The sequence below is a fragment of the Heloderma suspectum genome, chromosome 2, assembly GCF_057233095.1.
Source record: "Heloderma suspectum isolate Gila_16-S chromosome 2, 16-S_ref, whole genome shotgun sequence".
Lineage (NCBI taxonomy): Eukaryota > Metazoa > Chordata > Lepidosauria > Squamata > Helodermatidae > Heloderma > Heloderma suspectum.
This window is the reverse complement of record NC_139459.1, coordinates 340,294,556-340,366,208: the sequence shown is the minus strand read 5'-3', so window position 1 is coordinate 340,366,208 and position 71,653 is coordinate 340,294,556. Positions and strand designations below refer to the sequence as shown.

Below are 71,653 nucleotides of genomic sequence, written 5' to 3'. Positions count from 1 at the left end.
AACACATGTCAGTTGATGACATCATATAGATGTCCCATAGAAAGAGACTGAACAGAGCGTTTACTCTCCCAGAGTAAACGCACAGAGCAGAAGTACCCCTACTCTCTAGGGCTGTGGTCCAGAAAATAGTGATTGTACAGCTGATAGTACAGGGTGATAGTACAATTATTGTCTACCTGGAACACCAGCTTGCCTCATAAGTTCTTTTCAGGGATGGGGGGAGCCTTTTCAATTACTTAATTTTAAAATTAACATTTTAAATTGGCCTTAATATATAAGTAAATGACTAAAGTCAGTGGCTTTTTAATATCCTTTCATTTTCCCCTCACATTCCAGTAGATTGTGAGCATGCAAGCAGAGACTTGCTTGTTCTATTTTTGTACACCATGTATATTTTAGGCACGTTTTATCAATATTAAATAATCTTGATGATGATGGATGTTTTCATCCCTCTCTTCAGTCAGCGGGATCCCAAAGCACATTACAACAATATAACAATCACATAGACATGCAATGAAAGCACAATTAATATGGCTCTGATGTTTGCTGCCAGAGCAGGAATCTGTGAGGAGATTTGTTGTTTATTCGGTCAGTCGCTTCCGACTCTTCCTGACTTCATGGACCAGCCCACGCCAGAGCTTCCTGTCGGCTGTCACCACCCCCAGCTCCCCCAAGGTCAAGTCCGTCACCTCCAGAATATCATCCATCCATCTTGCCCTTGGGCGGCCCCTCTTCCTTTGGCCTTCCACTTTCCCTAGCATCAGCATCTTCTCCAGGGTATCCTGTCTTCTCATGATGTGGCCAAAGTACTTCAGTTTTGCCTTTAATATCCTTCCCTCAAGTGAGCAGTCTGGCTTTATTTCCTGGAGTATGGACTGGTTTGATCTTCTGGCAGTCCAAGGCACTCTCAGAATTTTCCTCCAGCACCACAGTTCAAAAGCATCTATCTTCCTTCGCTCCGCCTTCCTTATGGTCCAGCTCTCGCAGCCATAGGTTACTACGGGGAATACCATTGCCTTAACTATGCGGACCTTTGTTGTCAGTGTGATGTCTCTGCTCTTCACTATTTTATCAAGATTTGTCATAGCTGTCCTCCCAAGAAGTAACGTCTTCTGATTTCCTGACTGCAGTCAGCATCTGCAGTAATCTTTGCGCCTAGAAAGACAAAGTCTGTCACTGCCTCCACATTTTCTCCATCTATTTGCCAGTTATCAATCAAGCTGGTTGCCATAATCTTGGTTTTTTTGAGGTTTAACTGCAACCCAGCTTTTGCACTTTCTTCTTTCACCTTCGCCTTGAGGTTCCTCAGCTCCTCCTTGCTTTCAGCCAGCAAAGTAGTATCATCTGCATATCGGAGATTGTTAATGTTTCTTCCAGCGATTTTAACTCCAGCCATGGATTCATCAAGCCCAGTGCGTCACATGATGTGTTCTGCGTACAGGTTGAATAGGTAGGGTGAGACTATACAGCCCTGCCGTACTCCTTTCCCAATCTTAATCCAGTCCGTTGTTCCGTGGTCTGTGGTATTAAACATTCCTACAGTCAGAGTGTAAGGACCAGGCCATACCAAGGGTGAGGCACATTTTTGTATTTTAACAAGCAACTTATTTCTAATTCAGACAGGTCTGAGCCAGCAGGAGCTTCTTTGTCTCTGAAGTCCACATATGTATACATTATTCATTACAGTTATGAATTAAAAACAACAATAGAATTAAAATACTCTCAAGTAATTTTTCTTCCATAGTCATAAATTCTTTTCACCTGAATTTCTCCTGGTAGACAAGGCTATTTTTCAGAAAGAGTGCACTCGATCATTTTTCTTTGTATAAACTCATTTGTGTAAAATGTGTCTTCCAAAGAGTTTTTTCAGTGCTGCCAAGACATCCCGGTTCCTCAGGCTGTAAATGAAAGGGTTTATCATGGCAGGTACAATTGTAATAAACACCGTATTAATCACGGCCTTTTGTGCTGAATAGGCAGACACAGGTGTCATGTACACCAAAATGGCTGTTCCATAGAAGAGCCCCACACCACACACACATGGGACAAGCAAGTCCCTAAGGCCTTGTGGCTTCTCTCAGAGGAACGGGACCTCAGGACCTGCAAGAGGATGGCCAGGTAAGAAGCAAGAATGACTGAGAGAGGCAGGAGAAATGCTAGAAAATCCCCAAGTCATACGTTACTTTTTCAAATGCAGAAGTGTCTGAGCAGGACAAGTGTACAAGGGCTGGATATTCACACATGTAATGATTAATGACATTTGACTTGCAGTAGGAAAGAGGCAGTATGTACAGGGAACATGTCAACGCCTGTACAGAAGACCAACACCAGACTCCCACTGACATCATATAACAGATCTTTCTCCTCATAAGGACTGGATACTGCAGAGGCTTGCATATAGCCACGTACCTGTCATAAGACATGGTAGCCAGAATGAGGCATTCTGCTCCTCCCAAGGCCAGAGTGACAGAAATCTGGATGACACAACCATAGAGTGAAATGACGTACTTCTGAGTTACAAAATTCACCATCATTTTGGGAACAATGGATAGAACTTGGCAAGAGTCCATGAAGACTAACTGGCTGAGGAAAAAGTACATTGGGGTCTTAAGACCAGAGTCACTTTGAATTAGAAAAAGAAGGAGGTTGTTTCCAGTCAGAGCAACAAAGGACATGAAGACAATTGCGACAAGAAAAATGGTGGGTGACTTTTGATGCCGAAGTCCAACCAGAACAAACTCCATCCATGATGTTGTATTCTCCTCTCCCATTCCTCCTTCCTGTACCTGCATTTTACATAAAGTTTGTGGGAAATGCTGTGGCAAGAAATTATTAAATCTACCATGATTATGGGTGCTTCTAGGGAGGCCGTTATTGTGCAATAACCCTATTTCATTCATATAATTTTACAGGGGGTCCAGATAACATCTTTTTTTTTTTTTCTTATCAGAAAAACTCTATTAAGGAGGAAGGTATGGAATGGTGGCACAATACTTTTTGACTAGGAGCCCTCCATCTGGAAGCACCCAATATGAAAGAGAAAAGAGAATTTTAAAAGTACAGTAGGTCAGATCCAGACCTGGTCATACCTAGAGTAGTAAACCGATTTAAATTGATTGGAAAGTCAAAAAATGCTGCGATAACATTTAGGTTAAATCCACCTATTGCAATCTTACTGTGCTAACAGCAGTGTGTAGGTTTAAGTATCCAGGAAGGTGTCCAAACCCTTTAAGCATGTGATTCAGTGAGAATTACCAGGCGTTAACAACAGACAGGAGGTCCGTAACATTGTTCAGGAGGCAGCAACTCAATCCATCCCAAAGAAAAAGAAATGCAAGAAAGCAAAGTGGCTGTCTGGTGAGGCTTTACAAGTAGCTGAGGAAAGAAGGGAAGCGAAAAGCAAGGGAGAAAGGGGAAGATATATCCAACTGAATGCAGAGTTCCAGAGAATAGCAAGGAGAGACAGGAAGGCCTTCTTAAAAGAACAATGCAAAGAAATCGAGGAAAACAACAGAATGGGAAAGATTAGAGATCTCTTCAAGAAAATCGGAGATCTCAAGGGAACGCTTTGTGCAAAGACGGGCATGATAAAGGACAAAGAAGGCAGGGACCTAACAGATGCAGATGAGATTAAGAAGAGGTGGCAAGAATACACAGAAGAACTATACAGGAAAGATCTGAATGTCCCTGATAGCCATGATAGTGCGGTCACTGAACTTGAGCCGGACATCCTCGAGAGTGAAGTCAAGTGGGCCTTAGGAAGCATTAGTAACAACAAAGCTAGCGGAGATGACAGTATTCCAGCTGAGCTATTTAAAATCCTAAAAGATGATGCTGTTAAAGTGCTGCATTCCAATTCCAAAGAAGGGCAACGCCAAAGAGTGTTCAAACTACCGCACAATTGTGCTCATTTCACATGCCAGCAAGGTGATGCTCAAAATCCTACAAGCTAGGCTTCAGCAGTATGCGAACCGATAACTACCGGAAGTACAGGCTGGGTTTCGAAGAGGCAGAGGAACGAGAGATCAAATCGCCAACATTCGCTGCATCATGGAGAAAGCAAGAGAATTCCAGAAAAACGTCTATTTCTCCTTCATTGACTATGCTAAAGCCTTTGATTGTGTGGATCACAACAAACTGTGGCAAATTCTTAAAGAGATGGGAGTACCAGACCACCTTACCTGTCTCCTGAGAAACCTGTACGAGGGTCAAGAAGCAACAGTAAGAACCAGACATGGAACAACCGAGTGGTTCAAAATTGGGAAAGGAGTACGACAAGGCTGCATATTGTCACCCTGCTTATTTAACTTATATGCAGAGTACATCATGAGAAATGCCGGGTTGGATGAATCAGAGGTCGGAATTAAGATTGCCGGGAGAATTATCAACAACCTCCGATATGCAGACGATACCACCCTAATGGCAGAAAGCAAAGAGGATCTAAAGAGCCTCTTGTTGAGGGTGAAAGAGGAGAGTGCAAAAGCTGGTTTGAAACTCAACATTACAAAAACTAAGATCATGGCATCTGGCCCTATCACTTCCTGGCATATAGAAGGGGAAGAAATGGAAGCAGTGACAGATTTTACTTTCTTGGGCTCCAAGATCACCGCAGACGGTGACTGTAGCCATGAAATTAAAAGACGCTTGCTCCTTGGGAGGAAAGCTATGGCAAACCTAGACAGCATAGTAAGAAGCAGAGACATCACCTTGCCGACAAAGGTCCGTCTAATCAAAGCTATGGTTTTCCCAGTAGTAATGTATGGCTGTGAGAGCTGGACTATAAGGAAGGCTGAGCGCCGAAGAATTGATGCTTTCGAACTGTGGTGCTGGAGAAGACTCTTACGAGTCCCCTGGACTGCAAGGAGGTCAAATCACTGAATCCTAAAGGAAATCAACCCTGAGTGCTCATTGGAAGGACAGATACTGAAGCTGAAGCTGAAATATTTTGGCCACCTAATGTGAAGAGAAAACTCTCTGGAAAAGACCCTGATGCTGGGAAAGACTGAAGGCAAAAGGAGAAGGGGACGGCAGATGATGAGATGGCTAGATAGCATCACCGATGCAATGAATATGAACTTGAGCACGCTCCGGGAGAGTGCGCAGGACAGGAAGGCCTGGCGTGCTATGGTCCATGGGGTCACGAAGAGTTGGACACGACTGAACGACTGAACAACAACAACAGACAGAGTGCTTATTTGAGGAACAATGGGCACTTCCAGAAGGATGTCTCTTAGTACTACCAGTTAAACGGGCATTGTGGAGCTTTTCCCTCTTTCCCTCTTTAATGACTGTATTGCGGTAGGAAAAAAGCTAGAAGAAGCAGTGAGAAAAAAATAGGAGGGTTACAAATGGAAGACGTTGCCATCTGGATGGACACACCCCTCCATAACGTTCTGTGTTTGCAGGCAGGGCGATTACAGAATAAAAGCCTCTTCTGGAAGAATTAAATGAAAATATATTCACAGTAAAGAGAATACAATTAGAAGGAATAATTTTCTAAACCTGTTCTCCCTCCGCTAATCCCCTCGGCACTCTACTGTCTCTCGCCGTCCCTTCCAGCTGCCAACAGACAAAATATCCACCCCAACTGTCATTCTATGCTCCCTTCAACTTCCAGCTGCCGCTTACATGGACAGTGCACACTCCAAGCAACTTCCTCCCCGCTTCCTTCCAAACACAAAGGGTTATGTCCAATGTGTGTCCCACTTACAATAGACCTCTTGAAATGAATAGGACTTCAGTTGGTCATGCCTAACTTAAGTCCTATTCATTTCAATGGGTTTATTCTAGGTAGGACTAATTTTGGATACCACCCAAACTCCTAACATTGTTCATTATACACCATTTATATATACATGTGCATGTGTGTGTGACTGTGTGTGTGTATCTTGCAACGTTTGCTTCTGTTATCACAATATGCTTCCAGTCGTATTTGTATGGATAGCATTCAAGTTGTACAGAGCATTTGTGGGACTGCTTGTACATATGGTTTTCCTTCCCATCAAGCCTTCCCTCCAAACACAAAGGGTTATGATTCAATGTTATTCCTACTTACAGTAGACCTATAGAAATGAATATTTAGCTTAAGTCTCATTCATTTCACTGGGTTTACTCTAAGTAGGACTAATATTGGATACCAACCAAACTCCAAATGTTGTTCATTATGCACCATTGTTATACCTCCCATATATATGTATGTATGTGTATATATATATATATATATATATATATATATGGGCTCCATGTGCTCACAGCCCAAGCTGTTGGACTGGAGAATAAAACTACATCCTAATGTCTGCTTGTACACACAGTTTTCCTTCCCATCAAGCCATAATGTTACACCGCTTCTGCCCCTGTGGTGCCCGTAGCTCAGCCTTGCCCATGCTGGCTGGGGATGATGGGAGGTGTAGGTCAATACGTCTGGATGGCACCAGATTGGGAAAGGCTGCCCTAGCTGGATTGGGCTGAGGGTGTTCTAGATTCAAAGGGGAGTTCAATGAACTTCTGTTTCTATTCACTTCATCAATGTTGAGGTCATATACATAGTTGCATTGTAAAAAAATGAAGCTGTTTCTCTTAATAATGACATGGATTTTTTGTCTACATCTGCTCTGATTAATGCTGCTGATTGTTTGATTTGTTTGATTGATTGATTATCTGGACTTAGACTCTAATATTCAATAATATTCCCAAGGCAGGTTACAGAATTTAAAACACAATAGAACAAATTTTAAAACGTACAAAAATATACTAAAAACAGCAATTTGGAAGACTGATGGGCTAAAGAAATGTCTACTATGCATATAAATTCTTGTAAATTTAACTGAGCATTCAAGTTTGGCTTTAGCTCTGTCTTTGTCATACATCCACAGAACAGCAATGTTTTTGCCTTTCATTAATGTGCAACTCTGGATATTGGAAAACAATTGATTCTGCAGTGGGACCGATTTGAAAACAACAACATCCAATTCAGTCACCACGCTCATGTTATAACCTGCCACACAGACAAAGCGTGGGTGTGAACGTGGTACGTCATGCTTCAGATACAATTGCTTCTCCCTTTGCGCTTGCCTGTCTGAAATTAACTTGCAGAACAAAAGTGCATGAAAATTTATGTTGTTCATCAGTGAACAGCGCAGAAAATTGTACTCAATCTGTATTTAATAATGGAAAACAAAACAAGTCAGAAAATCAAACTTCCAGGAAACAATGACTTCTAAAAAAAACCTTAAGTGCCACATACCTGTATTTACTGCATGTGTTTGCAACAGCAAATACAATCTGCAAATACACAGATAAAAGTGTTGATGCTCCTACTGATTGAATACCTCTCCTTCATGACCCCTGCATTAGCTCCCGTAAACGATCCACTGTGATTCAATTAGGAATAAAAAGGGTTGCTTGCAACCTTTTTTCCTAATGCATAAATGCTCCTTAAAACCGAGAATTAATGATATTTTCGGTTACATTTGGAAAGACTGACTTTTGTCATGCTCATGATAATCAAAAACAGCACCATCAGTATCCATGATTGTAGGATATCAAGTGTTTTCTTGTTTCTTTTTTCCCCACAGATAAAAATATTTAGTCTTATAAACTCTCAGCTCTTTGATTTGAGGTCACTCGCACAGGCAATTCAGACTCTTTGGATGCTCATCTCATTTAAAAGATGACATTTGTTAATCTACAGCTACAGTTCTAATTGAGAAATATTTACTGAGTCCTACTGGCTCACTATTTCAGAGGAAGAAAGAAATGTGCCTTGTAATTCTTAAACATCTATATCAGGTCTAGCACTCTCGTCACCCCGGTATGCCAGTGTTTAAATCCTCCAAGGAGAAATTCTCAGTATTCCCGTTAGGCCGTTAGGCACACGTTGAGCTTCAAGTCCAAGACTTTAATTGGTTGCTTTTCAAATCTGGAACCTGTTGTCACTTTGCTGTATTGGAACGTTTGCTAACGTAAATGTCTGTCCTTCTAGAATGGCAGGACAGGAGGACCACATATTAGTTGAACAAACCCTGGTTCTGTCTCTGTGCTTCCTGAATATAATAGATACAGAACTGGCCCCAAACCATGATATGCTTATGACTGGAGTCCATCCATTTGGGTTTTTAGTCTATCTAGTGGTACCCTTGAAGAATAAACCTTTCCAAAATGCCCAACAGTGCAGCCCCAGGTGCTTGCACAGCCCCAGACCTGTGTCAGAGATGCCAAAGTCATTAGATAGAGATGCCCAAGTCATTAGAAGGGGCATACCGAGGCATGTAAATTAAGTTTTATCATCAGGAGTGCAAAGCAAAGGGTTGGGAGGGGGTGTCTGACCCATATAACACGAGAACTGTTGTTTGAACCCACAGCTGCAAAGCTTCACTGACACAATTACTCCAGGGCAGCATGAGGGAAAGTCACACCATCTATGGCTATTTATTTTAGTATTTACAATAACGTTCATTTTCCCATCTTCCTTTTCCAAATGACCTCAGAGAGGGGGAAAAGGGGGAGTTTTGGTGGGTGGGGAGGGGCAGAGATTGGAGAGGTCAGCATATGAGTTAGCCTGAGGCCTTCATCCCTCCCCCTCCAAAGCACCATTGCTAGATGAGCAAAAAAGACTTCCCAGTAAAAAAAATGCAGGCTGGGAGGATGGGGAGGAGAAGATTGCCTCTGCTACTCCTCCCGCCTCCCGGCCATCGAGAGCGCAATGAATAGGATTGTGCCCTTCATTAACTGATGCACCATGTAGCTCTTAGCTGCAAAAACTGCACCAGATAATATTTTATTCTAAAACCTATTTGTTTTAACTGGATAATTTCAAGAACAACAACAACCAAAAACCTAATATTGCAAACCTCACATCTACATTTCTCCTCCCTGCAAGAGCAGGGAGATCCCACCAAGTCTGATCCAGCCAGACTTCTCTAAGCCAAGACACCCAGCAGGAAAAGAGACATGCCATCTAGAACCTGAAACATATGGGGTTCTCCTCTCCCCACCCCAGCCCAAGTCCAGCAGTCCTGTGCATGGAGACTACAGTTCATCTAAGCATGCATAGTTTTACACTTTAAACTCACTTAAATCATAGCATCATTATGACTGCAGAAATAAAATGGAGTTTGCTTCTGCTGCCCTGGTGCTGAACACATTTACCTCAGAATAAGCACCATTTTCTTGTAGAAAAGGATAACATATTTTTTAAAATAAAAGGTTTTAGTGCCTATTTGTATATCTCTGTTTTTGGTTTTTTAAAATCTCACACACTACCTTGTGAAAGTTCTACCTTCAAAGGTGGCCTAAAAGTCCCTTTCCAACAGACTGTGCTGAAGGAGATCAGAGGGAGAAACAGGACTATTCTATCAGCCCTACCAAAAGACTTACGGCACAATCCTATGCATGTTTAGACAGAAAAAAGGCCTAGAACTCCCAGCATGCTGGTTGGGGCATGCTGGGAGTTGTAGTCTTTTTTCTGTCTAAACATGTGTGGCTGGCTGGGGAATGCTGGGAGTTGTAGGACTTCTTTCTGTCTAAACTTGCATAGGATTGCACCCTTAATTTTTTCCTCATCCCTCCCTATTAGTTTTTCCTTCCATGTTATGTCTTTTTAGATTGTAAGCCTGCAGGTCTTCTTCTACTAATTATTTGTAAGCTGCTGCATGAGCCTTTCTGGCTGAGGAGTGGGATAAAAAATAATCTAAATTAAGTAAAACTATAAATAAATAAATAAATAAATAAATAAATAGTATTACATAATTTTTATTATATATAGATATGTGTGTCTGTATAATGTTATGTTATATATTTTTTAACTTTTTTTTTCATTTTTTTTTTTAAAATATTTGTCTTGTTACACACACTTCCATACCAGTGGGCCTCTGTTTTTAACCTGCAGTGAGTAGAGGACCAGGCACAGGCTACTCTGGAACAATCAGAAAGCTAGACACAAAAAGGGAAAAGAAACTATGGAAGGACAAGACTCTCCAGTGGTGGTGACCTGCAAGGTGTGTGCCATGTTTGTTTTCTTGCCTGAGAATAGGGATGGGGGAGAATTTCTCCCCGAAACTTCGGGGGGCTGAGTGCCAACGTATTCGGCCCCCCGAAGTAGTTTCAGGGAGAAATTCTCCACCCCCCGCCCGCCCCCCGCCCCCCCCCCCAGGATGGGACTTACCTTTCCCGAATGTCGCTCCCGGTGGCGGGTCGCAGCAGCGGTTCGGCAGGGCTTTGACAGGGGCAGGGGCAGCAGCCGGTCTTTCGACCGGCTGCCGCCGCCGCCATTCCAAGAAAAGTAAAAAAAAAAAAACGCCCCCGTGATAGGCTACGTGACGATTAACGTAGCCTATCACGGCTAGATTTGCAAAGTCAGCCGTGATAGGCTATGTAAATCGTCACGTAGCCTATCATGGGTGACTTATAAAAAAAAAAGCGCGTACGGATAATGGCGGCCCCCATAGGGAGCCGCCATTCGCGTTCCTTATTTGGTCGCTATTTGTGTTGCCCTTATTTTCGCCATAGTCTACGTAAAGATTTACGTAGACTACAGCGACCAAATAAGGAACGCGAATGGTGGCTCCCTATGGGGGCCGCCATTTGCGTACGCGCTTTTTTTTTTTTTTAAGTCACCCGTGATAGGCTACGTGACGATTTACGTAGCCTATCACGGCTGACTTTGCAGATCTAGCCGTGATAGGCTACATAAATTGTCATGTAGCCTATCACGGGGGCGTGGTTTTTTTTTTTACTTTTTATTTCGCGGCCGGGCAAGGCGAGGCGCCTCCTCTCCGGCCTGAATTTCGGCCGGGCGAGGCGGGAAGCCTTCCCCCCGGCCTGAATTTCGTCCGGGCGAGGAGGGAAGCCTCCCCCCCCGGCCTGAACTTCGGGGGGAGCAGCGAAGTGCCTCCCCCCCACCGCGAAGCAAGCTGCGAGACCAGGTAAGTGACTTTCATGCACCCCTACCTGAGAACAACATGGCCTATGCCTGCAACAAGTGCAAGTTGATCACGCTGCTGGAAGAAAAAGTAAGTGGACTGGAGCGGCGAGTGGCGACCCTACAGGGAATAAGAGAACACGAAGAGTTCTTGGACAGAACGGTGAAACTACAGCAGCAAAGTGAAGAACAGAAGCTAGAAGAGCAAAAGCAAGCTGAAGCAGAAGAAGAAACTGCTGAGGTGAGGAAAAATGAAGTAAAGGATACACCTTGGAAAAGGGTGACAGTTAGGAGCAGAAGAACTAGAAGATACTCAGCACCAGTGGAGGCAGTGGAACTAGGGAATCGTTTCCAGCTACTTGAAGATGAGCCTGGAGGACAGCATGGAGAGGAAGAATTACAGGGGAACCTGCATGAGAGCAAGCAAGAGGCTGAAGGTCAGCCAAGCAGAGGTGATGAAACTAGGGATGTCAGAGAATTTCGTCATGAATCTCGGGGAGGCCGAATGCCAGCGCAAGGTAAGGTAAGGGACTTTTGTACATCCCTAGATGAAACCAAGACTACAACAACAGGAAGAGAAGAGTAATAGTAGTGGGAGATTCCTTGCTGCGTGGGATCAAAACCCAAGTATGTCGCGAAGACCCATGGACTCGCCAGGTATGCTCTCTCCTGGGAGGACAGATTAGAGACGTGACTGAAGGGTTGCCTGCACTCATAAAGCCCACTGACAAGTATCCCTTTCTTCTCATCCATGTGGGAACAAATGATACCACCAAGCAGAGCTATGAAGAAATCATGTCAGACTTTGAAGCTTTGGGAAGAAAACTCAAGAATTTTGGGGCCCAGATAGTTTTCTCATCCATCCTTCCAGTAGTTAGAAGAGGGATAGAAAGGGAAAGAAAAATACTCTGGGTGAATGACTGGCTATGAAGGTGGTGCCGACGAGAGAGATTTGGATTCTGGGACCACGGGTTATACTTCCTGGAAGATGGACTGTTGGCAAGGGACAGGTTGCACCTCACAAAGGCTGGGAAGAATGTGTTTGGCCACAGCATGAAAAAGTTCATCAGGAGGGCTTTAAACTGAATCCTACAGGGAAGGGAGACGTAAGGTTGAGGGTAACAATGGGCAAAGGCTCATGCACTGCAATAGAGAGAACAGCTCGAATAGCGCCCAATAATAGTCTTCAGAAACATGTAGGAAGAAAGCCAGACCATGAAGCACATGGTCTTCGATGTCTATATACTAATGCCCAGAGTATGGGAAACAAACAGAACGAACTTGAACTCTTAATACAGGAGGGAAATTATGACTTGATAGGTATAACTGAGACCTGGTGGGATGACTCTCATGACTGGAATACAGCAATTGAAGGATATAACTTTTTGAAAAAGAACAGGAGGAACAGAAAGGGAGGTGGGGTTGCACTGTATGTGAAAAATACATATCTCTGCACAGAAATACAAGAGCTTGGTAGCCCCATCAAGAGCATCTGGGTTAAAATAAATGGAGCAAAGAATAAAAGGAACCTGGTGGTCGGAGTCTACTACCGGCCACCCAATCAAGGAGAAGACGAGGATGAAATTTTTGAAAAGCAAATAGCCAATGTTTCAAGGAAGCACGATGTAGTAGTAATAGGGAACTTCAATTTCCCCGATATTTGTTGGGAGACAAATTTTGCAAAACATGGCCCCTCCAGGAAATTCCTAACTTATGTGGCAGATAACTTCCTCCTACAGAGAGGAAGGATCTAGAGGATCGGCTATCCTTGACTTGATCCTAACCAACAGAGATGACTTGGTGGATAAAGTAGCAGTTACAGGAACTCTGGGGGAAAGTGACCATGTTATACTTGAGTTCTTGGTTCTAAAGGAAGCAAAAGCTGAGTGTAGCCAAACGTGTACTCTGGATTTTAGGAAAGATGTTTTTAATAAACTCAGAACAATGATCAGTAAGGTCCCATGGCAAGCGACGCTAACGAGAAAAGGAGTCCAAGATGGGTGGGAGCTTTTAAAAAAGGAAATTCTCAAGGCACAATTACAAACAATTCCAACAAGGAAAAAAGGTGGAAGACAACAGAAGAAGCCAATGTGGCTTCACAACAAGGTTAGAGATGACTGAAAACAAAAAAGTACACATATAGGAAGTAGAAGGAAGGACAAGAAACAAAGGAAGGGTACAGGCAGCTAGCACAGAATTGCAGGGATGGCTTCATGAAGGCTAAAGCGAAGAACGAGCTGAGGTTAGCGAGGGATGCTAAAAGCAACAAAAAAGCTTTCTTCAGCTCGTTGTTGTTCAGTCGTTCAGTCATGTCTGACTCTTCGTGACCCCATGGACCATAGCACGCCAGGTCTTCCTGTCCTGCGCTCTCTCCCGGAGCGTGCTCAAGTCCATATTCACTGCATCAGTGATGCTATCTAGCCATCTCATCCTCTGTCGTCCCCTTCTCCTTTTGCCTTCAGTCTTTCCCAGCATCAGGGTCTTTTCCAGAGAGTTTTCTCTTCGCATTAGGTGGCCAAAATATTGGAGCTTCAGCTTCAGTATCTGTCCTTCCAATGAGCACTCAGGGTTGATTTCCTTTAGGATGGACTGATTTGACCTCCTTGCAGTCCAGGGGACTCCTAAGAGTCTTCTCCAGCACCACAGTTCGAAAGCATCAATTCTTTGGCACTCAGCCTTCCTTATAGTCCAGCTCTCACAGCCATACGTTGCTACTGGGAAAACCATAGCTTTGATTAGATGGACCTTTGTCGGCAAGGTGATGTCTCTCTCCTTCTTACTATGCTGTCTGGGTTTGCCATAGCTTTCCTCTCAAGGAGCAAACATCTTTTAATTTCATGGCTACAGTCACCGTCTGCAGTGTTCTTAGAGCCCAAGAAAATACAATCTGTCACTGCTTCCATTTCTTCCCCTTCCATATGCCAGGAAGTGAATGGGACAGATGCCATGATCTTAGTTTTTTTAATGTTGAGTTTCAAACCAGCTTTTGCATTCTCTCCTCTTTCACCCTCAACAAGAGGCTCTTCAGATCCTCTTCGCTTTCTGCCATTAGAGTGGTATCGTCTGCGTATCGGAGGTTGTTGATAATTCTCCCGGCAATCTTAATTCCGACCTGTGATTCATCCAACCTGGCGTTTCTCATGATGTACTCTGCATATAAGTTAAATAAGCAGGGCGACAATATGCAGCCTTGTCATACTCCTTTCCCAATTTTGAACCACTCGGTTGTTCCATGTCTGGTTCTTACTGTTGCTTCTTGACCCCCATACAGGTTTCTCAGGAGACAGGTAAGGTGGTCTGATACCCCCATCTCTTTCAGAATTTGCCAGAGTTTGTTGTGATCCACACAATCCAAGGCTTTAGCGTATTCAATGAAGCAGAAATAGACGTTTTTCTGGAATTCTCTTGCTTTCTCTATGATCCAGCGAAAGTTGGCGATTTGATCTCTAGTTCCTCTGCCTCTTCGAAACCCAGCTTGTACTTCTGGTAGTTCTTGGTTTGCATACTTCTGAAGCCTAGCTTGTAGGATTTTGAGCATCACCTTGCTGGCATGTGAAATGAGCGCAATTGTACGGTAGTTTGAACACTCTTTGGCGTTGCCCTTCTTTGGAATTGGAATGTAAACTGACCTTTTCCAGTCTTGTGGCCACTGTTGAGTGTTCCACATTTGTTGGCATATTGAGTGCAGCACTTTAACAGCATCATCTTTTATTTTAAATAGCTCAGCTGGAATACTGTCATCTCCGCTAGCTTTGTTGTTAGTAATGCTTCCTAAGGCCCACTTGACTTCACTCTCGAGGATGTCCGGCTCAAGTTCAGTGACCGCACTATCATGGCTATCAGGGACATTCAGATCTTTCCTGTATAGTTCTTCTGTGTATTCTTGCCACCTCTTCTTAATCTCATCTGCTTCTGTTAGGTCCCTGCCTTCTTTGTCCTTTATCATGCCCATCTTTGCACAAAATGTTCCCTTGAGATCTCCGATTTTCTTGAAGAGATCTCTAGTCTTTCCCATTCTGTTGTTTTCCTCGATTTCTTTGCATTGTTCATTTAAGAAGGCTTTCTTGTCTCTCCTTGCTATTCTCTGGAACTCTGCATTCAGTTGGATATACCTTCCTCTTTCTCCCTTGCTTTTCGCTTCCCTTCTTTCCTCAGCTACTTGTAAAGCCTCATCACTCAGACAGCCACTTTGCTTTCTTGCATTTCTTTTTCTTTGGGATGGATTTCATTACTGCCTCCTGAACAATGTTACGGACCTCCATCCATAGTTCCTCAGGCACTCTGTCTATCAGGTCTAATCCCTGAAATCTATTCCTCACCTCCACTGTATATTCATAAGGGATATGATTTAGGTCATACCTGAATGGTTTAGTGGTTTTCCCTACGTTCTTCAATGTAAGCCAAAATTTTGCAACAAGCCGCTCATGATCTAAGCCACAGTCAGCTCCAGGTCTTGTTTTGACTGACTGTATAGAGCTTCTCCATCTTTGGCTGCAAAGGACATAATCCATCTAATTTTGATATTGACCATCTGGTGATGTCCATGTGTAGAGTTGCCTCTTGTGCTGTTGGAAAAGAGTGTTTGCTATGATCAGCGTGTTCTCTTGGCAAAACTCTATTAGTCTTTGTCCTGCTTCATTTTGTACACCAAGGCCATGCTTGCCTGTTATCCTGGTGATTTCTTGACCTCCTACTTTAGCATTCCAATCCCCTATGATGAAGAGGACATCTTTTTTTGGTGTTAGTTGCGAGCGGAGATGGGTTAAAGAAGACACAGACAACAAACTTGGGTTGAAAATTGGGCCACATTTATTGAAATAGCTGCAAAGGGGTAACTAGGACGGGCATCTAACTGTGTCAGCGGCTAGCTGGCACTTCTTGGGCGAAAACACACCCAGCCTTCTTCTACCCAGAAGGGGCAGTGATCTCGCCATCCCTCCGGACTGCCCCTTCTGGGGGAGGTAGATATTTACGTAGACTAAGACGGTGAAAATAAAGGGGAACGCAAATAGCGTAGTGGGCGCTATTTGCGTTCCATTTTGACTCACCGTTTTAGCCTACATAAATATTTACGTAGGCTAAAACGGCAAATCAAAAAGGAACACAAATAGCGCCCACTATGCTATTTGCGTTCCCCTTTATTTTCGCCGTCTTAGTCTACGTAAATATTGACGTAGACTAAGACGGCGAAAAATAAGGAACGCAAATGGCGGTGGCCATAGCAGCCGCCATTTGTGTACACGTTTTGTTTTGTTTTTTAACCCGGACGTGCTAGGCTACGTAAGACTTTACACAGCCTATCACGTCTATGTAAAAAAAACCCAAACACACATACTGCAAATGGTGGCGGCGGCATCCGGTTGGAAGACCAGCCGCCACCGCCGCTGGAGTCGCCGCTGTCTGGAACATCCGCCCCAGGTAAGTCTCGTCCCAGGTAAGTCTCGGGGTAAGTCTCATCCCAGATAAGTCTCGTCCCAGGTAAGTCTCGGGGGGCGGGGGGGTGGAAGGCGTTCTGCCACGGATTTCGGGGGTGCATTCGGCCTCACCGAGATCCGTGGCGGAATTCTCTGACATCCCTACATTCCTGTGGGTTTTCCTACTAAACAGAGGAACTCTAAGGATAGAACGACACATTGCATCTGTAAACATGGGTTCCTTCACATGTGTGTGTATTGAGTAGAGACGGTGCAAGAGTCCAGGAAGGGGGTGGAGTCCAGCAGACTCCCCCACCGTTCGCTCCCCCTGGACCAACTTGCCGAGCCTCTACGCTCACCCTAAACCCCTCGCTGAGCATCTGCACACCTGGCGAGCAGGTCTGGCAGCCACCCGTCTGCTTAATGAGCCACCATTTTGCATAAAAATGGCAGCTTGGGGATTTCCAGGAATCTAATGTTGCGTAAATGGCAGCTGTAAAGGACCATTTATGCAACATTACAGGAATAAATGGTCCATTGATGCCTGTAATGTTGTGTAAATGGCCCCCTTATGGCCACCATTTACGCAACATTAGATTCCCGGAAATCCCCAAACTGCCATTTTTATGCATTGCTAAGAGGATGGGTGGTTGCTTGACCTGCTCAACAGGTGCGCAGCTGCTCAGCGAGCAGGTCCGGGTGAGAGCGGAGGCTTGGCGAGCGGGTCCAGGGGGAATGAGCGGTGGCAGCAGCTTGGCGAGCGCCTGGCCAAACTGGGCAGCAGTGAGTCTGCCCACCCCTACAGCTGAATAATGTGAATTTGGGAACAGGGGGCCTTTCAGGCAAAAAATGGAGAGCAGGACGGGGTGCTTCCCCCTTCCCCTTCCTCCACATATTGGTTTTCATGCACAATTCCCCCTCCCCCACATGCACACCCACAAGCCCAGGCCAGTTTTATTTGAAATTTCAGAGATGGGGCAAAATGGGAAGAGTTGCAAGGAGAGGGTGAGTGTGGGAGAAGGCTTGCATACCCTCACCCGCCACCTCCCACTACTCCCCCCCAATCCCCCTCCCATTCCTGTATCTATGAAATTCAGGAAGCACAGAGATAGAGCCAGTGCTTGTTCAAATAATGTGTAGTCCTTCTGTCCTGCCATTCTAGAAGGAAGGAAAATGAACAGAAATTTACATTAGCAAAAGTTCCAATACAACAAAGTGACAGCAGTTTCTAGATTTGAAAAGCAACTTTCCAATTTTGAAACTGCACCTAATTAAAGTCTTGGACTTGAAGCTCAATGTGTGCCTAAGGGCCTAACAGGAATATTGAGAATTTCTCCTTGGAGGTTTTAAACACTGGCATACCAGGGTGACGAGAGTGCTAGACCTGATATAGATATTTCAGAAATACAAGGCACTTTTTTTTTTCTTCCTCTGCAAATAGTGAGCCGGTGGGACTAAGTCAATGTTTCTCAATTATAACTGTAGCTGTAGATTAGGAAATGTCATTTTTAAAATGAGATGAGTGTTCAAAGAGTCTGAATTGCGTTTGCAAATGACCCCAAATCAAAGAGCTGAGAGTTTACAAATCTAAATATTTTTATTTGTGAAAAAAGGAAACAAGAAAACACTTCCTATCCTACAACTGTGGATATTGATCATGCTTTTTTGATTATCATGAGCACAAAAAAATGTCAGTTTTTCCAAATGTAACCTAAAATCACATTAATTCTCTGTTTTAAGGAGCAGAGCAATGCACTTATGCATTAGAAAAAAAATGTTGCAAGCAACTCTTTTTATTATTTATTAGATCGCAGTGGATTGTTTCGGGGAGCTTACCACAGAGGTTATGAAGGAGACGTGTTTCAATCAGCAGGAGCATCATCACTTTCCTTCGAGTGTTTGAAGACTGTGTTTGCTGTTGCAAACACATGCAGTAAATACAGGTATGTGACCCTTAACTTTTTTGAAAAGTCATTGTTTCCTGGAAATTTGATTTTCTTACCTGCTTTGTTTTTCATTATTAAACACAGATCAAGTAGGGTTTTCTGCACTGTTCATTGATGACAACAATTTTCATGCACTTTCTTTTATTTCAAGCAAATTTCAGACAGGCAAGCACAATCAAAGGGAGAAGCAAATGTATTTGGCATTATGTACATGGTTCACACCTACCACATAAATGAAAGACAAAAACATTGCTGTTCTGTGGATATATGACAAAGACAAGGCTAAAGATAGACTTTAATGCTCAGTTATTTCAAACAGGAACTTACACGTATAGAAGATTCCTTCTCATACTTTCCTCTGAGTTTGGGCAGAGTGCAGCATTCCTGCTGTGTGCCTATCGGAGCCTTGCAGAACCTTGAGTCATCAGCATTACATATTTATTTCATTTTTTTAGCTCATCAGTCCTCTAAAATGCTGTTTTTAGTATATTTCTATATGGGTTTTACATTTTGTCTTCTGGTGCTTTGAAATTCTGCAAAATGCATTAGGAATATTACCGAAGGGTTGTGGGGTCTTAATCCAGATAATCAATCAATCAAATGAGTAGCAGCATTAATCAGAGCAGCAGATGTAGAAAAAAAATCCATATAATTATTACAAAAACCAGCTTCTATGGATATGACCTCCACAATGATCAAGTGAATAGAAACAGAAGTTCATTGAACTCCCCTTTGAATCTAGAACACCCTCAGCTCAATCCAGCTAGGGCAGCCTTTCCTGATCTGGTGCCCTCCAGACATGTTGGCCTACACCTCCCATCATCCCCAGTCAGTATGGGGAAGCCTGAGGCCCTGAGCTATGGGAACCACATGAGGAGAAGCAGTGTAACATTATGGCTTGATGGGATGGAAAACCATGCGTACAAGCAGACGCTAAGATGTGGTTTTATTCTCCAATCCAGCAGCTTGGGCTGTGAGCACACGGAGCCCATATGTGTGTGTCTATCTATCTATCTATCTATCTATCTATCTATCAATGGTACATAACGAACAACATTTGGAATTTGGTTAGTATCCAATATAACTCCTACTTAGAGTAAACCCATTGAAATGAATGGGTTTAACTTAAGCCAATTTACGCCCTATTCATTTCAATGGGGCTACTGTAAGTAGGTACTGTAAGTACTGTAAAGAAAAGAAATGCAAGAAAGCAAAGTGGCTGTCTGATGAGGCTTTACAAGTAGCTCACGAAAGAAGGGAAGCGAAAAGCAAGGGAGAAAGGGGAAGATATATCCAACTGAATGCAGAGTTCCAGAGAATAGCAAGGAGAGACAAGAAGGCCTTCTTAAATGAACAATGCAAAGAAATCGAGGAAAACAACAGAATGGGAAAGACTAGAGATCTCTTCAAGAAAATTGGAGATATCAAGGGAACGTTTTGTGCAAAGACGGGCATGATAAAGGACAAAGAAGGCAGGGACCTAACAGAAGCAGATGAGATTAAGAAGAGGTGGCAAGAATACACAGAAGAACTATACAGGAAAGATCTGAATGTCCCTGATAGCCATGATAGTGCGGTCACTGAACTTGAGCCGGACATCCTCGAGAGTGAAGTCAAGTGGGCTTTAGGAAGCATTAGTAACAACAAAGCTAGCGGAGATGACAGTATTCCAGCTGAGCTATTTAAAATCCTAAAAGATGATGCTGTTAAAGTGCTGCATTCAATATGCCAACAAATCTGGAACACTCAACAGTGGCCACAAGACTGGAAAAGGTCAGTTTACATTCCAATTCCAAAGAAGGGCAACGCCAAAGAGTGTTCAAACTACCGCACAATTGCGCTCATTTCACATGCCAGCAAGGTGATGCTCAAAATCCTACAAGCTAGGCTTCAGCAGTATGCGAACTGAGAACTACCGGAAGTACAAGCTGGGTTTAGAAGAGGCAGAGGAACTAGAGATCAAATCGCCAACATTCGCTGCATCATGGAGAAAGCAAGAGAATTCCAGAAAAACGTCTATTTCTGCTTCATTGACTACACTCAAGCCTTTGATTGTGTGGATCACAACAAACTGTGGCAAATTCTTAAAGTGATGGGAGTCCCAGACCACCTTACCTGTCTCCTGAGAAACCTGTACGAGGGTCAAGAAGCAACAGTAAGAACCAGACATGGAACAACCGATTGGTTCAAAATTGGGAAAGGAGTACGACAAGGCTGCATATTGTCACCCTGCTTATTTAACTTATATGCAGAGTACATCATGAGAAATGCCGGGTTGGATGAATCACAGGTCAGAATTAAGATTGCTGGGAGAATTATCAACAACCTCCGATATGCAGACGATACCACCCTAATGGCAGAAAGCGAAGAGGATCTAAAGAGCCTCTTGTTGAGGGTGAAAGAGGAGAGTGCAAAAGCTGGTTTGAAACTCAACATTAAAAAAACTAAGATCATGGCATCTGGCCCCATCACTTCCTGGCATATAGAAGGGGAAGAAATGGAAGCAGTGACAGATTTTACTTTCTTGGGCTCCAAGATCACCACAGATGGTGACTGCAGCCATGAAATTAAAAGACGCTTGCTCCTTGGGAGGAAAGCTATGGCCAACCTAGACAGCATAGTAAGAAGCAGAGACATCACCTTGCTGACAAAGGTCCGTCTAATCAAAGCTATGGTTTTCCCAGTAGTAATGTATGGCTGTGAGAGCTGGACTATAAGGAAGGCTGAGCACCGAAGAATTGATGCTTTCGAACTGTGGTGCTGGAGAAGACTCTTACGAGTCCCCTGGACTGCAAGGAGGTCAAATCAGTCCATCCTAAAGGAAATCAACCCTGAGTGCTCATTGGAAGGACAGATAATGAAGCTGAAGCTCCAATATTTTGGCCACCTAATGCGAAGAGAAAACTCCTTGGAAAAGACCCTGATGCTGGGAAAGACTGAAGGCAAAAGGAGAAGGGGACGGCAGAGGATGAGATGGCTAGATAGCATCACGGATGCAATGAATATGAACTTGAGCACGCTCCGGGAGAGAGCACAGGACAGGAAGGCCTGGCGTGCTATGGTCCATGGGGTCACGAAGAGTCGGACACGACTGAACGACTGAACAACAACAACAACTGTAAGTAGGACTAACATTGGATACAACCCTTTAGGTTTAGGGGGGAGGGGGGCGTTTGGAGTGTGAAATGTTGAGGTAAGTGGCAGGTGGGAGTTGAAGGGATCATGGAACGACAGGTGGGGTGGGTATTTTGTCTGTTGGCAGCAGGATGAGATGGAGAGAGACAGTAGAGTGTAGATGGGAATAGCTGAGTGAGAATAGGTTTAGAAAATCAGTCATTCTAATTGCATTCAGTTTACCATGAATATATTTTCACTGAACACTTCCAAACAAGGCTTTTATTCTGTAATCACCCTGGCCTCAAACACAGAATGTTATGGAGTGGTGCCATGTGGCAACGTCTTTCATTTGTAACCCTCCTATTTTTTTCTCATTGCTTCTTCTGCCTTTTTTCTTACCACAATAAAACCATTAAAGAGGGAAAGACAAAAAATAGGTGCACAATGCCTGTTTAATCTGTTTGGAAGCACCACCCATTGTTCCTGAAATAACCACTCTGTTGTTAGCGCCTGGTAATTGTCACTGAATCACATGCTTAAAGGGTTTGGACACCTTCCTGGATTCTTAAACTTACACAGTACTGTTAGCACAGCAAGATTGCAATAGTAGATTTAACCTAAATGTTGTCTCAGCATTTTACAACTTCTCAATCAGTTCAAATGGGTTTACTTCTGTAACTATGATCAGGTCTGGATCTGACCAATTGTACTTTCAAAATTCTCTTTTGTCTTTCATATTGGGTGCTTCCAGATGGAGGGCTCCAAGTCAAAAAGTATTGTGCCACCATTCCATACCTTCCTCCTTAATGGATGTTTTTTTAATAAGAAAAAAAGATGGGCGTCATGGGAAAACATGGAAGAAGAGTTACAAATGGACATAATTTAGACCCCCTGTACAATTATGTGAATGATGTACAGAGATTGCACAATAAAGGGCACCCTGGAAGCTAATTAATGGTGGGTTTAACAATTCCTTGCCACAGCATTTCCCACAAATTCACTCCTTGTGTCTTCTTTATATAAAATCCAGGTACAGGGAGGAGGAATGGGAGAGGAGAATACAACATCATGGATGGAGTTTTTTTTCTGGCTGGACTGCAGCATCAAAAGTCACCCACCATCTTTCTTGTTGCAATTGTCTTCATGTCCTTTGTTGCTCTGATTGGAAACAACCTCCTTCTTTTTCTAATTCAAAGTGACTCTGGTCTTAAGACCCCAATGTACTTTTTCCTCAGCCAGTTAGTCTTCGTGGACTCTTGCCAAGTTCTATCCATTGTTCCCAAAATGATGGTGAATTTTGTAACTCAGAAGTACGTCATTTCACTCTATGGTTGTGTCATCCAGATTTCTGTCTTTCTGGCCTTGGGAGGAGCAGAATGCCTCATTCTGGCTACCATGTCTTATGACAGGTACGTGGCTATATGCAAGCCTCTGCAGTATCCAGTCCTTATGAGGCGAAAAATCTGTTATATGATGTCAATGGGAGTCTGGTGTTGGTCTTCTGTACAGGCATTGACATGTTCCCTGTATGTATTGCCTCTTTCCTACTGCAAGTCAAACATGATTAATCATTACATGTGTGATTATCCAGCCCTTGTACAGTTGTCCTGCACGGACACTTCTGCATTTGAAAAAATAATGTATCTTGGGGATTTTCTAGCATTTCTCCTGCCTCTCAGTCATTCTTACTTCTTACCTGCCCATCCTCTTGCAGGTCCTGAGGTCCCGTTCCTCTGAGAGAAGCCACAAGGCCTTAGGGACTTGCTTGTCCCATTTGTGTGTAGTGGGGCTCTTCTATGGAGCAGCCATTTTGGTGTACATGACACCTGTGTCCGCCTATTCAGCACAAAAGGCCATGATTAATACGGTGTTTATTACAATTGTACCTGCCATGATGAACCCTTTCATTTACAGCCTGAGGAACCGGGATGTCTTGGCAGCACTGAGAAAACTCTTTGGAAGACACATGTTACACAAATGAGTTTATACAAAGAAAAATGATCAAGTGCACTCTTTTTGAAAAATAGCCTTGTCTACCAGGAGAAATTCAGATGAAAAGAATTTATGACTATGGAAGAAAAAATTACTTGAGAGTATTTTAATTCTATTGTTGTTTTTCATTTGTAACTATAATTAATAATGTATACATATTATGAATTCAGCCAAGCTCCAGCTGGCTCAAATCAGACTGAGTTAGAAATAAGTTCCTTTTAAAATATAAAAATGTGTCTTGCCCTTGGTATGACCTGGTCCTTGCACTCTGATTGTAGGAATGTTTACTAATATGTAAGACTCAAGACCAAACTCAACATGGCATTGATTATAGGGCTGTGCACTGCTTCGGTCCCAATCCCGAATTCTGAAGTGAATCAGGGTGATTTGGACCATTTCAGTCCAAATCTGAAGCAGGTCTGGAGTGGTCCTAAGTGTTTCGGATCACTTCAGACAACTCTTAAGCCCTGACAGCCTGTCTGAGCAAATGTAACAACTTGCTAGAGAAGGGAGTGGCAGACAAGGAGTTGGGCGGGGCGGGGGAACTGAGCCTTGGAAAGTGACATCTCTAGGTGCTATGGCTGAACTTTTAACCCAGCAGTTTGTTTCCTTGCTTTGTACACTTTGTTTTTTGGCTCCTCGCCCTTCTCAATTAGTATTCCTTCCCTTCCCATTTTCAACTCTCTGTATTCTTATAAAAAACCCAAAGAATACAAAACAACAACAACAACACCTCACCACCCCTTTTCTCTTCTATTAGTTGTTGTTGTTCAGTCGTTCAGTCGTGTCCGACTCTTCGTGACCCCATGGACCATAGCACGCCAGGCCTTCCTGTCCTGCGCTCTCTCCCGGAGCGTGCTCAAGTTCATATTCATTCTTCTATTAGGCTTTAGTGTTATTCCCCTTCCCCTCGCCCCTTAGCTTGTAGATAGTTTTTTTTTCTTTATCTGTGTTCCTTTTGGTCTTGTTGTGTATGTGTGTGGTGTGTGAGTGCACTGTACACATTATTGTGCACAAGCACTGTGTGGCCAAAGCAGTGCACTAATACACAGTCCAGTATATACTGTGGGGCAAAGCGCTACACAATGCACAACATATGAAGCATCATCACTGTTGCTGATTTTCCGAGACACTTTGCCTGTTGCTTGTTTTCCCTTGTGTACATCAAGTGACCATAAGAAGAATATGATCAGGCTAGGCTATATGTATTTATAAAATGTTTGCTTCATCTTATCCTTCCAAGGGGAAAGGGCTGCCAAAATGATCAGGGGGCTGGAACGACTTCTCTGTAAAAGGCTTCAATGTCTGGGCTATTTGATTTAGAAGAAAGGCAAGTAAGGGGGGAGGTTTATAAAATTATATGGAGTAGAGGAAGTGCAGCAGTGCAATTAATAAAGAAGCCCCATTGAGTTCAGTCAGTGTGATTTTTCCAGGTAATGTACATTGCAATTTGCAGCCAAAGAGATGTTTAACTTTTCTTTCTTCCTTTAATGAGAGCCTCTTGTCAGTGGCAGATTCTGGACAGATGAGAGGAAAGTACTTTTGCACTTCAAAAAACACACAAAACCTATACCAGAGATTAGGGATTGTGACCACCTAATTGTCACCTTCTGATTAGGATCTCTAATCCCCAGTGTGGTTGACAGGGTTTTTTGGGTTTTTTTTTACCTTTTGTTTTAGTTTCTGAGAAAAGGAAATTTTATGCATGGCTAGCACAAAAACTACTGGACCAAACTGTGACATTTGGCAGGTTCAGTCACCTCCATAGGGGCTGCCAGTTGCCCACATTTCATGCACTTCTGTGGAAGCCCTGAAGAATTACAGCTCTTTGCTTCGAGAGATTTTCTTGAAAAAAGCAAATTTTACTTGTGCCTAGCACAATAACTCCTGGAACAGACTGATATTTGGCAATTTCAGTCAGCTCCAATGGGGCTGACAGGTCCCCAAAGTTAATGTATTTATCATAAAAACTTTAAAAGTTTTGTCATTTCTGTTTTCCAATGTAAGTCCATGGGAATGTAAAATCTGAATAATTCGGATATCCGAATCCAAAGCTGATTGGATCAGGTCTGAATCAGTCTGAAGTGAATCAGGGCTGATTCAGAAGATCCAAATTGGCCTCTGAAGTGAATCAGGGGTTCCATGCACAGCCCTAATTAATTACATGAATGCAATTAAAGTGCATGTTATTTTAATTAAATAGCAGCTGTGGTGGGCGAAGCAGGATTGGGATCATCGAGGGCAGGAAGGGAGCTTAATCCTTCTCCCCCATACTGTGGTCCAGACAAAAATCCCTCCCCCGCCCCGCCAAGCTGCTATTCGCATCAGGAGGGATGCTTCCATTAACGCTAATAGAAAGAGCAGCTGAAGGGTGAGGATTTTCATTGGAACCAGATGGCTCTGGAAAGTTCAGAAGCAGGACATTACCTTTCCCATGTTCCCAGCAACTGTTTTTCAGAGGCACTAGGGATGTACGAATTCCTTACCTGGCTCTGCGGAGGGGCATCCGCGGTGGGGGGGAGGCGCGCCGTCCCTCCCCCCGGAATCCTCGACGGGGAGGAGGCGCTCCGTCCCTCCCCCCAGAATCCTGCCCTGCCGGCTCCGCTCCGCAGCCAAGCCGCGGAGCTGCTGGCCAGCTCCAGCCGCCCGCACCCAGACATCCGGCCACTGGGCAGCCCTGCAGGGACACAAATGGTGACTGTCGTAGCCACCGCCATTTGCGTCCCTGTATTGAGCCATGATAGGCTACGTAAATATTTACGTAGCCTATCACAGCAGGGGGAAAAACCCCAGCGTACGCAAATGGCAGTAGCCACCGCCATTTGAGTACGCTGGGGTTCCCCCCCCTCTTGCCGTGATAGGCTACGTAAATACATACGTAGCCTATCACGGACTCCGCAGGGATGCAAATTGCATCCCTGCGTTAGCCATGATAGGCTTTGTAAGTATTTACGTAGCCTATCATGGCTATGAAGAGGAGGAAGCGAATGGTGGCTGCAGGACGGCCGCCATTCGCAAAGCAGTGCGGACGGGAACAGGTAAGTGCTCCATTTCGCGGACCTTTCATGGGGTGGGGGTGGCGGGGACTTTGTCCCGCGCACCTTTCTTGGGGTGGGAGGTGGGGGCTTCGTTCCACAATGGATTTCAGGGGGTCGAATGCACTGGAATTCGGAATTAGCGGAATTCTCTGACATCCCTAAGAGGCACACTGCCTGCAATACTGGAGGCAGCATATAGCTATCCTGACTAGTAGCCATTAATAGCCTTCTAGCAGAGATTACAGTCTTCCAGCTGAGCTATTTAAAATCCTAAAAGATGATGCTGTTAAACTGCTGCATTCAATATGCCAACAAATCTGGAACACTCAACAGTGGCCACAAGACTGGAAAAGGTCAGTTTACATTCCAATTCCAAAGAAGGGCAACGCCAAAGAGTGTTCAAACTACTGCACAATTGCGCTCATTTCACATACCAGCAAGGTGATGCTCAAAATCCTACAAGCTAGGCTTCAGCAGTATGCGAACTGAGAACTACCGGAAGTACAAGCTGGGTTTCGAAGAGGCAGAGGAACTAGAAATCAAATCGCCAACATTCGCTGCATCATGGAGAAAGCAAGAGAATTCCAGAAAAACATCTATTTCTGCTTCATTGACTACGCTAAAGCCTTTGATTGTGTGGATCACAACAAACTGTGGCAAATTCTGAAAGAGATGGGAGTCCCAGACCACCTTACCTGTCTCCTGAGAAACCTGTACGAGGGTCAAGAAGCAACAGTAAGAACCAGACATGGAACAACCGAGTGGTTCAAAATTGGGAAAGGAGTACGACAAGGCTGCATATTGTCACCCTGCTTATTTAACTTATATGCAGAGTACATCATGAGAAATGCCGGGCTGGATGAATCACAGGTCGGAATTAAGATTGCTGGGAGAATTATCAACAACCTCCGATATGCAGACGATACCACCCTAATGGCAGAAAGCAAAGAGGATCTAAAGAGCCTCTTGTTGAGGGTGAAAGAAGAGAGTGCAAAAGCTGGTTTGAAACTCAACATTACAAAAATAAAGATCATGCATCTGGCCCCATCACTTCCTGGCATATAGAAGGGGAAGAAATGGAAGCAGTGACAGATTTTACTTTCTTGGACTCCAAGATCACCGCAGACGGTGACTGTAGCCATGAAATTAAAAGACGCTTGCTCCTTGGGAGGAAAGCTATGGCAAACCTAGACAGCATAGTAAGAAGCAGAGACATCACCTTGCCGACAAAGGTCCGCATAATCAAAGCTATGGTTTTCCCAGTAGTAATGTATGGCTGTGAGAGCTGGACTACAAGGAAGGCTGAGCGCCGAAGAATTGATGCTTTCAAACTGTGGTGCTGGAGAAGACTCTTATGAGTCCCCTGGACTGCAAGGAGGTCAAATCAGTCCATCCTAAAAGAAATCAACCCTGACTGCTCATTGGAAGGACAGATAATGAAGCTGAAGCTCAAATATTTTGGCCACCTAATACGAAGAGAAAACTCTCTGGAAAAGACCCTGATGCAGGGAAAGATGGAAGGCAAAAGGAGAAGGGGACGGCAGAGGATGAGATGGCTAGATAGCATCACCGATGCAATGAATATGAACTTGAGCACACTCCGGGAGAGAGCGCAGGACAGGAAGGCCTGGCGTGCTATGGTCCATGGGGTCACGAAGAGTTGGACACAACTGAACGACTGAACATCGATACAGGGAAATGGTGTATCTCTGAGTTGCAAAATTCACTGCCAGTTGGGGAACAATTGAGAGAATCTGGCAGAGGTCCATGAAGGCCAAGTGACTGAGGAAATAGTACATTGGGGTCTGTAGACCAGCATCTGTTTCAATCAGAAAAAGGAGGAGGCTGTTTCCCACCAGAGCAATACAGAACACGAAGAGAACTACACCAAGAAAAACGGTGGGAGATTTTTGATGAAGAAGCCCAACAAGAACAAACTCTGTCCATGATGTTGCATTCTCCCTTCTCATGCCTCCTTCATTTGCCCAGATTTCACCTAAAAATGGGAATGAAAGTCACATGCCATGAGTCAGGAGGAAGGAGCTTAGAAAAAGAGAAGGTGTTCAGTTGGGCAATTTCAGGGAGGCGGGAAGGTGCTTGGGAGCAGCCAGGCAATTATGCTGACAATGATATCGTAAGTTATAAGACATACAAGACACAGATGTCATCCTCATAAGCCATATCAGTGATCAACAGTAGACAATTGAATACATAATCAATCATACATATGTAATTACCAAAGCGTTGATTGCATAAACATTATTACTCGGTTGGGATTTGTAAGACAGTGATATGCGGTATGTGTATACATGCAAAAAAAAAACCATGCACACAGCTCTGACAAATGTACCAAACAAATTTAAACTCCAACAGTAGTCTTCAAATGAATTAAAATACTTTGTGTGCAATGTACAATGATGCTGTCCCCATGTGTGTGCTGCTCCGCTCGTGCATTTCATCCTGAGAGACAGGCTAGTCTAAATACTTCACGTCTTACACAGGAGAGGCTAAAAGACGACATGTGAGTCAGTTGTATTGCCACTTGTTTGGAACATAAAAACCTCCTCTCAGTGACATTACGAGAGGGAAAGGTAACTGGGAGCCAAATCCAGCCTCCAAAGCTTTCCATCTAGCCCAGGGTTGGGCAACTTTCAGGAATCTGGGGGCCAATTTCAGCCCAGCCAGGGACCAAACCCCTGCCCCACGCTGTCACATTTGTCACTGCGCAGCAATGGCAAGAAAAGGGCCTGCTTAGCTTTGTTTTAAAGCAAAATAGGCCTGTTTGCCACCAGCACACCACGAAATTTTGGCAGCGAACTGCCAGGGTTTTTTGCTGCCACTCAGGGCCAGCCTTAGGGGTGGGTGAGCTGGGCGGTTGCCCAGGGTGCTGAGCTGAGGGGGGCACCAAGCTAAGTTGAGGGGGCCACCAAGCTGGGCTGAGGGGGATGCCAAGCTGAGCTCAGTGGCTATTTTTTATTTATTTATTATTCATTACATTTATATCCTACCTATTTTCTTCCTTAAGGAACCCAAGGCAGCATACATAATCCTCCTCCTCTCCGTTTTATCCTCACAACAACAACCCTGTGAGGTAGGTTGGGCTGAGAGTCTGTGACTGGCCCAAAATCACCCAGTGAGCTTCATGGCTGAGTGGGGACTAGAACTCAGATCTCCCGACTCCCAGTCCAACACTCTAGCTGCTACAGTACACCATGCTGGTTTTTTTTAATGTACTATCTGCAGAGAGGTGGGGTGGCAAAAACAAGTGTCTGTAACCTCTTTTTCATGTTTCGACAGGCTGTTGGTATACAAACTACAAAAATGATCTTCCTTCCATCAGCTTTAAAGTATATTTCTTTTTCAAGTTCCACTTTGATGTCAATTGTGCTGGGTAAAAAAATCAGCAGAACACAGTTTTACTTTGAGGCAACATTACCACTTCAATTACTGTAAACACTATAAGCAATATATAAGTAATAATAAAATAAAGCTGTAAGTGGTCAGCCAGATTCCTTTTTTATTTATAACTTTTCTTTATTATTTTTGAAGATAACAATAACGAATATTGTAAAATAAAGAATGCTTACCAAAAGATAGAACCTGCTAAAAAACAAAAAATATTGAAAGTAAAACCTGTGATAGTTCTGCTGTGTCACACAGCAGCACTGCCACTGCTCAGAATGTGACTTTTCCAGGTCTGGCTTGTGCAAAATGAAGCACGGTGGCTGAAAGATCAAGTGCCTTTTCAGCTTCTTGCCATTGTCTAAAACCTTTTCAGCAACAGTTTTTGAGAAATGATGTTTGTTCTCATCTAGAGGAAAAGCCATATCCTCGATTTTACTCAGTCCATGGGAAACCACTGTATCTAGAAATCCAGGATGCATTACTTTGGGCCACAATGCAGGAACAGAAGTACTGTTGGTAGGTGTGGTAGTTTGGGGTTCCTTCTCTTTTACTATTTCAGCAGGCCTCTCATTGGAGGCAGAGCTCTCACCATCTTCAACATTCATGGAAACTGGATTGTCTACACTGTTCTCGTTGAGCACTCCCACATTCATAACACTACCATGTGAAGAAATCCTTGCTTCAGAAGCCTGAAGGAATTTCTTCATACTACCTGCATTTTTCTGCAACTGGCTCAGTTGCTGTGTTTTGTGTTTTCTGTTCTGAGCCCCAGACAGTTTTTTAGAAATCATTTTCACAAATACTCCAGTCAAAACACTTCTATATACACCCCGCCATGGTAGGCGGCATGGTGGTATCAGCCTCACTTCTGCTACAAAACTGGGTGGCATACAAGGCAGTTGTTAGTCCTGTGGTTGCTACAGCTCTGTATTTTGGGGCAATGGTAATTTTCAAAGTTAAAAAAGCAGCAAGGGAAGAAGACTGAAGGAGAAGCTACAGCGTGGGAGACTGTAGTATATGGCAATACTGTCCCCTTAAGGGTGCAATCCGATGGAGATAGTCAGCCGCCTCCGAACTCGGAGGTGAGCAACTATCCAATGCAGGGTGGGCGGAGTGCAGGGGGGATTTTCTCCATACTCTAGCCGCCCTGCATTTGCAGTTGATTTTGACTGTCTAGACAGGGCTCCCCAGAGCAGGGGGTGGGGAGGCTGGACAGTGCATAGGAAGCATTGTAACAGTGCGTCTGCTGTCCCCTCCCCTCCCTGCCCCCAGGAGCCCCCCCTTTCCCCCCACTCTGTGCTCCTCTTATGAGCAGAGAGCCGGGGATGAACTGTGCCACCTATGAGGCAGCAGGGGAAGGGGCGGGGTGTCAGTTTTCTGGGTACCAACCTTGGAGCGCTGCCTCCGAGCCCAGTTCCCAGAAAACACAAAGTCCTATGGCCATCTAGCCGCTGTCTGGTGGCCATAGGATTGCACCCTAAGACTGCTTATACCACTCTAGCAGAAGGTCTACGTCTTGTAGCTGAGGTGGGAGTGTTGGAGTTTAGGGAAGAGCTTGATTTTGTGTGCATGCTGAACATAATAAAGAAGACAGGCCTGCAACTCCATTAGAGTCAGCTTTTCAGAGGCACGCAGACCACATGACGGAGTTCATTGGGATCCTAGAACTGGCGCACGAGTGCACTGCATGCAGAGCAGCAAATAAGACGTAGCTCGCTCTGGGCCTTTTTCATAGATGTTGCTGGGGAAAAGCCAGGGATTACCTGATCTGCTGGATAGGACCCCTCCCTGTTTCTACCATCAACGCCAACCAAGGATGGCATCGACTAGCAAGGGAAGAGGGGTGTTGTGGAGGCGCACAGAGATAGTGGACTTGCGTAGGGGTGTACGAACCCCACTCACTGTTCCGGTTCAGGGTGCCCGCAGGGGGGGGAGGTGATCCATCCCTCCCCCCGGAATCCTCCCTGGCCGGCTCCGCTCCGCGGCAAGTCCGTGGAGCCGCCTTCGGGGCCCATCCGCAGCCGGACTTCCGTCCGCTGCTGGTCTGCGGCCGCAAATGGCGTCCGGTGTAGCGCAAATGGCATCTAGCGTCTGCTGCCCCAGTCTGCGTCCATGCTTTAGCCGTGATAGGCTATGTAAATATTTACGTAGCCTATCACAGCAAAGAGTAGTGACACAAATGGTGTCCACTACACTGGACACCACTTGCGGCCACAGACCGGGGCAGTGGACGGCAGCAGACGGACCCAGACCAGCTGGTGGCAGGTAGGGTCCGTCCAGGGAGAATTTCACAGGGTGGCGGAGGGGAGTGGTCCATTCCACCACAGACTCCTGGGGGCCGGATTCTAAAGAGTTCATGGCAGAATTCTCCACCATCCCCACTTGCTAGACATTTGGGGGGAGCAGAAAATCCAGGAACAGCATCGGAACAGCCACAGGAACCTGGACTTGTTTGAGGAGATCTCCAGACAGACGACTGCACAGGGTCACCGCTGTATCGCCATTGAGTGCAGAAGAAAGACCAAGCCCATGCGCCAGGACTACAGGAGGGTGGTTAACCACAAATCCAGGTCAGGGAACAATGCTGCGACCTGACTGTATTATGCGGAGCTCCACGGCATTCTCCAGGGGGATGCCACCATTCGCCCGAAGTGCTTTTCCAGAAGTTTGCAGATTGCTCTTGGCGCCACGCACGTCGAGGTTTCAGACATTCAGGAAGCATGACGGCTGGAGATGTTGGAGGGATTGTTGGAAGAGGGGGATCGTGTTCCCTTGGAGAGGCATGACATTGGTAGGTGCTGGGGACCGGGTTTGTGTCTCAAGTGGTGAACACGGGGCATTGGGTGTCCTCTGGGGGGAAGGCAACAGTGTCAGATGTGGGCAAAGGGAGCAGAACAGCACCATGTCTAGGAAGAGACAGCCCCCAGGGTTTATCCCAGCCATCATTGCCCTGCTGGGGGCAATCACCCACCCTTTCTCTGGAAGGCCCAGGTGTTGCTCACAGCCGCACGCCCCCCCCTCACCACACCTGCCACAGGCGCACCCACAAACACACAGAGAGGGCAACATCCCAGGGCTGACCTGCACTGCGCCTATCAGTCCAGCTTGGCTGACCAGCATGTAGCCACAGCTCATGCACCATCCTATAGTGGGGCAGCTCTGCTCCTGGGGGTGGGGGCCCTGAGTGCTGCTCCAGGGCCTTAAATTTTGTCCTGGCCTGCAGGGGGGAGCAAGGGAACCCTGCCTGCAAGAACCCCCTCGCTACCGCCCTGTATACAGCCTCATTGCTGCACATAGAGCTGTGCATAACGCGCTCTGCACACTCGCCCTAAAGAAGCAGCCACAGCATCAGCTCGACCTCCCTCTCCTGCCAATATGCGAGCCTGCGCGACGCCATTTTTTTTTGGCAGCAGAATAACACCGGGGGATTTTTGACAGCAAAAAACACAACAGAGATAGAAACCACAACTCCCCCACACACACACACGTGACCTAGCACCATGGGCTTTCCAAGACATGTCCCCTCATCGCGATCCTCCCCTGTTCTCCCACATGAACTCACAAAGCGTCCTCCCAACCTCATTCCCCTGCTCATTATGCAAGTTGTTGCCATTCACCCGGAAGCCCCCGGGTGTCCAACACAAAATGGTTATTGTTCCCAGACACCTCTGTCAAAGCCGCCCCATTCATCTCGCAGATATTATGTAGAATGACACATGCCGAAATCACCAATGGAACATTTTCCTCTGCCACCTAGGAATGTACGAAAGTCACTTACCTTTTACGAAATTTGATTCGCGGTGGGGGGGAGACGCTCCGTCCCTCTCCCCGAAATTCTGGCCAGGGGGGGAGGCATCCTGTCTTTCCCCCCTGAAATTCTGGCCGGGGGGGCGCCCCGTCCCTCCCGCTGCGAATCCTGGCCGGCCGGGTCTGCAAATGGCGGCGGCCGTAGCCACCGCCGTTTGCGTCCCTGCAGTCAGCCGTGATAGGCTACGTAAATGTTTACGTAGCCTATCACGGCTGAGTTAAAAAAAAAACACGCGTGTACGCAAATGGCAGCGTCCATGGGCACTGCGATTTGCGTTCCTTATTTTGGCACATCTAGTCTACGTAAACATTTACGTAGACTACGGCGAAAATAAGGGGAACGCAAATAGCGTAGACACTACGCTATTTGCGTTCCCCTTATTTTCGCAGTAGTCTACGTAAATGTTTATGTAGACTAGACGTGCCAAAATAAGGAACACAAATGGCGGCGCCCATGGGTGCCGCCATTTGCATACGTGCGGGTTTTTGTTTTTGTTTTAACTCAGCCGTGATAGGCTACGTAAACATTTACGTAGCCTATCACAGTATTTTTTAAAAATCTAGCCGTAATAGGCTACGTAAATCTTTACGTAGCCTATCATGTTTTTGTTTTGTTTTTTAACTTGGAAATGGCGGCGGCGGCAGCCAGTCGGAAGACCGGCTGCCGCAGCCGCCGAACCGCCGCCAGAGCCGCCGCCGCCAGGGAGATTCGCCCAAGGTAAGTCCTGTCCCGGGGGGAGTGGGGGGGCAGACCGTTTCACCACCAATTTCGGGGGGCCAAATGCGCTGGCATTCGGCCTCCCCGAGATTCGTGGCGAAATTCTCTGACATCCCTACTGCCACCTCCAGTCATCCAGCGAGACATCTCGACCTGCTTTTCAGCCTGCCAAAACACGCTCCACCACGTTTCTGGCTCTGCAGGGGCAGTGGTTGAAGTGAGCCTCCTGTTGCAAGAGGTGTCCCCCAAAGGGCTTCATCAGCCAACGACGCACGGGGTAAGCTCTGTTGGCCAGTATCAGTGGTGGAATAAGCACACCGCCCAGTCTCCACATCAGGTTCCCTGGGACAAGTGCCCCAGCATCCATGGCCTCACACAGCACGGAGTTCCAAAACATGTAGGCATCATGGTTTCGCCCACTCCATCCGATCTCGACATTGATAAAATGTCCTGCATGGTCCATTGTGCCTTGCAAAAGCATTGAATAGTAGTGCTTCCTATTGATAAATTCTCTGCCCTGTCTAATCTGGTAAACAAAGGACAAATGCATCCCGTTGCAAGCCGCAGATGCCCCAGGGAACCCAAGGGCGGAGAAGCCAAGCATCGCCTGGAGAGAGAGGAGAGAGCATATTTGGTAAGAGGCAGCCAAAGCATGACTGATTGTTGCCAAGCAACAGATGCATCCTGCTAGTGCCTCCATCTCCACGCACACTTGCCTGGACAAGGCCCGTCAAGCACAAAGCACACCGCGCCAGCTTCCAGGGTCACATGACACAGTCCTGTACGCGTGCACGCACGCATGCACGCACACACACACACATCCAGGAAGACAGTGATCACCATTAACGGAAGAGTACTTGTGAAAATCTCCATGGAGCATATTGTTCCCGCCCCATGTATGTGAACCTCACCTCTAGCCCACTGTAGTAAATGGAGCTGTGATTCTTCGAAGATGTGAAGTTTCGAAGATGCTCCATCGCCCCCCCAAAAGCTGCATGCCCCACCCATCCGTTCACAAACCACACTCACCATGTCCACGTCGCCGAGGGTCACCGCTCCCTGCAGTACAGCATGCTCCAGAGCAAGGCAGACCTCCACAAAGATTTCCGCGACCATCCATTTACCAATGCTGAACTGCTCCGCCATGCTTTTGTACAAGGACTGATTGGCGAGCTTCCAAATGGCGATGGCCACCCTCTTCTCCACCAGGATTGCTCTGCGCATTTGTGTTGAGTGTCTGGTCAATGACGGGGCCACCTCGCCAATGACTTGAAAGAAGGTGCAACAAGGCATCTTGAAGTACTCAATCCAGCGTTCGTCATTCCAGATCTTCAGAACAAGCCTCTCCCACCAGTCCTGGCTGCTCGGGCACACCCAGTACCTCCAGAAAACCCTCGGGATGGGGAGAAAACGCACGTTCTGCACCATGTTGACCATGTTTCGCAGCATCTGTGAACACAGGCTCAGATGGCGATGGTGGTACCATCTCAGTATCCGGAGTTGAGACCTCCTCTGCTGGGATGACAGCTGGTCAAGAGCGATCACTGCCTTAAGAGCGCATATCAGGGCATTGGCAGAGACAAAAAGCAGTCTGTAAAACATGGGCAGTTCTCGAACCATGGCTTCCACCGGGATTCAGAACCAAAACAATATACAACGTATCCAGAAAGAGCTACCAAGGGATCAATGGGGCGAGGTGACGCAGGCGTGGTGACGCAGGCACTCCTCCAATCAGAGCCGCCTTGCTTGGGAGCTGGGGAACAGCGTGGAGCCAGAGTGTGAACCATGCTCCTGCATTCGAGGAGGGAGTGGGCCGGGGAAAACGGGTGAGTGTGGCTAATCACATTTTAATGCAAGTGCATATAATCCAACATGGCCCCAACTTCATTGCGATGGTGGGCGCAATGTAGATTGGCCCCAGGAAATAAGATATTCTCAGTTACTTGAGATATTTCAGTTTATTTTTTGAAGCAGTGAAATGTTTTTATTGTCAAACACAGTGCATCTTTCTTAAAAAGCAGGACTCTCTAGTCTAAATCTACACTGAGAAATGTTTACTTGGCTCCATTGGCTCACTATTTGTAGAGGAACAACAACAGCAACAACAAAAACCCTATGTACATTTTCATTTTGCTGACTCAGAAGCAGCACTTCAGGTATTTCAGTGCTTTAAGTCTCCGAGGATAAATTCTCTCTCCATTCACGTTTAGGGAATTTGGCACCAAGACTTCAATTAAATGAAAAGCTGTGCTGGCTGAAGCTTTGGGGCAGGGGAAATTTGCCATGCAAAGATGTCATATCATGCATTTTGCCTTGCTAAATGTTACAGGGGAAAAGAGGAGGAAATTCCTAATTGGGGAGATTATGGTTATTTGGGGGGTGGGTACCTGATTTTCAGGGGTAGAACTCACCCCCTACTGGTGGTTGCTAAAAGATTTTGTGATCGCTGCCATTTTTTCCCAGGATGTTCATTGGAAGGAGGCATTTTTGGAAAAACAAAATGGTGGCTGCAAGCTGAACAGAGCTGAGAAGAACCCTAGTGGAGATCCCTCCCTAAAACTGTGCACCCTCCAACACTCTTAAAGAGATCAGGTCATTTTGTTTCCTCTTTCCCCACATACTTTCAGGCAAACGTTCAAACTGTTGAGAGTTTGACCCAGCCCTTCTTGATAATGGCCATAACCTTACGTTCTGGCATATATGTAAAGAAACCTTCCAAGATCTACATCTTGTGTCATATCATTACGATCCCATCATGGTAATGCTATGTTCTTCTTGTGCATTTATTAGGGATGTTGGAGAAATCTGCCACGGACTCCCGGAGTCCGTGGCGGAATGGCCTCTGTCCCCCCGAAATCCTCCCGGGATGGACCTACCTGGTGGCGGATGCAGTGGCGGCGGATGCGGTGGCGGCAGCTGTGGCGGCAGCTGAAGCGGTGGCGGCGGCTCCAGCCGCAAATGGCGGCTGTCATAGCGGCCACCATTTGCATCCCTACGCTAGCCCGTGATAGGCTACGTATATATTTACATAGCCTATCACGGCTAAAGCAGGGATGCAAATGGCGTAGGGGATGCCATTTGCATCCCTGCTTTAGCCGTGATTAGCTACGTAAATATATATATAGCCTACCACGGCCTAGCGTAGGGATGCAAATGGTTTTCCCTACGCAGGACGCCATTTGCGTCCGCATAAGCCTGGCAGCGAATGGAGGCCCCGCTGCGGATTGGCCTGGCTGGCGGCTCTGCGGACTGACCGCGGAGCGGAGCCGGCTGGGCAGGATTCCAGGGGGGAGGAACGGATCACCTCCCCCCCGTCAAGGATTCCGGGGGGAGGAATGGATCACCTCCCCCCACCCACGGACCCCAGTGGAGCCAGGTAAGTGGGGTTTCGTACACCCCTAGCATTTATACCTTGTAGGACACACAATGACATTTCTTGCAGTATTTTGGATAATGTGGATTAAAAAGCAAGAAATAACATTTAGCAAGGTATGTAGAATGTGTAATATGCCCCAACAGTTATCACTGCATTTCAATACCGCTATAAAGCAGTAGTGTAGATCTAGCCTAGAAAAATTTCTAAACTTAGCTTCAAAAATGGAAAGCACATAATTTGCCCCAGCTTTTAGTTCCTCCAGCTCATTGTATTTTCCCGGTCCTCTACATTACAGGTGTGCACATGTGGCAAGGCAAAACACCGCCAAAATAAAAATAAAAATCTTGATGTGATATTGTGTATGATTACATGAAGATTTGTTTTGTGTAGTGTTTTACTGATGTGCACATGTGGCCCTACACACCGGTAAAACACCACAAAAAAGAATCATGATACAACGGTATATACAAGGCATCATTTACTACTTTGCAGTGTTTTATCAATTCATACATGTGGACTGGAAAGATAGAGTGGGTAGAGGGGAGAAGACAAACACAGAGATGGACATTGTGCACTATTTTGTCTTTGTTGTTTTACCCATTTAAAAAACAAATGAACAAACAGGTACTCAGAGAAATGTCACTACCTTTTAACTTAACAAACATCACAGGGTGTTTTTAAGTTTAAAAGGAATGGAAACATGGATACAGCCCTGAGATCCTAGGAGAAAGGTTAGATAAAAATGTGTGATAACTAATAGCAGGCTACATTCCAAAGCTTTGTAATGATTTTATAGAAACACAAAACTGTATTCGGCCCAAAATCAGGGTAGGCATGAGATGGAATATTCTCCTTCAGACAAATTCCTGTTTGGGATAACTGTGTGTATCAAGTGTATCCTGTGTTTGATCATTGTATTATGTTTGATGTGCTTGGATGTTACATCCTTTTGTTATAAATTGAAATTCAGTAAAATTGTTTTTTTTTAAAGACAGGCTTCAGCCCTGAATATCTGAAGAACAGAAAAGTTTTACTTCGAGTGAATGGGATAACAGAATCATTTAAGAACTGGAAAATAATTGGTACTGAAGAAAATTATATCAAACAGGCTAGCTCATCTCATGTACATTTTAAAGTGCCATTCAGGCAGAGTGCGATAGTAAACACAAAGTGTGTGGTGTCAGGTCCACCCCTTATATGAAATCTAGTTTTTAAAATATATGTTTCTCTTTGTTAGTTGCCTTGGGTGTACCTGGATGGTAAGGTTGGATATAAAGAAATTAAATGAATGTTTTTGTATTTATCTGTCGGTGAACTATCTGCAAAACATTTTGTGTATATGAAAATGGGTTACATTACAGAATAGTATCACAGTTCATCTCAGTACAAACAGTGCATGACCTATACAGTCATTAGGAATTACACACCTGTTTTGACTGCAAGTCTTTGCATCAGTCAGTTGAAAAAAATGTTTTAGGGTTTTGATTTGTTTTAAGAAACTTAATACTCAGCTGAAAAGTATTGATGCGCCAGATGATTTACTTAAATCTTATTGGGCACCTCTACCTTGTTGTTGTTCAGTCGTTTAGTCATGTCCGACTCTTCGTGACACCATGGACCATAGCACGCCAGGCCTTCCTGTCCTGCGCTCTCTCCCGGAGTGTGCTCAAGTTCATATTCATTGCCTCGGTGATGCTATCTAGCCATCTCATCCTCTGTCGTCCCCTTCTCCTTTTGCCTTCAGTCTTTCCCAGCATCAGGGTCTTTTCCAGAGAGTTTTCTCTTCGCATTAGGTGGCCAAAATATTTGAGCTTCAGCTTCAGTATCTGTCCTTCCAATGAGCACTCAGGGTTGATTTCCTTTAGGATTTGACCTCCTTGCAGTCCAGGGGACTCGTAAGAGTCTTCTCCAGCACCACAGTTCGAAAGCATCAATTCTTCGGCGCTCAGCCTTCCTTATAGTCCAGCTCTCACAGCCATACATTACTACTGGGAAAACCATAGCTTTGATTAGACGGACCTTTGTCGGCAAGGTGATGTCTCTGCTTCTTACTATGCTGTCTAGGTTTGCCATAGCTTTCCTCCCAAGGAGCAAGCGTCTTTTAATTTCATGGCTCCCTCAAATTATCCACTGTGACTTAGGTGAAACAGGTTACTTATAACTGTCCTTCTATGGAAAAAATGTATGCCCTACATTTTTCAGAAAAGAGAGACCAATCATTCTGCATTAATGAAATAATGAAATAGGTTGATTTTATTTTTTAGTCAAAACCAGGAAAATACCGTCATCTATATTCATGGCTGTAGAGGAACAAGTGTTTCTTAGTTCTTTTACACAGATCTGATTTTTTAAAAATTCTTAACTCTGAACTCTTTGATCTAACTTACTAATTATTTTGTTTTTAATCTGTCCAAAAAAGCAACGTTTTCCAACCTACATCATCTACCATCATCACAGTGAAATCTTTACATTGCCCACTGGCTCAATGTTTGTAGAGGAAGGAAAAATTAAGTGTCTTTAATTTTGAAACATCTAAATCAGTGCCAATATTCTCATCACTCCCACGTCCAATCCAGTATTTCAAATCTCCATGGAGGAACAGACATCTCCTTTAGGGAATTTGGCTCTGAGTCCAAGACATTAATTAAGTTGAAGTTTAAAAAGTGAAAAGTTCCTATAACCACTTAGAGTTTGAAAATGTGATCACTTTTTTCTGCAGTATTTTTTTTTTATAAAAGTTCCTTCTGCTCCACTTAGTGAACCACAAGGCGTCAAATGTTCGTTGCTGGCAGCTGAAAGGAAATTGAATTTGTTTGCATTTCTCTTAGGGTGCAATCCTATGCAAGTAAAGATGGAAAAAAGGCCTACAACTTCCAGCATGCCCCAGCCTGCACAGCCTTTTTATAGGCCCCTTTTCTGTCTAAACATGCATAGGATTGCGCCCTTAATCTTGATATAGCTTGTATCTACCTTGCTCTATGTTGGCTGGGGCATGCTGGGAGTTGTAGGCCTTTTTTCCGTCTAAACTTGCATAGGATTGCAGCCTTAGTGGCTTATTTCTAGGGTCCCAGCACAGCCGAACTTGCTCAGCACCAAAGCAGTGTCGCAATGAGTGATTTACTCCAAGTTCGCTGTCCTTGGAGGTCGTTAGGGATATATGATGTCTTGGCCATCCAGCAGGCACCCCAGAGCTTATCAGGGAAAAAACGGATATCCTGAGACTGCTTAAGGTCCAATTCTTTTCCTTAAGTCGCATTCTCTGCGGTATAGTTGCTGTGTGCCCCAACCTTCGCATTGCCCTCGGGTATGCTAGCCCTGCCCAGGGGTGAGCCTTTCACCATGACCTCGGTCAAGGGGTCTTTCCTGTGTGTGTCCCATCCCTGCAAAAACCAGTTAGCATCTACTCAGAAGTAACTCCCATTGTGGTCAGTAAGGCTTGTCCTCCGAATGTGCACATCAAAATTTACAGAGATCCCCCCCACAGTTAAAATAGCACATTTTAAAGTGCTAATTCCCTAATGGCTGTAAAGCGCTTCCTCGAAGCTGCAATTCTCCCTTGTTTGGTTTATTGCCATTCAGAAGTAACTACCTCCACCTTCGATCATCCTGATCCTGACCAGCATTGGGTTAGAAAGGGGGTTGGTTTCCAATCCTTTTCCCCTCCCTGTCTCTCCCAACACAAACATATGTGTGTCTACTCAGGAGCAACTCCCATTGTGGTCAATGAAGCTTGTCCCCAAACAGCACACTCCTGAGATTCCCATGAATCAAAATAATGCATTTGGGGCACAATTCTATGCATGTTTAGATGGAGAAAAGGCCTACAACTCCCAGCATGCCCCAGCCAGCCATGCTGGCTGGGGCATGCTGGGAGTTGTAGGCCTTTTCTCCATCTAAACACGCATAGGATTGCACCCTCAGAGAGCCTTAATGTCAAAGCTTTGAAGCTCGATTGATCACAGCGGGGCAGCTAGAACCTGGTGTCTGTTTCATGATTGTCGGGGAGGGGGGAGGAGACAAAGAGAGTGATTTCTGTGGATACATGGGGAGGAAACCTCCCAGGATTTTATCAAAGGAGAAAGGGAGGAGAGCTTGGAGAGAGGGGAGCCTCTTTTATTGGTTGAGCAGCTGCTGCCACTCAGATGACATTCACTCCAACCCCCCTCCCCACTTGGAATTATGTTCTGGGAAGCGACTGCGATACACTTGCTCGTGGGTGGAGCCCTGCGCAGAACAAAGCTGGCTCCATGGGGAAAAAAATCCCCATAAGCCGTGATTGGCTTCTCCTTCCATCTCCTTCTGTTGTCATGCAGAACCCCCCCAACAGAGTTAGTTGAAAGGATCTACTCAATTCATCCCCTTCATGGATCACTGCCTTGTTGTGGTGAAGAGACTTGCGTAACTCAGTGAAGGCATAAGCTATGCTGTGCAGGGCCACCCAAGACGGACAGGTCGTGGTGGAGAGTTCTGACAAAATGTGGTCCACTGGAGAAGGAAATGGCAACCCACTCCAGTATTCTTGCCAAGAAAACCCCATGGAATGTATCACAAGGCTAAAAGATATGACGCCAGAAGATGAGCCCGGAAGGTGTCCAATATACTACTGGGGAAGAGCAGAGGGAATTTCCAAGTAGCGCCAGAAAGAGTGAAGCGGCTGGGCCAAAGCCGAAAGGACACTCAGCTGTGGATATGTCTGGTGGTGAAAAGAAAGTCCGATGCTGTAAAGAACAATATTGTTTAGGAACCTGGAATGTCAGATCAATGAATCAAGGTAAGCTGGAGGTGGTCGAACATGAGATGGCAAGATTGAACATCGACATCTTGGGAATCAGTGAACTAAAATGGACAAGCATGGGTGCATTTAATTCAGGTGACCATCATATCTACTACTGTGGGCAAGAATCCCTTAGAAGAAATGGAGTAGCACTCATAGTCAACAAAAGGGTGGGAAAAGCAGTACTGGAGTACAATCTCAAAAATGATAGAATGATCTCAGTACGAATCCAAGGCAAACCATTCAACATCACAGTAATTCAAGTCTATGCCCCAACCACTGATGCTGAAGAAGCTGAGGTTGATCGGTTCTATGATGACCTACAACACCTTCTAGAACTAACACCAAAAAAAGATGTCCTCTTCATCATAGGGGATTGGAATGCTAAAGAAGGAAGTCAAGAAATCACCGGGATAACAGGCAAGCATGGCCTTGGTGTACAATATGAAGCAGGACAAAGGCTAATAGAGTTTTGCCAAGAGAACATGCTGATCATAGCAAACACTCTTTTCCAACAGCACAAGAGGCGACTCTACACATGGACATCACCAGATGGTCAATATCGAAATCAGATTGATTATGTCCTTTGCAGCCAAAGATGGAGAAGCTCTATACAGTCAGTAAAAACAAGGCCTGGAGCTGACTGTGGCTCAGATCATGAGCTTCTTGTTGCAAAATTTCGGCTGAAATTGAAGAACGTAGGGAAAACCACTAAACCATTCAGGTATGACCTAAATCATATCCCTTCTGAATATACAGTGGAGGTGAGGAATAGATTTCAGGGATTAGACCTGATAGACAGAGTGCCTGAGGAACTATGGACGGAGGTCCGTAACATTGTTCAGGAGGCAGCAACTCAATCCATCCCAAAGAAAAAGAAATGCAAGAAAGCAAAGTGGCTGTCTGAGGAGGCTTTATAAGTAGCTGAGGAAAGAAGGGAAGCAAAAAGCAAGGGAGAAAGGGGAAGATATATCCAACTGAATGCAGAGTTCCAGAGAATAGCAAGGAGAGACAAGAAGGCCTTCTTAAATGAACAATGTAAAGAAATCAAGGAAAACAATAGAATGGGAAAGACTAGAGATCTCTTCAAGAAAATCGAAGATATCAAGGGAACATTTTGTGCAAAGACGGGCATGATAAAGGACAAAGAAGGCAGGGACCTAACAGAAGCAGATGAGATTAAGAAGAGGTGGAAAGAATACACAGAAGAACTATACAGGAAAGATCTGAATGTCCCTGATAGCCATGATAGTGCGGTCACTGAACTTGAGTCGGACATCCTCGAGAGTGAAGTCAAGTGGGCCTTAGGAAGCATTACTAACAACAAAGTTAGCGGAGATGACAGTATTCCAGCTGAGCTATTTAAGGTCCTAAAAGATGATGCTGTTAAAGTGCTGCACTCAATATGCCAACAAATGTGGAACACTCAGCAGTGGCCACAAGACTGGAAATGGTCAGTTTACATTCCAATTGCAAAGAAGGGCAATGCCAAAGAGTGTTCAAACTACCATACAATTGCGCTCATTTCACATGCCAGCAAGATTATGCTTATACATCATGAGAAATGCTGGGTTGGATGAATCACAGGTCGGAATTAAGATTGCCGGGAGAATTATCAACAACCTCAGATACGCAGATGATACCACCCTAATGGCAGAAAGCAAAGAGGATCTAAAGAGCCTCTTGTTGAGGGTGAAATTAGAGAGTGCAAAAGCTGGTTTGAAACTCAACATTAAAAAAAACTAAGATCATGGCATCTGGCCCCATCACTTCCTGGCATATAGAAGGCGAAGAAATGGAAGCAGTGACAGATTTTATTTTCTTGGGCTCCAAGATCACCACTGAGCGCCGAAGAATCGATGCTTTTGAACTGTGGTGCTGGAGAAGACTCTTATGAGTCCCCTGGACTACAAGGAGGTCAAATCAGTCAATCCTAGAGGAAATCAACCCTGAATGCTCATTGGAAGAACAGATACTGAAGCTGAAGCTCAAATATTTTGGCCACCTAATGCAAAGAGAAAAGTCACTGGAAAAGACCCTGATGCTGGGAAGGACTGAAGGCAAAAGGAGAAGGGGACGGCAGAGGATGAGATGGCTAGATAGCATCTCCGATACAATGAATATGGACTTGTGCACACTCCAGGAGAGAGCACAGGACAGGAAGGTCCGTGGGGTCACGAAGAGTCGGACACGACTGAATGACTGAACAACAACACTCAATTCATTGCCTTTTCATGGAAATTGGCCCTTGCCGGCCAAGGCTGGCCTATCAGTTGGGCAAATGAGATATAAGTCCATCATGCTATACTTATAGGGTAACCCAGAGATTTATAATTAAGTCTGTATTTATGGCAGGTGCCTATTACATGCTCAGTTTTGTAGAATAAGCAGTAATAGTTTAGAGGTAGTATCCAATGTTAGTCCTACATATAGTAGACTACTGAAATGAATGAAACCTAAGTTAGCCATGACTAACTTAAGTCTCATTCATTTCAATGCGTCTACTCTATGTAGGACTTACAATAGATAAACCCCCAGGTTTTGTTACACTACATACAAGAAAAACATCTTGGCATTGATAAATTCATTAACACTTGTAGTGTGATACAGCTGCACCTCTGGATAAATCCTAATCCAGCAGTTTCATGCTGCAATCTCCCTCTGAAGTTCCTTTATCAAGAATAGCCACCTTAGAGTCATTAACAGACAGACTCAGAACTTTCAGATATTCCCCCAAGTTTTTTTTAAAAAATATTGCCACTTCTGATGTCTGGTTTGTATACATTTATTCATTTGCATAGAGAATACCTATCTGGTCCCTGGCCTGTCTGGTCCCTGTCTTTGTGTTGACACGGTGTGATTTTATTTTTCCTATTTTTTCAAGTTGTCTTTCTCATGTCTCCTCATATCCACTTATATTTCCCTTAAATATTTAAGTTTATATCTTACTTCTAATATCTTATCACTTTTATTAATTTCTCTCATTTCTTAAATCCACCTTTACTTGATTTTTGTCAATGAAGATTGCTTCCCTCTATAACTTCTCTCCCTGCTCCTAGTAGATAACCTTGTAGACTTCAGGTGCCACAGTGTACTTTTGTTTTCTTTGCAATTATGTAACAAATGTGGTGTGAAAAGAAATAGAATGCAAAGATTGACCCTGAATACAAGCCTGAATTGTAAACATCCTATAATGTATTTTGTAACCCAAAACATGTAAGTGTCGATTGAGAACATCATGAAATGTGAAAAGGTTAACTTTTATCCATTCGATGTCATGTGCATATGAAGTATTCTAGCCCAGGTCAGGATGGGGAGGTGTGAATGGAGAATGAATGGCTTTATTGCAGGAAGGCCAGACGAGGGTGCTCCAATATGTACTGAAGACTGCCAAATTATCAGTTACAGAAGATGGAAATGGGCCAATAAAAGAGGAGAATGGCAGGTTATGACCAAAGAAACAACCTTGAGAAATGTTGGAGAGTTGGAAGGAGATGTCAGTCTGTCTTCAACCAACATCAGTCCTGGAAATTGGGAACATGATGTATTATCAGCAAAGAACACACTGCACCCCTCTTTGATCTCATGAGCCTCAATGAGGGAAAAGGGGTATAAAACCCCTGAATCTGCCATTGGTCAGGAGGGGCGTGGTTGCATCTGGATCATTTGTATGTGCACATACCAACAGTACCCTCGATCCACGGGACGCGTATTAAGTGCTCTGGCCAAGTACTTGATAGCATTGTGGTGAGTATGTGTTGGGTAAAATTCAGGGAAAGGATTTTACTGTCTTGGGCTTAGATAAAGCGCAGTTATTTTTATTCTGACATACTTAACTGTTGGGGTTTGGGATATAAGACAGCAGGCTTAAGCTTGGGCCTGGCTGACACTGTATCACCGTTGCCTTAGTGGGCCAGTTGCGGTATATACCAATCTGGAGCTGAGCAACAAACAGGGACTAACTGTATATTTAGTCACTGAATGCCCCACATTTGGGTAACTTAAGTTTTGACCAAGAAGGGCGCAGCTTCTTGAGGATTGTTTGTGTTAAGCTCTTACCTAGGAGGCGCGCAACCTCTTGAGCTTCAGAGAGCCTGAAACTCTTTGAGATTCCTTTGTAATTAAGTTTGTACCTGAGAGGCATGTAACCTCTTCAGCCTCAGAGAGCGTGCAACTCTCTGGGGAGGTTCTATTTTTGCTTATTCCCTTTATTTCAATAAATCTCCATTTCTTTCATCTACATTTGTTGTGTGCGTGTTCGTCTCCACCTCATAAGATCCCAGACCTCTCAGCCTGATCAACTGAGTGGTCCTGGGTAAATTGAAATCCATATTTCACAGTGTCTCATTATGATAGGCCTCTTGAAGCTAAATCCAGCCCCCCAAAGCTTTCCAACTAGCCCCACCAGAGCCCCTCAAAGCAAGGAATACTCCACACAGTGTATAGTTAAACTATGGAATCTCCTACCACAAGATGTAGTGATGGCCGCCAACCTGGGCAAGTTTAAAAGGGGATTACACACATTCATAGAGCATGGCTAATAGTCCTGATGGCTTTATATTACCTCCAGTATCAGAGGCAATACGCCTCTATACCAGTTGCTGGGGAACACAAGCAGATGGGTGCTATTGCATTCATGTCCAGCTGTGGGCTTCCTGTAGGCATCTGGTTGTCCAGTGTGTGAACGGAATGCTGGAGTAAGACTAGCTTTTGATCTGATCCAGCACAACTCTTCTTGTGTCAGGTCATGGATCTGCCTTTTTCAAGAGGAAGGGACCTTTCTCAAGAGAAAAGGCTCTGCTCATAAAACGTTCCTTCACCTGTTTTTTGAGGAAGCACCAGCCCGTGCTGAAGCCAGCTGGGGTCACATGGACCCCCAAACTGCACTGAAGCTTCTGTGACTGAAAAACCCATCATAAATAGAGTTTCAAAAAAAAACCCCAGTTTTAGGGCAAGGAATGCTGCATTAGCAATGGGGAGAGGCATGCGCCATCTGACATGATCAACTTGTGGGCAGAGCAGAACCAGAGCAAAAGCCTGGTGTAGATGAGCCTGCAGCCTCTCTCTGTTTCTTGAGTAAGTGTGTATGTGAGAGAGAGCGTCAATGTGTGCTTATATAAAACTTTTCTTCAGGCTCTCTAAAGGGACTCATAGCAAAGGCCTTGTACAGAGACAAGTAACATGTATCATTTTAATTTCTTAATTAAAAGCAATAATAATGTACATGTAATAATTTTACATGCATAACAATTCACTTATCACTAAAACAATACAGAAGAGAGCACATCCCTCCCAAAGTTCTTTTAGCTTGAGTCCACAACAAAAATGTAAATAAAACTTCTCTCTGAAGCTTGATTTTTCTGCTGGCAGAAGAAAGTCTCTACTCAAGTTCACTCCAGCTCCACAGCAATGTTCTCAAAATGGACCAGGATCCAGCAACAAAGGAACAACTTGTTAAACAGCCTATCTCAAAGATTCAAGGTCTTACAGAGCAGAGAGCTTCTTCCACACTGCATTTTGGTACCTGCCTAAATGGTGGCCACTCCCTACCTCACTCCTTTACTGAGCATGTGCAGGAATATTGCCACTCAAAATTCTTAAAGAAAAATATACCAGTGGGTTACGCTTATATTTTCTATGTCTGGGTGCATTATGCTGCAAGATTATTTCCTGTAACATATGTAGTAAAAAATGTTTTTGTATTATTGTTGTACATAAAATAGCTTTCTTTGACTGTGTGTGTGTGTGTGTGTGTGTGTATAGAATCATAGAATCATAGAATAGTAGGGTTGGAAGGGGCCTACAAGGCCATCGAGTCCAACCCCCTGCTCAATGCAGGAATCCAAGTCAGAGCATCCCCGACAGATGGCTGTCCAGCCTCGTCTTGAAGGCCTCCAGTGTGGGAGAGCCCACCACCTCCCCAGGTAATTGGTTCCATTGCCGTATTGCTCTGACACTCAGGAAGTTTTTCCTGATGTTCAGCCGGAATCTGGCTTCCTGTCACTTGAGCCCATTATTCCGTGTCCTGCACTCTGGGATGATCAAGAAGAGATCCTGGCCTTCTTCTCTATGACAACCTTTCAAGTACTTGAAGAGTGCTATCATATCTCCCCTCAGTCTTCTCTTCTCAAGGCTAAACATGCCCAGTTCTTTCAGTCTCTCTTCATAGGGCTTTGTTTCCAGTCCCCTGATCATCTTTGTTGCCCTCCTCTGAACCCTCTCCAGCTTGTCTGCATCCTTCTTAAAGTGTGGTGCCCAGAACTGGACACAGTACTCCAGATGAGGCCTAACCAGTGCTGAGTAGAGGGGAACTAGTACTTCCCGGGATTTGGAAGCGATGCTTCTATGAATGCAGCCCAAAATAGCATTTGCCTTTTTTGCAGCCACATCACATTGTTGGCTCATATTCAGCTTGTGATCGACGACAATTCCAAGATCCTTCTCGCTCGTAGTGTGGTTGAGCCACGTATCCCCCATCTTGTAACTGTGCATTTGGTTTCTTTTTCCTAGGTGCAGAACTTGGCATTTGTCCCTATTAAATGCCATTCTGTTGTTTTCTGCCCAGCACTCCAGTCTATCCAGATCACTTTGAATTTTGTTTCTGTCTTCCAAAGTATTAGCTATCCCTCCCAATTTTGTGTCATCTGCAAATTTGATCAGCATTCCCTGCACCTCCTCCTCCAAGTCATTAATAAAAATATTGAAGAGCACTGGGCCCAGGACTGAGCCCTGCGGTACCCCACTCGTTACCTCTCCCCAGCTTGAGAAGGTCCCATTGATAAGCACTCTTTGAGTCCGATTCTGTAGCCAACTGTGGATCCACCGGATCGTTGTTTCATCTAGCCCACTTCGAGCTAGTTTGCTCATCAGGATATCATGGGGCACTTTGTCGAAAGCTTTGCTGAAGTCGAGGTATATGATGTCTACAGCATTCCCACGGTCTACAAGGGAGGTGACTTGATCAAAAAATGAGATCAGATTTGTCTGGCAGGACTTGTTTTTGACAAATCCATGTTGGCTTCGAGTAATCACGGCATTGTTGTCAAGGTGCTTCCAGATGGATTGCTTTATGATCTGCTCCAGAATTTTCCCAGGGATTGATGTCAGACTGACTGGTCTGTAGTTCCCAGGTTCCTCCTTTTTACCCTTTTTGAAGATAGGGACAACGTTAGCCCTCCTCCAGTCATCTGGCACTTCCCCGGTCCTCCATGATTTCTCAAAGAGAATAGACAGCGGTTCTGAGAGTTCTTCTGCCAGTTCCTTTATGACTCTAGGATGCAGTTCATCTGGCCCTGGAGATTTGAACTCATTCAAAGTAATGAGGTACCTGCCTAAATGTGTGTGTGTGCACAAATGCATGTGTGTGTGTATTTGGGGCAGAGGAGAGGGCCCACTACAAACAGCTAGCCCCAGGGCCCATCATGGCCTTAATCCAGCCCTGGTAAAGAGCTGAGCTGTGGCTGGGAGAGACTCAGAAAAGACCCGATTGATGGTTAGACAGCGTAGTTGGAGCTCTGGTGCACCTTTAGTGTGCATGAGCCCACCTAGAAACTTAATGGGGAAGCAGCATGTTGGAGTGTTAATGCTCTGGATCTCGATCTATGCTTAACATAGATAAAGCATGTATCACAAAAATGCTATAAGCCTCCAGTGACCACATGCCAAGAAAACCAAACCCTGGGTAATGCTTGCGCCCCCGGAGTTATCTAATGTGTGGTGCAAGGGCATAGCCATATAATATAACACTCTGTAAGACACAATACAATATTGTAAATTATCAGGCGAATATTGCAGAACACCAGCATGAGAAGTCAGGCTAATCAAGAAATGTTTACAACACATTTGGCAGATGGGTAGAGCTGGATTCAGACTCCGAAAGGACAGAAATAATACATTCAACCATCTGATGAAACCAAGGTTAATCTGCATCCTAAAGGTGGTTGATACACATGGTTCTGTGGAGATCTGAGAATGTGTGTGTTTGTGTGGGTCTGAACCGCAGGAAAACCTGGCATTCCACTTCTGATCATAGCTAAGGGTTGCTCATGTACTTATTCTCCATGAATTTTCCAAAACCTCTTCTGTCATTGTCAGCGCTTTCTGGCCTTACTGACCTGATTCTGATAGAGAATATTTTTGTTCCCCCACGTGGCTAAGTTCACACATGCATATTCAGATTGCCTGCATGTGTGAAACCATCATCACAGTCTGAAAATTATAGAAAGAGATCTCATGTCGCTTCATATCAATTCAGATTTAAGAATTGTCAAATAACTGTTTACAATTGTTCAGATGCAAGTCATAGGGGTTGTATCCAATGCTGTCTTTCTCTTCCTTTGAACCAGTGGAGGCTTCCATGAACCGGGTGTGTGTGGGGGGGTGATTTTTGCCATTTCCCCCATTCTCCTGCAGCCCTCTGCACCACCTGCAGTGGTGCTGTGCAGTGCTATTTCAGGGGTGGGGGGGACAACCCTCCAGAACAGGTTTGGGGGCTGCAGGGGGGATGGGGGAATCAGCCAAAATCATCTTCCCTCCTTATGTTCACAGATGTCTCCACTTGATCAAAGAGCCTTCTGTGAACTGAAGGAGACCCTTGGGTACATACATTCCACTGAGTGTTAGGCAGCAAGTGAAAATACATCATGGATGCAATTCTATGCATGCTTAGCTGGAGTGAGCGGTGAGCCCCAAATATAGGGAGTACAACTGAGTAAACTAGAGTGCATCATGACACAGATGAAGGGAGTTCCTTATTTGTGCAGCAACTGTGAATGCTACGGTATGGAGTTTAATTATTCATATTTCAGTTGGAGTACAACAGGCAGAGTATTATATGTCCTGGGCCATTATTTATGTCACATTTTTCCCGAACATTTTTTTCAGTGCCGCTAGCACATCCCGATTCCTCAAGCTGTAGATGAGTGGGTTCACACTCATGGCACAAAACACTGAAACCATATCATCTTGAAATGGTGCTTGGTAGGACCTGGGTCTCAGGTATTTGAACATTGCCGCTCCATATAAGAGTCCCACCACACCAAGTTGTGACAAGCAAGTGCCAAGTGCTTTGTGACTTCTTTCAGCTGAATGCACCTTCAAGACAGTTCCCACAATGCAAACATAGGTGGCCAAAATGACTGAAGAAGGGATGATAAGCAAGGTAATGCCACTAAAGATCAGTGTCTTTTCAAAGTGAGATGTATCAGAACAGGACAACTTCAGCATTGATGGGAGGTCACAAAAGATATGACGAATAACCTTTAAGCCACAGTAGTACAGTGGCAGAATGTAAACACTGGGCACCAAAGCATGTAGAAAGGCACCCAACCAAACCCCTGCTGTCAAGATGAGGCAGATATTCCTCCTTATGAGGACTGGATATTGCAAAGGCTTGCAGATCGCTACATACCTGTCATAGGACATTGCAGCAAGGAGGAGGCACTCGGCCTCACCCATTATCAGTGTGAAAAAGATCTGAGCTGAACATCCAGTCAGAGAAATTACATTCTTCTTCATTAAAAAATCTGCAGTCATTTTGGGGCCAATTGCCAGTGTTTGACAGATATCCATGAAGGACAGTTGATTAAGAAAGAAATACATTGGAGAATGAAGACCAGAGTCCACCTGGATCAGATAGAGAAGGAATCATAGAATCATAGAATCATAGAATCATAGAATCATAGAATCATAGAATAGTAGGGTTGGAAGGGGCCTACAAGGCCATCGAGTCCAACCCCCTGCTCAATGCAGGAATCCAAGTCAGAGCATCCCTGACAAATGGCTGTCCAGCCTCGTCTTAAAGGCCTCCAGTGTGGGAGAGCCCACCACCTCCCCAGGTAATTGGTTCCATTGCCGTATTGCTCTGACACTCAGGAAGTTTTTCCTGATGTTCAGCCGGAATCTGGCTTCCTGTAACTTGAGCCCATTATTCCGTGTCCTGCACTCTGGGATGATCAAGAAGAGATCCTGGCCTTCTTCTCTGTGACAACCTTTCAAGTACTTGAAGAGTGCTATCATATCTCCCCTCAGTCTTCTCTTCTCAAGGCTAAACATGCCCAGTTCTTTCAGTCTCTCTTCATAGGGCTTTGTTTCCAGTCCCCTGATCATCTTTGTTGCCCTCCTTTGAACCCTCTCCAGCTTGTCTGCATCCTTCTTAAAGTGTGGTGCCCAGAACTGGACACAGTACTCCAGATGAGGCCTAACCAGTGCTGAGTAGAGGGGAACTAGTACTTCCCGGGATTTGGAAGCGATGCTTCTATGAATGCAGCCCAAAATAGCATTTGCCTTTTTTGCAGCCACATCACATTGTTGGCTCATATTCAGCTTGTGATCGACAACAATTCCAAGATCCTTCTCGCTCGTAGTGTGGTTGAGCCACGTATCCCCCATCTTGTAACTGTGCATTTGGTTTCTTTTTCCTAGGTGCAGAACTTGGCATTTGTCCCTATTAAATGCCATTCTGTTGTTTTCTGCCCAGCACTCCAGTCTATCCAGATCACTTTGAATTTTGTTTCTGTCTTCCAAAGTATTAGCTATCCCTCCCAATTTTGTGTCATCTGCAAATTTGATCAGCATTCCCTGCACCTCCTCCTCCAAGTCATTAATAAAAATGTTGAAGAGCACTGGGCCCAGGACTGAGCCCTGCGGTACCCCACTCGTTACCTCTCCCCAGCTTGAGAAGGTCCCATTGATAAGCACTCTTTGAGTCCGATTCTGTAGCCAACTGTGGATCCACATGATCGTTGTTTCATCTAGCCCACTTCGAGCTAGTTTGCTCATCAGGATATCATGGGGCACTTTGTCGAAAGCTTTGCTGAAGTCGAGGTATATGATGTCTACAGCATTCCCACGGTCTACAAGGGAGGTGACTTGATCAAAAAATGAGATCAGATTTGTCTGGCAGGACTTGTTTTTGACAAATCCATGTTGGCTTCGAGTAATCACGGCATTGATGTCAAGGTGCTTCCAGATGGATTGCTTTATGATCTGCTCCAGAATTTTCCCAGGGATTGATGTCAGACTGACTGGTCTGTAGTTCCCAGGTTCCTCCTTTTTACCCTTTTTGAACATAGGGACAACGTTAGCCCTCCTCCAGTCATCTGGCACTTCCCCGGTCCTCCATGATTTCTCAAAGAGAATAGACAGCGGTTCTGAGAGTTCTTCTGCCAGTTCCTTTATTACTCTAGGATGCAGTTCATCTGGCCCTGGAGATTTTAACTCATTCAAAGTAATGAGGTGTTCCTTGACCATATGCCTGTCGATCTCAAGCTGCAATCCTGCTCCTTCAGCCTGTACTTCGCCTTTGCCAGGGGGGTCATAGACCCTCTTTTGGGAGAAGACTGAGCCAAAGTAGGAATTGAGCACCTCTGCCTTTTCTTTGTCATCTGTTATCATTTTGCCATCCTTATTTAATAGCTGAACAACCATTTCTTTCCTCTGCCTTTTACTATGCACGTAGCTGAAGAAAGCCTTTTTGTTGTTTTTAGCATCCCTCGCTAACCTCACCTCGTTCTCCGCTTTAGCCTTCCTGACGCCATCCCTGCAATTCTGTGCTACCTGCCTGTACTCTTCCTTTGTTACTTGGCCTTCTTTCCACTTCCTATATGTGTCCTTTTTTGTTTTCAGGTCATCCCTAAGCTTTTTGTGAAGCCACATTGGCTTCTTCTGTTGTCTTCCACCTTTTCTTCTTGTTGGAATTGTTTGTGATTGTGCCTTGAGAATTTCCTTTTTTAAAAGTTCCCACCCATCTTGGACTCCTTTTCTCGCTAGCATTGTTTGCCATGGGACCTTACTGATCATTGTTCTGAGTTTATTAAAATCAGCTTTCCTAAAATCCAGGGTACGCGTTTGAGTACACTCGGCTTTTGCTTCCCTTAGAACCAAGAACTCAAGTACAACATGGTCGCTTTCCCCCAGAGTTCCTGTAACTGCTACTTTATCCACTAAGTCATCTCTGTTGGTTAGGATCAAGTCAAGGATAGCCGATCCTCTAGTTCCTTCCTCTACTTTCTGTAGGAGGAAGTGATCCGCCACACAAGTCAGGAATTTCCTGGAGGGGCCATGTTTTGCAGAATTTGTCTCCCAACAAATATCGGGGAAATTGAAGTCCCCCATTACTACTACATCATGCTTCCTTAAAACATTGGCTATTTGCTTTTCAAAAGTTTCATCCTTGGCTTCTCCTTGATTGGGTGGCCGGTAGTAGACTCCGACCACCAGGTTCCTTTTATTCTTTGCTCCATTTATTTCAACCCAGATGCTCTCGATGGGGCTACCAAGCTCCTCCTCCTGTATTTCTGTGCAGAGATATGTATTTTTCACATACAGTGCAACCCCGCCTCCCTTTCTGTTCCTCCTGTTCTTTTTGAACAAGTTATATCCTTCAACTGCTGTATTCCAGTCATGAGAGTCATCCCACCAAGTCTCAGTTATACCTATCAAGTCATAATTTCCCTCTTGTATTAAGAGTTCAAGTTCGTTCTGTTTGTTTCCCATACTCTGGGCATTAGTATATAGACATCGAAGACCATGTGCTTCATAGTCTGGCTTTCTTCCTACATGTGTCTGAAGACTATTATTGGGCGCTATCAGCGCTGTTCTCTCCGTTGCAGTGCATGCGCCTACGTCCATTGTTACCCCCAACATTACATCTCCCTTCCCCGTAGGATTCAGTTTAAAGCCCTCCTGATGAAGTTCTTCATGCTGTGGCCAAACACATTCTTCCCAGCCTTTGTGAGGTGCAACCCATCCCTAGCCAACAGCCCATCTTCCAGGAAGTATAGCCCGTGGTCCCAGAATCCAAATCTCTCTCGTCGGCACCACCTTTGTAGCCAGTCATTCACCCGGATTCTGTTTTCAGATAGGACCATAAGGAACATAAAGAGGAGAAAAGTCACAATAGCTCCGGGTGTTTTCGTTTGGCTTAAAAACCCCGCAAGAATAAATTCTACCCATGATGTTGCATTGTTCTTTTCTGTTTCCTCTTGAGCTGGTTTGCTTGAATCTGAGGAGACAAGGATAGATTTGAAGGAAAAGGGAGATCTCTACTGGCATAATTTTTCACAGAACATTCATTTTTCTTGTTTTAAATATGGTAGTAAACTGGGGGTGGGGGAGAGAGAGAGAGAGAGAGAGAAGCATTTCCATGAGATTCAAATGGTTTTCATTTATGTGACAGCTTCCATTATTGAATTCAAACCTTTGTTTGTGTAAGTGGTGGTTTCAAAACTATTTTTACATTTTTTTAAAATTAGAAATCCCCTTAAATATAATTCAAGAGATTTTTATTTGCCATTAAAGGGTTAATAAAAGGTGTTCTTTTTCCGGACAATGAATGTATGTACCCCACCCATATTTTATGTAGGGCTGCCAACAAATTGCATCTAAATCAGAATTTGGGCGCAACATTTGGAGAGAAGCTAGGGTAGAATAGTTCCCTGAAATTAGAAGCAGTCCTTCTTTCTTCTCTTTCTGCGTGGAAGTGAATGGGGCAGCCCCTGATGTGTGCTCCCGCACATGCACGTGCACACACACTGGAGTGTGCATCGTAGCACATATAGGGATCTGGGAATGGGCGTTTGGAATCAGTGTGGACAGGCCCATACATTGCCATCACAAAACCCAAGGCAAAGAGACTATCGGGGATTATTGGGAAGGAGATATAAAGTAATGTTTTCATTTTTTTAACCAACATTTTATAACAGGGGGATATTTCGATTATTGTATTTAGTTTTGGTTAGCTCAGCTCAAAAGGGAACACTTGGAGGATGCCGCTGCCTCCAAATGGCTCTTCATCTCACCCCAACTACCCAGCAATTTATCTTGACATCAAAACATCTGAATGTGGGAAATTGCCACATAATAATCAAAGCACTGGTTGCAGCCACTGTGGATTCAAATTCCTGTTTGCTGATGTTGTTCTTTGGGTAAATTGCTAGACTGCTTTCACCAGAAGGGTAAAATGAGAATGAAATTAGAGAAGATGCCGTTCACCCAATGAGCAATTATATGAATGCCTCTTTTTGAAAAGTAAATCGCAGGCACCATGGAGGGGGAAATCTGGATCAGGAACCTGGCTCTGCTAGGGGGGCTTTAACCCTCTGCCACTGCCCCCATCCGCAACGGTCCTGATTTGGATCAAGGCCCCTGCACCTGCTATTTATGTTGGAATAAAAAAGCTTCCATTGGTGCAAATTGGAGTTTTTGTTCCAATGGAACTAACAGGTGCAGGAAGCTCCAACTGGACCAGGACTGCAGTTGGGGACAAAGGATTAAAGCCCACTTACTTCCACCACCTCGGTCCCATCCAGATCCCACCCTATGCCCGCTATTTTGTTGTTGTTGTTCAGTCGTTAAGTCATGTCTGATTCTTCATGACCCCATGGACCAGAGCACGCCAGGCCTTCCTGTCCTCCGCTCTCTCCCGGAGTGTGCTCAAGTTCATATTCATTGCATCAGTGAAGCCATCTCATCCTCTGCCATCCCCTTCTCCTTTTGCCTTCAATCTTTCCCAGCATCAGGGTCTTTTCCAGAGAGTTTTCTCTTCGCATTAGGTGGCCAAAATATTGGAGCTTCAGCATCAGTATCTGTCCTTCCAATGAGCACTCAGGGTTGATTTCCTTTAGGATGGACTGATTTGACCTCCTTGCAGTCTAGGGGACTCATAAGAGTCTTCTCCAGTACCACAGTTTGAGAGCATCAATTCTTCGGCGCTCAGCCTTCCTTATAGTCCAGCTCTCACAGCCATACGTTACTGCTGGGAAAACCATAGCTTTGATTATACAAACCTTTGTTGGCAAGGTGATGTCTCTGCTTCTTACTATGCTGTCTAGCTTTGCCATAGCTTTCCTCCCAAGGAGCAAGCGTCTTTTAATTTCATGGCTACAGTCACTGTCTGTGGTGATCTTGGAGCCCAAGAAAATAAAATCTGTCACTGCTTCCATTTCTTCCCCTTCTATATGCCAGGAAGTGATGGGGCCAGATGCCATGATCTTAGTTTGTTTAATGTTGAGTTTCAAACCAGCTTTTGCACTCTCCACTTTCACCCTCAACAAGAGGCTCTTTAGATCCTCTTTGCTTTCTGCCATTAGGGTGGTATCGTCTGCGTATCTGAGGTTGTTGATAATTCTCCCAACAGTCTTAATTCCGACCTGTGATTCATCCAACCCAGCGTTTCTCATGATGTACTCTGCATATAAGTTAAATAAGCAGGGCGACGATATGCAGCCTTGTCATATTTTGAACCAATTGGTTGTTCCATGTCTGGTTCTTACTGTTGCTTCTTGGCCCTTTCGAAGAGGCCCGCTATTTACTTTTGTTAAAATCAATTCACACAATTGCTAATTGTGTGACTGGTGTCTGGTCCTGAGAATGTCAAACCTTCATACACTAAAACATACGATAAAAAGTATAAATAGCAGTAAACGACTCTGTGAGCCAGTTTGGATGTAATGGAAAACCATAGTTTCCTGTTATATGCACGAACTGGCACAAACCTCAGGCTTGTTTGCTCTGTTACATCCTAACCAGTCCTATGGGTGCCCCTACAAACATACTTGAAAAGAGAGCTTGCCATTTTTTCTCATAATGGGCAAGCCTGGCTGCCCCCAACCTTCTCAATGCATTTCACTGACATGCTGACCAAGAATTTCAATGCAGACAATTCCACCGTCTGTCTTGAATTTCCCACCATGCTTTTGGTAAGCTCTCTGCTCTATCTATCTATCTATCTATCTATCTATCTCTGGTTGTACATTTATTTGATTTAACATTGCTTTCAACATATTTAACAGGATTTTTTAAAGTTGAAAAATGGCTTCAAGAATTTTGTTGTTGTTGTTGTTCAGTAGTTCAGTCGTGTCCGACTCTTCGTGACCCCATGGACCATAGCACGCCAGGCCTTCCTGTCCTGCGCTTTCTCCCGGAGCGTGCTCAAGTTCATATTCATTGCATCCGTGATGCTATCCAGCCATCTCATCCTCTGCCATCCCCTTCTCCTTTTGCCTTCAGTCTTTCCCAGCATCAGGGTCTTTTCCAGGGAGTTTTCTCTTCGCATTAGGTGGCCAAAATATTGGAGCTTCAGCTTCAGTATCTGTCCTTCCAATGAGCACTCAGGGTTGATTTCCTTTAGGATGGACTGATTTGACCTCCTTGCAGTCCAGGGGACTCGTAAGAGTCTTCTCCAGCACCACAGTTCGAAAGCATCGATTCTTCGGCGCTCAGCCTTCCTTATAGTCCAGCTCTCACAGCCATACGTTGCTACTGGGAAAACCATAGCTTTGATTAGACGGACCTTTGTCGGCAAGGTGATGTCTCTGCTTCTTACTATGCTGTCTAGGTTGGCCATAGCTTTCCTCCCAAGGAGCAAGCGTCTTTTAATTTCATGGCTACAGTCACCGTCTGCGGTGATCTTGGAGCCCAAGAAAGTAAAATCTGTCCCTGCTTCCATTTCTTCCCCTTCTCTATGCCAGGAGATAAATTGAATATCACTTACCTTCTCCTTCAAGGGGGCAGGGGGAGAGGAAAATAGCTTTTTAATTGCTTAGTATATTAGAATATATCAAATAGACTGCATCAGTCAGCTTCATTCCTGCCTCATGGTCCTCTGAATCAATGCGGATATATTGAGTGGAACGATTCAGAAATGTCCCAGTTGTAGCCAGTGACTTAAATAAGTGTGTTGACATGTGTGTTTGTAGCTGTCATAGCATAAGCCCTTTTTATGTGTGAATGTAACGATGTGGAGGGGTACATGCAAATGAGTAAATTCTTTGCAAACAGTCAGTTAAATGCCTGAAGGCATTGTGCTACTACCACACAAATAAGTTCAATGTGAAGTGTGAAAAGTGCTGCTACAACTTTGTCGTCCCACCTTGTCTTATATCAAAGAAAGGAAGGATATATATCCTTAACTAAAGGAGTAGAAGATACCCACTCACTTGGCAGTAAGCCCCACTGAATCCATTGAGACTTATTTCTGAATAAGAATGCATAGCATTGCACTGTTAGAAAATATTCAGGCAATTCAGGTCGTTAAGAGGAAACAAAAGACAAACAAATTAATTAAACTGGGAGCAGGGGTGGGGTGGGGGATTGTGCCTGGTTTACTAGGCTCCTGGAACAAATGTATACCTGTACTGTTGTGAATTCTGAGTATCACAGAGAGAGGATCCAGCATCTTAACAGCTCCCTGAAAATGTACCTCTTTGGTACTGATGTTCTAATCTAACTCTAAAGCTCTATTCTGGGAATGTTACTCAACTATAGAATTCATCCCCTCAGTGCCTAACAACAGCTTTTAGTGCTTAAGAATACCAAACCCTGCTTTCATCATCCACAGGAAAGTCTCTCAGGGTGCTTCCATATGGCGGGTTCCTTAACAAGCCAGAAGCCACACCATCCTTCTGTAGGGAATATAGTCCCCAGGCATTAATTGGGACTGAAAGGAGAAGCAAAATGCCCCTGGATAGGTTGGCACAGAAAGATGCCTTGCACTTAGGGATGTACGAAAGTCACTTACCTTTCCATGGATTATCTTGATGGGGGGGGGGAGGTGTTCCGTCCCTCCCCCCGGAATCCTCGACGGGGGGGGAGGCGATCTGTTCTCCCCCCCCGCGGAATCCTCGATGGCCGGCTGTGCTCTGCAGCAGCTCCGCGGAGCAGCCGGCCAGGCCCAGCCCAGCCCAGAGCCGTCCGCAGCCGGATTTCCAGCCGCATCTCTTTTTGAATCACCATTTTAGCCTACGTAAATCTTTATGTGGGCTAAAACGGCGAATCAAAAAGGGACGCAAATAGCGCCCACTACGCTATTTGCGTTCCCCTTTATTTTCGCCGTCATAGTCTACGTAAATATTTACGTAGACTAAGACAGCCAAAAATAAGGAACTCAAATGGCAGCAGCTGTAGCCGCCATCATTTGCGTACGCGGTTTTTTTGTGTGTTTTTTAACCCAGCCATGATAGGCTACGTAAATCTTTACGTAGCCTATCATGTCGTTTGTGTTTTTTTACAAGACAAATGGCGGCGGTGGCAGCCGGTCAGAAGACCAGCCGCTGCAGCTGCCGCCGCCTCCGCAGCTGCCGCCACAGCCGCCACTGCCCAGAAGATCCACCCCAGGTAAGTCTCGTCCCGGAGGGGATCCACAGGGGGGCAGGGGGGGCAGGCCGTTCCACCACAGATTTCAGGGGGCCGAATGCACTGGCATTCGGCCTCACCAAGATCCGTGGCAGAATTCTCTGACATCTCTACTTTCACTTCGCTGCATTGGAGCTTCTGACAACTTGTATGATCGTTTTATAAGACCAATGAGGCTGATTTTGCTTACGTGTTCCAATTTCTTTATTTATTTACAATAAATATACAGCTCCATATCTAAAACAGATTTTGGAGTGGTGAATTATTTGTACATTTGTTATTCACCCTTCCTATCTTCTGTATATACATGTCCATGGCTTGGATCCTGAGAAGCAGGAGTGAGAGGAAGGTGACTTTCCCACCCCCACCTCCATCCAGTAGCGGCCTGTAAATCCTCTCCTGAGGGTCAGGGGACCTTTCTCAATGAGATGGGTTGTGGTGCTGGGGGCTGATAGGGAAGGCACGTTCCATAAGCAGGAGCTCCTGGTCACAAAATGTGCCTCCACCTGGGTTTCAGCAATTCTCTCTTCCCCGTCACCCCTAGGAACGTACGAGAATTCTGTTTCAGTTCATTAAGCATCAGAACTTGCCCGGTTCGCAACCACAAACATGAACACAAACAGGAGTGCATTTCTTGGCCAGAGGCTCACATATTCCGAAGCTTGCGACCATGTTTGAACAATGGCTTGCTAGAAACATTTGCACTTTCTAAACAAGCATTTTGAAAAACATAGGCATCTTCATGCTTTAATCAATGGGGGGGAAAGTACACATTTGGTTGTGCACTTTAAAAAATGTGCACCCAAATGCGCACTTTTCATGTTTGAAAAGAAGAAGACAGAAGCTCTCATTCAGAAATGGAAATGAAGCAAACCAACCTTTGAGATGGAAATCAGAGAATCTCAACAAGCCTGTGTCTTGTTGATTCTCCCATCCATATTCACCCCTCCATGCCTCAGCCCACCCCATTCAGAAAGATCCTCTATAACTACAGATGTCGTAGAAATCCTCCATGGACCCCAGTGAGGCCGGATTCTACTGAATCCGGCCCCCCAAAGTCTGTGGAGGATCAGATCTCCTACCTCGCGAAGTCCTCGCCGGCCAGATCCTGCCTGCCGCCGGCTCTGATGCCCCAGCGATACGGCCACCATTGCTGTATTGCTGGCTGGACTGACGGACTGTGGACGCAAATGGCGTCCACTACACCATTTGCGTCCCTGGACTCCCTGCTCTTTGACATGATATGCTGCATAAATCTTTACGTAGCCTATTGCATGAAAAAACAGGGGTGCAAATGGCGTATTTGTGTCCCTGTTCCTTTGCGCAATAGGCTACGTAAAGATTTATGTAGCCTATCACATCAAAGAGCAGGGACGCAAATGGTGTAGCGGACACCATTTGCATCTGCAGTCCGTCAGTCCAGCCACCGATATGGCAATGGTGGCCGCATCGCTGGGGCTTTGGAGCCGGCCAGCGGCTCCGCAGAGTCAATGTGGAGCAGAGCCTGCTGGCAAGGATTCCGGGAGGGAGGAACAGATCGCCTCCCCCCCCCCCAGCGGACCCCCCGTGGACAGCAAGGTAAGGGATTTGTACATCCCTATCTATAACTCTCAGGAAAGGGTTTTAGAAGTTGCTCAGGTCCGCCCCAGCTGAAGAAAGGGGTGGGAAAGTCACCTTCCATCAAACTCCTTCTGCTGGCGCTTCCTAGGATCCAGGGGGGTGTTTCCACCAGTGATTTACTCAAAGCAGGCTGGTTGTTGAGGTTGTTAGGGATACATGAGGTCGTGGCCATCAAGCAGCCACCAGGAGCTTATCAGAGAAAAACTGGATTTCCTGAGACGGCTGAAAGTCCAATTCTTTTCCTTCAGTTGGGTTCTCTGTGGTATAGTTGTCATGTGCCCCATCCCCTGCATTGACCTCGGGCATGCTGGCCCTGCCCAGGGGTGTGCCTTTCACCGTGACCCTTGTCAAGGGGTATTTCCTGTCTCCCATCCCTGTGTTTCCCAGCACAAACCAAATAGTGTCTACTCAGAAGTAACACCCAGTGTGTTCAATGAGGCTTGGGGCTCGTTGCGAGGCTTGTCTTACAAATGTGCACATCAGGAGGCATTTCTTTCACCCCTCTGCGATCAAGCGCAGCAATGGGCTACAAAGGGGGCTCTTTGGGAGGCTTGTCTTACAAATGTGCACAAGGGGAAGTAACTACTTCACACTTTCCTTATGGAGTCTTGCGGGGGGAGCCTCTCTTCTTGGTTGAACAGCCCTGCCACTCAGATGATTCAATTCAACCCCCTCCGTCCTACCCAGAAGTAAGTTATGTGAAGCCACTTAGAATGGTGTGATGTACACCCCCATGGAGTCCTTCCCAGAACAAAAGTGGCTCCTACAAAAATGCGAGTCAGCCACTCCTCTCTTAGTCTTCCATTGTTGTGGAAACAGGGCCCAGATCTATATCTGAGCCAACAATGTGATGTGGCTGCAAAAAAGGCAAATGCTATTTTGGGCTGCATTAATAGAAGCATCGCTTCCAAATCCTGGGAAGTACTAGTTCCCCTCTGCTCAGCACTGGTTAGGCCTCATCTGGAGTACTGTGTCCAATTCTGGGCACCGCACTTTAAGAAGGATGCAGACAAGCTGGAGAGGGTTCAGCGGAGGGCAACAAAGATGATCAGGGGACTGGAAACAAAGCCGTATGAAGAGAGACTGAAAGAACTGGGCATGTTTAGCCTTGAAAAGAGAAAACTGAGGGGAGACTTGCACTTGTTTCATGTGTAGGCCATGTTGATCTCAGGCAAGAAAACAAACATGGCACAGACGTTGCAGGTCACCACCGCTGGAGCCTTTTCCTTCCATAGTCTCTATTCCCTTTATGTTTCTAGCTTTCGGATAGTACTGGAATAGCCTGTGCTTTGTCATCTATTCACTGGAGGTTAAAAACACCGGCCCACTGGTATGGAAGTGTGTGGTACAAGAAAAAGAATTTTTTTAAAAATGACCACCCCCCAAAAAAAACCCATCAGGGGCCTCCCCCTTGACCTTCCCTGCTGAACTCCCCTGGCCAACTCCTGTTTGCTCTCCCTGTTCACTTGCTCTGATGGCTCACTCGCTCACTCTCTGGGAGCTTGCTTCCTTGTATAGCCCCTAGACCAGCTGGAGCAGCTTCCTCTGCTCTGCTCAGCTAGGAGACAGGAAACAGACTGGATTAAAATATGATGTTCCCCATAGCACTCATTAGAGGGCTTTATTATCCAGCAGTGCCCTTCCCTATGGACAAGATCCTCCTATTCTGTTTACTCACAAGTAAGTCCAGCTTGGCAAAGATCCCTTCAATTAAAAGTTTATAGCCTGAAGTTTCAGCTTGTTTTATTGAGTCCTGTTGAAACTGATGTGGGATTAATGATGAATAGCCTGTTAATTGCCTCTTGCTTGCATGCCCTCTCTGAATTGCCCCCATGTCAGTTTCTGTTCCCACAGCAGAGGCTTTAATCATTGATTTCCTCTCATTGGTCTTTCCTTTTTAAAACAGAAAAAAATAGTACTGTTTCTGTATAAAAAGAAAAAAGCAGCCTCTTTCTCTACCTCCTCCCCCCACATTCCATGTTTCAGAAGTGAAAAAGAAACAGAAAATAATAATAATAATAATAATGATGATGCACATCATAGCAATCCAGTCTTTTCTGTCAGGAATCAACAAGAAGTAATGAAATGAGCAGGTCCAGCAAAGGTTTGTTTAGAACAGAAGCCCTGAAAAATCTTAATAAAGCTTTCCCTGTTGCAAGACCATTTCATTTTTTAAAAAAATCATGTCAGTTCAGAACTGTGGGGGGCATTGTAGGGTAGGGATGTACGAAACCCCGCTTACCTGGCTCTGCCAGGTTTCGCTGGGGGGGGGAGGCACTCTGTCCCTCCCCCCAGAATCCTGGCCGGCCGGCTCCGCTCTGCGGGGATTCTGCGGAGCCGCCGGCCGGCTCCGCCAGCAGCCGGACATCCGGCCGCTGGCTAGCAGGGACGCAAATGGTGGCGGCCGTAGCCACTGCCGTTTGCATCCCTGAATTCAGCCGTGATAGGCTACGTAAAGACTTACGTAGCTTATCACGTCTGGGTTAAAAAAAAAACGCGTATGCAAACGGCGGCGGCTACGGCCGCCGCCATTTGCATTCCTTATTTTTGGCCGTCTTAGTCTACGTAAATATTTACGTAGACTAAGACGGCCAAAATAAGGGGGAATGCAAATAGCGTCCGCTATGCTATTTGCGTTCCCCCTTATTGTCGCTGTCTTAGTCTACGTAAATATTTACATAGACTAAGACGGCCAAAAATAAGGAACGCAAATGGTGGCGGCCGTAGCTGCCGCCATTTGCGTATGCAGTATTTTTTTTTTTAACCCAGACGTGATAGGCTACGTACGTCTTTACGTAGCCTATCACGAATGGGGGGGGGGGGAACAGACTGGAAATGGCGGCGGCAGCCAGTCAGAAGACCAGCCACCGCCAAAGCCGCCGCTGGAGCCGCCGCCATCTGTAACATCCGCCCTAGGTAAGTCTCATCCCAGGGGGGATCCGCGGGGGGCAGGGGGGCAGGCCGTTCCGCCACGGAGTTTGGGGGGCCGAATGCACTGGCACTTGGCCTCACCGAGATCCGTGGCGGAATTCTCTGACATCCCTATTGTAGGGTAACACAGAATTCAGTGGGCTGTACCCAAGAAAACACCATAAAAAGCAAATGAATGGTTAAAATACAGAAAGAGCTTCATGAAGTTTTTATTGCACCGTGGCTCTGCCTCATTCACAGAATTGTACAGGGGGTCCAGAAGTCAGTGTCTTCCACTCATAACCCTCCCATGTTTTCCCACTGCTTCTTCCATCTTTTTTCTTAAATCTTAAGGACAAAAGAGCTGCATGATGCCTTCTGATTTTTAGTGTTAGGCCCCTCTGTCTGGATGAAATTCCAACTTCAAGTATAATCTGATGGAATCTGAGCTAATGGTGACCAGCCACGAATGAGATGTTGGGGTTGTGGTGGACAGCTCGATGAAAATTTCAACCCAGTATGTGGCTGCTGTAAAAAAGGCAAAGTATATGTTAGGCATAATTAGAAAAGGAATTCAGAATAAAACTGCCAAGATCATGTTGCCCTTATACAAATATATGGTGTGACCACACTTATGACAGAGTTATACAAAATTATGCATGGTGTGGAGAATGTGGATAGGGAGACATTTCCCCCCTCTCTCAAAATACTAGATCACCCCATGAATCTGATTGGTGGGAGATTCAGGACAGATAAAACTATTTATTTATTTATTGCATTTATATCTCACCTTTCTTCTTCCAAGGACCCAAGGCGGCATATGTAATAATCCTCCTTTCCATTTTATCCTCACAACAACAACCCTGTGAGGTAGGACAGGCTGAGAGTCCGTGACTGTCCCAAAGTCACCCAGAGAGCTGCCATGGCCGAGTGGGGACTAGAACCCAGATCTCCCAGCTTCCAGTCCAACACTTGTACCACTACAAAGAAAGTACTTCGTCACACATGGCATAGTTAAACTATGGAATTTGCTACCTCAAGAAGTAGTGATGGCCACCAACTTGGATAGGTTTAAAAGGGGGTAGATAAATACCTGGAGGAGGTGGCTATCAATGGCTACTAGTCCTGATGGCTATGTGGTACCTCCAGTACCGAAGGGAGTAGGGTTATGTACACCAGTTGGTGGGGAACATGGGCAGGAGGGTGCTGTTGCGCTCATGACCTGCTTGCAGGTTCCTGGTCGACAGCTGATTGGCCACTGTGTGAACAGAATGCTGGACTAGACAGACCCTTGGTCTGATCCAGCAGGGCTCTTCTTATCTTCTTATATTCTAAGGGCAAAATAATAGAGTGTGAGCAAAAGATCAACCAGGCTTACATATAATTTATGTCCATGTAACAATATAATAATCAATGTCATGCTTATCAGAAACAAGGTAATAGTAGCCTCTTGGATACAATACAATTATTTTATTATTATTTCAGAAAATGTCTACGCTGCTTTACATTAAAAAGTAAAATCCCAAAGTGGTTCACAAGTAAAAACATAACAAAATACAATGAAACCAAAAAAACAAGGTCTTTGTTTTTAACCCCAACAACTATCCTCATGATATTAAAGATTAGATCCCTAGAGATTTAGTGGTGATGGTGAGTTATATGTTAATAGCTGCAAGGATCCTCTTAGTAAAAGCTTGGCGATGCATACCATCCCTGTTGGAAAAAGATGATCTGGACTGTTCTGCTGATGAATAACATAATAAATTCTAAATTGTTATGGGAGGGAAGAATGAACTCCATCCAGACTTTTCAAAAAAGTTGGATACCATTTATCAGTTATTGGAATTGGTTCCAGCCAGGTGATCTAGCAACAATAGATTGACTATATATGTGTGTTGAAATATTGTAATTGTCTCGAATTGTACTGAGAAACAAAATAACAACTATATATATGGGAAAAAACAGTGAAATAAAACAAAATGTCTCACAACCAAGGATAGCTGGTAAAGCTAGCAGTCAGGAAAATGTCAGGCAAACAAATATGTCTTTAATTGTTGCTGGAAAGACTCCACACTGAGAGCCCACCTCAACGAATTGGGTTCTAACATTCTGCCCAGGGGCAACAGCATTTGTTGTCAAAGTAGTAAGATTATTTTCTTCAAAATTAATAGAGGAAATAAGCAGAATGTTACATTTTCTATGAAATTATTTAAGTAGCCCCAGTGTCCTAACTAGTTTTCCTCTTGCTGCTAATATCTGGGGTGCCTCAGTTGTATGTAAAGCAGTTCAGTGGGGGTATCACAATCGTAAACAATACAGAAAAAAATCTGGACTGCTCTTACTAAAACTTGAGAGGGTAATGATAACACTATTGGTTACTTTCTAGATAATTGTGTGTGGTTGTTTGTTTGTATATTTATTTATTTATAATATTTATATACTGCTCCACATATAGAACAGATTTCGAAGCGGTGAACACAAATGATAAAACAGTAAAAGTATAAAAAGATTAAAACACTACATAATAAGTAGCCTTTTAAAAAAACACACACAAATTGACAGCCTGTCAATTGAGGAATGCCTCCTGGAACAGTGCTGTTTTCAGGAGGCACCAGAAACAACACAGTGTTGGTGCCTGCGTGATCTACAGGGGCAGGGAATTCCAAAGAAGGGGGGCCACCACACTGAAGGGTCTTCTCCTGGTGGACTCCAATCGGGCCATAGGTCCTTGTGGAACCACCAGGAGCAAGCCCTCCAATGACCTCAGTGACCGGGCAGGCTGGTAAGGGAGAAGGCGCTCTCTCATTTATCCTGGTCCCAAGTTGTTTCGTGCTTTGTACACTAGTACTAAAACCTTAAACCTGGCCCAGTAATGGATAGGCAGCCAGTGCAGTTCCCTCAGCAAAGGTGTTTCATGCTGAGAAGGGGCAGCTCCTGACAACAGCTGAGCTGCTGCATTCTGCACTAGCTCCAGCTTCCGGGGCAGCCTCAAGAGCAGCCCCACATGGAGCGCATTGCAGTAATCCAGTCATGAGGTTACTAATGCCTGTCCAGGAGAGGCCATAGCTGGCGAACCAGCTGAAGCAGGTAAAAGGCACTCCGAGCCGCTGCAACCACTTGGGCCTCCAGCAACAATGATGGAGCTAGGAATACCCTCAGACTACGGACCTGATATTTCAGTGGGAGTGCAACCCCATCCAGAATAGGCAATGAGGCTATCTCCCAGACTCAGGAAATATTCACCCACAGGGCTTCTGCCTTGCCAGGATTCAGTTTCAGGTTATTGGCCCTCATCCAGGCCATTACTGAGTTCAGGAACTGGCCCAGGACTTGCACAGCCTCTCCTGATTCAGATGTCACAGGAAGACAGAGCTGTGTGTCATCAGCATACTGATGGCACTTGGCTCCAAATCCCCTAATGACCGCTCCCAGCAGCTTCATGTAGATGTTAAATAATATTGGGGACAAGATGGTACCCTGCGGAACCCCATAGCTCAATTGCCAAGGGACTGAGGAATGGTCACTCAGTGTTACTCTCTGAAATTGGCCCTGCAGGTAGGACAAGAACCACTGTAACACAGTGCCTCCGATACCCATCCCACAGAGTCGATGCAGGAGGATACCATGGTCAATGATATCAAAAGCCACTGAGAGATTGAGCAGAATTAACAGGGTTGCACTCCCCCTGTCCCTCTCTTGATAAAGGTCATCCATCACAGTGACCAAGGCTGATTCAGTCCCATAACCAGGACAAAATCCAGATTGAAATGGGTCTAGATGGTCAGTATCCTCCAAGAGTGCCTGCAGTTGTTCCGCCACAACCCTCTCCAGCAACTTCCCTAAGAAAGGGGGTATTTGCAACTGGCGGTAGTTGCCTAATACCATTGGGTCCAGAGTGGGCTTCTTCAGGAGTGGTCGTACTACTGCCTTCTTAAGGACAGCAGGGACCACCCCCTCCCAAAGGGAAGCATTCACCACTCCCTGGACCCACCCAGTCATAGCCCCTCGGCTAGGTTTTACTAGCCAGGAGGGGCAAGGATCAAGAGGGCACGTGGTTGGTCACATTGCTGCAAGTACCTTGACTATGTCATCAGGCCACAACAACTGAAACTGATCCCACAGAATCGGGCAGATGGTGGTATCAGACACCTTGACCGGAATTGCGCTAACAACAGCATCAAGTTCTCTGCAGAGACAAGTGATTTTGTCCTCAAAGTGCAATGCAAAAAGGTCACAGCAGGTCCTTGAGGGGACCAGGGCCCCATTCGTTGGGGAGAGTGTGAACAGACCCCGGACCACCTGAAAGAGCTCCACTGGATGGCTACTTGAGGACGCTATGGAGGTAGCAAAGTAAGCCTTTGCTGCCCGCACCACCACACAATAGGCAAGATTATGTGCTCCAAAGGCTTGCACCATTTATGCTCTAGCCGATGTCCAGCCTGTTTCATTACCCATAGCTCCCCAGTATACCCGGGAGCAAAACGGCTTCCACAGTACTGGGGATGGCACTCAGGTGCAATCAAGTTGATGGCCCTCTGCATCTCACTGTTCCACAGTGAGGCTAGGGCCTCAGCTGGATCACCAGCTTTCTCCACTGAGAAATCCCTAAGAGCATTCAGAAATCCATCAGATTCCATCAGTCTCCTGGAGCAGACCATCTGAATGGGTCTCCCACTGCTGCAGGAGGGAAGTATTCAAATCTCGCCAGGAAGTGATCTGACTATGACAATGGGGTTACTTGGACCCCCACTCCCACCCCAATTTTCAGATTACTCCTCTCACAGCTTGGAGCAAAAATCAACTCAAGGGTATGCCCTGCTTCATGTGATGGGCCAATGACAAAGTGAGACAGCTCCATGGTTGTCATGGAGGCCATGAAATCCTGAGCTGGAGCTCCAGAGTCAGCCTCAGCATGGAAGCTGAAGTCACCCAGAACTGCCGTCCCGTGTTCTTCCAACACCACACTTGAGGCCACCTCCGCCAGCTCAATCAGGGAGGCTGCTGGGCAGCAGGGTGGGCAGTACACCAGCAGCATCCCCTATGGCTCAACACCAGGGGCAGCCCCTCAAGGCCTGCTCCAAGGTGGAGTGGTTTCCTGGTGATAGAGATGGAGGTTCTATGAACCATGGGGTTGTGTTGGGGGTGGGGGTGGGGATTACACTGGAACAAGAACCATCCTGCTATTAACAATAACTGTTTAGTCCGTGTATAAGTATAATAGGTCTTTGATGTAGTTTTTAATTTACAGATGGGTGACATGAGTGCATAAGTTAATTGATTTCTTTTTTGCAATTCCTGAAACTTTTTGGATATGCACATATTTTAAAATAAAGTATTTTGAATATGTAGCATGTGATCATTTCCCCATGAAATTATGATAGGCAGGAGATTCAGGAGCAGGACAAAAGGAAATATTTATTCACCCAGTGCACAGTGAACCTATGGAATTCAGTCCACAAGCTGTAATGATGGCCACTAACATAGAAGACAAATTCATGGGCAATAAAGCTATCATTGTCTACTAGGGATGTGTGAATTGGCAAAACAAGATCTCTGAAATCCATCTCAAAGCTTGTTCTGATTCAGGTCTGTATCAGACTGTGAGCTTTGTGTGAGGGGGTCCCCTTTTTGCATGAAAATCCATGTGTATTTCGTGTGTATTTTTCCAAATGTACCTCTTTGAATCTTTGAAATGTATGCATTTTTCTCCCATTGATTAGAGTGTATTTGTGCCTATTTTTCAAAAGCACACATTCTTCCAGTGTACGCATGCTGTCTGATGCATGTCTTTTTTGGTCCGTGAATCACACTGAAAACTCAGAAGTATATGGACTTTGACTGCAGATTGCGTCCAAGTCCATATTTGGACTGGAAGCTGCGAATTGGGTAAATTCTGATCAAAATGAACTGAAATGAATTTCTCATACATCTCTAATGCTTACTAGTCACAGTGGCTATACACTCCCTCCAGGACCAGGATTAGAAACAGTATGCCTCAGAATTACCAGTTGCTGGGGGTGGGGAACAACCGCAGGAGAGATCCATTGCCCTCATGTCCTACTTGTGGGCTTCCCAGAGGCAACTGCTTGGCCACTGTGGGAAACACAGTGCTGGATTAAATAGGCCTTTGCCCTCATCAGCAAGATTGTTATTATGCAAGTAACTTCAGTTTCTAAACAATTTTCTGAGTGCTGCTAATACATCCCGATTTCTCAGGCTGTATATGAAAGGATTCAGTGTAGATGTGAAAATTGAACACAATGCAGAAAAAATCTGGTTAATCTCTGCTGAGTAGTAGGAAGCTGGCCTTAAGTGCCTCAACATGACTGACCCATAGAAGATGGTCACAACACACAGGTGGGACAAACAGGTACCCAGAGCTTTGTGGCTTCTTTCACCTGAACGCCTTGCCCTCAGAACTTGCAGAAGGATGGATATGTAGGAGGCCACAATGACTGAGAATGGGAAAAGGACCAGTAAATTGCT

The 71,653-nt window shown here is 45.2% G+C and overlaps 3 protein-coding genes and 2 pseudogenes across 3 annotated transcripts in view; 1 reads left to right on the top strand and 4 right to left on the bottom strand.

The window, feature by feature from the left end:
• Positions 1-1,831: 1,831 nt before the first annotated feature.
• Positions 1,832-2,771, bottom strand: LOC146355183 (olfactory receptor 2T1-like; annotated as a pseudogene).
• A 19,692-nt stretch (positions 2,772-22,463) lies between these two features.
• LOC146355182 (olfactory receptor 2AK2-like) lies at positions 22,464-23,376 on the top strand (annotated as a pseudogene).
• An 11,139-nt stretch (positions 23,377-34,515) lies between these two features.
• LOC146355181 (uncharacterized) lies at positions 34,516-35,975 on the bottom strand. Its single transcript, XM_084829854.1, has 2 exons — positions 35,385-35,975; positions 34,516-34,962 (listed from the first exon to the last, which is right to left on the bottom strand). The coding sequence occupies exons 1-2, from the start codon at positions 35,973-35,975 to the stop codon at positions 34,516-34,518; spliced, it is 1,038 nt and encodes a 345-aa protein (XP_084685980.1).
• Positions 35,976-51,355: 15,380 nt separating this feature from the next.
• LOC146355180 (olfactory receptor 2AG2-like) lies at positions 51,356-56,198 on the bottom strand. Its single transcript, XM_084829853.1, has 3 exons — positions 56,039-56,198; positions 55,353-55,508; positions 51,356-52,149 (listed from the first exon to the last, which is right to left on the bottom strand). Exons 1-3 carry the CDS (start codon positions 56,196-56,198, stop codon positions 51,356-51,358), a joined length of 1,110 nt encoding a protein of 369 aa, XP_084685979.1.
• A 15,134-nt stretch (positions 56,199-71,332) lies between these two features.
• The window catches only part of LOC146355179 (olfactory receptor 2V1-like), a 5,589-nt gene continuing 5,268 nt past the window's right edge, over positions 71,333-71,653 (bottom strand). The window contains exon 2 of the mRNA XM_084829852.1: positions 71,333-71,653. This exon is cut by the window's right edge and continues 629 nt beyond it. Coding sequence (XP_084685978.1) covers positions 71,333-71,653 — 321 coding nt within the window.

Coding starts and splice junctions, on each gene's coding strand:
- LOC146355181 (XM_084829854.1), bottom strand. CDS start 35,975: ATGGTTCGAGAACTGCCCATGTTTTACAGACTGCTTTTTGTCTCTGCC. Junction 34,963..35,384: donor CCCTCGGCGACGTGGACATG/GTGAGTGTGGTT, acceptor CTCTCTCTCCAG/GCGATGCTTGGCTTCTCCGC.
- LOC146355180 (XM_084829853.1), bottom strand. CDS start 56,198: ATGTTGGTTAAAAAAATGAAAACATTACTTTATATCTCCTTCCCAATA. Junction 55,509..56,038: donor GTGCTACGATGCACACTCCA/GTGTGTGTGCAC, acceptor TTGTCTCCTCAG/ATTCAAGCAAACCAGCTCAA. Junction 52,150..55,352: donor GGTCCTATCTGAAAACAGAA/TCCGGGTGAATG, acceptor TGATTCTATGAT/TCCTTCTCTATCTGATCCAG.